The following is a 72,089-nucleotide window of genomic DNA, read 5'->3' on the forward strand; positions in this document are numbered from 1 at the left end:
GGGATGTTGAAATCACCCAGGACAACGAGCGGTGTGCCATCGTCAGGGGAGCAGCTCAGGCAGTGTTTTCTGGAGTGATCCAGGTCTCGGTAAGGGCCAAGAAGTGAAGAGTCTGCAGGGAAGCATAGTAACATAATTGACAGATATGTATGTCACGTTGTCTTAGATTAGATTAGATTAGATTAGATTTCCTTTATTGTCCCTCAGTGGGGAAATTCACATGTTACAGCAGTAGCACAAGATTTAACTCCAAAGAGAGGACAAACAAACAAACAAACAAACAAACAAGCAAACAGAAACACACAATATCAGGTAGTATATATAGCAGCAGTTGTACATGGGCAAATAGCAAAATTTTTAAATTGTACTGTGGTTATTGCAGTGGTTAATTGCACATTGCGTGTGTGTGTGTGGTCTACTGGGGGGGGGTCAGACCTGGTTGTTAAATAGTCTGACAGCAGCGGGAAGGAAGGACCTACGATATCTCTCCTTCACACACCTGGGGTGAAGGAGTCGGTCACTGAAGGAGCTGCTCAGTGCAATGATGGTGTCCTGCATGGGGTGGGAGACATTGTCCAACATTGATGATAATTTCGTCATCATCCTCCTCTCTCCCACCACCTGCACTGAGTCAAGGGGGCAACCCAAGACAGAGCTGGCCTTCTTTATCAGCTTGTCAAGTCTCTTCCTGTCAGCTGTTGAGATGCTGCTGCTCCAGCAGACCACTCCAGAGAAGATGGCTGATGCCACAACAGTGTCAAAGAAGGTCCTGAGGAGCGCTCCCTGCACTCCAAAGGACCTAAGTTTACGCAGCAGGTAGAGTCGGCTCTGACCTTTCCTGTAAAGTGCATGAGTGTTTTGAGTCCAGTCCAGTTTATTGTTCAGGTGAACACCCAGGTACTTATAAGAGTCCACTCTCTCTATGTCCATTCCCTGGATGTTCACCGGTGTCGGGGGGGTGTGATTGCGCCTGCGAAAATCCACCACCAGCTCCTTGGTTTTCCCTGAGTTGATCTGGAGGCGGTTCCACTGACACCAGTCCACAAAGTCCTTGATCAGTTCTCTGTATTCCCTGTCATCGTCGTCAGTGATGAGGCCGACGATGGCAGAGTCGTCAGAGAACTTCTGCAGATGGCAGTGTGCAGAACTGTGCCTGAAGTCTGCAGTGTACAGGGTGAACAGGAAAGGAGCCAAGACGGTTCCCTGTGGAGCCCCTGTAATGCAGAGCACCGTGTCTGAGACACAGTCCTTACTCCTCACATACTGTGGGCGGTTGGTGAGGTAGTCTATAATCCATGATGTGAGGTGGTGATCCACGCCTGACAGCTCCAGCTTGTCCCTCAGAAGCAGAGGCTGGATGGTGATGGTGTTGAAAGCACTGGAGAAGTCAAAGAATGTGACTCTCACAGTGCTTCCAGGCCTTTCAAGGTGGGAGAGGGCTCTGTGCAGGAGGAAGATGACAGCGTCATCCACCCCGATGCTGGGCTGGTAGGCGAACTGCAACGGATCCATCGATGGTCCAACCAGAGGGCGGAGATGGACGAGGACCAGCCGTTCCAGTGTCTTCATCAGGTGCGATGTCAGCGCCACTGGCCTGTAGCTGTTGAGGTCTTTCGGGTGCGGCGTCTTTGGCACCGGCACCACGCAGGATGTTTTCCACAGTTGTGGAACTCTCCCCAGCTTCAGGCTCAGGTTGAAGACATGCTCCACAATCCCACAGAGTTGGTCTGCGCAGGACTTGAGGAGCCTGGAACTGATGCCGTCCGGACCTGCAGCCTTTTTCACCTTGATCTTCCTGAGCTCTCTCCTCACCTGGTCAGCAGTGAGGGACAGATCGGGGCTCAAGGGCAGGGTGATTGGGGGTGTGGGGGAGGGTGGAGGTGTGGGAGGAGGTGGGAACATCAGTGGGGGGGGTGGGGGGGTAGAGGTGGGGGCAGTGATGGCTGGCTGTGATCTGAGTGCTGTGAGAGAGTGAGTGGGAGTGGGGGTGGGGGGGGTGGAGAGGGGAAATACAGAGTGTGTCGACAAGGGGGGCTGCAGCAAGGACGACTGGGCTGGGGGAGGGTTAGCTGTCTGAACGAACCTGTTGAAGAATAGGTTCAGGTCATTCACCCACTTCTGATCCCCCTCAGCCTGGGAGTCAGCCTGTCTGTATCCTGAGATGGTCTTCAGGCCTCTCCAGACTCCGCTGACGTTGTTCTGCTGCAGCTGATCCTCCATCTTCTTCCTGTAACGGTTCTTCCCCTCTCTGATCTTCCACCTCAGCTCCTTCTGCACAGTCTTCAGTCTCTCCTTATCTCCAGACTGAAAGGCCCTCTTTTTCTCCTTAAGAAGGACCTTTATGTCTGGATTAATCCAGGTTTTGTTATTGGAGAAACACCGTACAGTCCTGGTGGGTACAGTGTTCTCCATGCAGAAGTTTATATAGTCTGTGATGCAGTGAGTGAGACTGTCAATGTCCTCCCCATGAGGATCACAGAGTTCTTCCCACACAGTTGATTCAAAACAGTCCCTCAGAGCCTCTTCAGTCTCCACAGACCATCTTCTCACTGTGCGGGTCACAGCTGGTTGCCTGTGCACGAGGGGTTCATACACAGGCCGGAGATGAACCAGGTTGTGGTCTGATCTCCCCAGGGGGGGGGAGGGGTGTTGCATTATATGCGTCCTTGGTATTGGCATACAAAAGATCCAGAATTTTATTGTCTCTGGTGTGGCAGGTGATGTACTGGGTGAATTTGGGTAGAGTTGAGGAAGGAGAGGCATGGTTGAAGTCCCCAGAGATGAGGAAGAGAGCTTCTCCTCCTCAGCTCCTGGGGGACGTCGGGTCTCTCCTGGGGCAGCACCGCTGCGTTACGGAGCGCCAACAGCTGATCCCTGGTGTAAACAATAGCGGCCATGGCTGCTTCACGGGGCGTCCGGTCACGGAGTTTTTAAAGTTGACGGAGAGTTGTAGAGCGAACGCGGCAACTATGGTGCCCAAAGTGCAAAGTGCAACTGTTGTTTCTATAGTACTACATTGAAGAATAAATTAAAAAACTTAACTATAAACTACAAAAAAGTGAAAAAACGCTAAACTTGTGCAAGAGCTGCTGCAACTGCGGCCACTCTGGGCAGCGCATGCGCATATTGATCCATATTGGTCTTAGGGAAAGTCTTTGCATTTTATATATAATAACAAAGATATGTGTGCTTTTCTGTTCCTACTGCATATACAGTATAAAGTAGCGTGAGCTTAACTTAGCAACACCACAACAAAACTTTACTGTAAGGTTATAAAGTTAATGTTATTTCCGTGGGACATGAATTCAATTCAATTCAATTTTATTTATATAGCGCCAATTCATAATTTACATTATCTCAAGGCACTTTACATTTAAAGGTCAAGGCCTTAAAACAATATTAACGTAGAGAAACCCAACAGTTCCCACAATGAGCAAGCACAGGCGACTGTGGAGAGGAAACACTCCCTCATAAACAGGGAGAAACCTCTGGCAGAACCAGGCTCAATGTGGGCGGTCATCTGCCTCGACCGGTTGGGGTGAGGAAAGAAAAGGAAGGGGGAGGAAAGGAGAGATGGGTGGAAAGTGGGGGAGAGAATAGAGAGATGAGGTGGAGAGAGAGAGACCGGGAACAATTGGGCACCATCAGTATCAGGGCTGATTATAACAATAACAATGTAGTGATCTACAACAGGATTACATTTATTAATGAATTACTGAGTTATTGTAATTAATGATAACAATGGTGATGGTAGTCGTTTTTGTCCTGCAGCCAGAGTTATCTGAAACGAGAGAGAGAGAAGAGCCAGAGGGACTATGGGAGGACAAAGTGACACTTTGACATGTTAAAATAAATAAATAAATAAATAAACAGGTGTGGGGGGGCAGAGAGACAGAGGGAAGTGATGAAGTGCTCAGTGCATGATAGGAGTTCCCCCAGCAGTCTGCTTTGGTGCTGTCTAATAATGTTGCCTAAGGGGAGCATATATAAGGTGAAGAGTATTGGTCCAAGGACAGAACCTTGTGGAACTCCGGGATTAACTTGCATGTGCATGGAGGAGTCATTGTTAACGTTAACAAATTGGAATCTATCTGATAAATATGATTTAAACCAGTGTAGTGCTGTTCCTTTAATTCCTATATGTTGTTCTAATCTCTGTAGCAGAATCTTATGATCTATTGTGTCAAATGCTGCACTAAGGTCCAACAAGACGAGGACAGAGACAAGTCCATCATCTGATGCCATAAGAAGGTCATTGGTGACTTTCAATAGTGCTGTTTCTGTGCTGTGATGGGTTCTAAATCCTGACTGAAATTTTTCCAATAAACCGTTACTATCTAAGTAACCACACAGCTGGTTAGCAACGGCTTTTTCTAGGATTTTGGAAATGAAGGGCAGGTTGGATATGGGTCTATAGTTAGCTAAAACCTCTGAATCAAGCATAGGCTTTTTAAGCAGAGGTTTAATAACGGCTACCTTAAAAGCCTGTGGTACGTAGCCGGTTAGCAAAGACATATTAATCTGATTTAAAATGGAACGGTCAATTAGGGGGAGGACTTCTTTAAAAAGTCTAGTTGGAACAGCTGACAAGTAGTTGGTTTAGATGATGAAACTAACGAGGTCAGTTCAGGAAGATCAATAGAGTAAAATTTGTTTAGACATAAATCTGGTGCTATGGTTTCAGGACCAAACAATGTATCAGTGTTATTCACTGAGAGGAGGTGGTGGATTTTATCCCTGATGGTTGTAATTTTATCAGTGAAGAAGCTCATGAAGTCATTGCTTCTCAGATCTAGAGGAATAGATGGGTCAGTAGAGGTGTGACTTTTTGTCAGCCTGGCTACAGTGCTGAAGAGGAACCTGGGGTTGTTCCTATTTTCATCTATTAGTAATGAATATTAAGAGGTTCGGGCATTTCTAAGTGCTTTTTTGTAATTTATAAGGCTATTCTTCCAGGCTAGGTGGAAGTCTTGGCGAGTGGTGGAACGCCACTTCCTTTCTGGCTTCCGCGATGTCTGTTTTAGAACGTGCGTTTGGGAATTATACCATGGAGCTAATCTCCTCTGACTTACTTTCTTCTTTTTTAATGGGGCGACAGCTTCAAGTGCTGTTTTTAGTGAGGCTGCAGTACTATTTACAAAGTTATCAACTAGTGTGGGAGTAAGGTTTTGATAATCTTCTTGTATTGTACTGACACATGGCTGAGAGGGAAGGGAAGAGGGGAGCAGTTCTTTAAATTTGTGAACAGTTTTGTCGGATAGACATCGACTATAATAGAATTTCCGTCCAGAATTGACGTAATTAACAATTCTGAATTCAAATGTAAGTAAAAAATGGTCAGACAGAAGAGGGTTCTGTTGGAATAGTTATATTTTCTATGTCAATGCCATATGTCAGGACAAGATCAAGAGTGTGATTCAGGCAGTGGGTCGGTTGATTCACATGTTGAGTGAAACCAATCGAGTCTATTATTGATTTAAATGCTGAACTAAGGCTGTCATTGGCAACATCTACATGAATATTGAAATCACCTGCTATAATGATCTGATCTGTTTTAAGAACTGTTTTAAGATAATTGCATTTATCACTGCAGAAATCTTTTGTGATTTACCTCTAAACCTCTGATTAAATTATTATTATTATTGGGATCAGATGTTTTTTCCCTTCCCATAACCCCTTTTGGTCCAAAGTTCCAAAACTTTCAATACCAATTGTTTTTGTTCTCCTTTGCCTAATAGAACATGGAGATCAGAATTTGATACCTTTCCAGTCAGTCAATCTAAGCTACTGAGACAACACAATGATTGAACACACAAGAAAGTGTTACTTACAGAGGTGAGGGAAGAGTTCAGAATCTTCCATTGATATGCATATATCAAATCCTCTAGTTACATCGACGCCTTGTGATGTTAAAATTAGCATATTACTCAATGAACACATCAAATCTCTACCAATAAAATCTATCAGCCAGCGTGGTGACAACAAAAATTAATGTTTAAAATTTCCTTAACCTCATTTTAACAAAACAATGGTACAGTGTATCTCTCTATATACTGTCCCCAGCTCCACCGCTACTCAATCACACTATGTGTATTGGTTCTCAGGACAATCCCTGATCTAATGTCCAATTTTGCCACATTTGAAACAAGCGTCAGTTCTTCCACGTCCCCTTCCTCTCCGTCCATGACCTTTCTTGTGCCCGCAGACTTGGTTTTGATATGCTGCCAGCTGTCCTTTTTCTTTGTCTTGCTGTTCAAGAGTTTTTCTGCATGATCAGCATGACCCCATGCTGGATTCACCATTCACCGCTCCTGTGCAGAGACGGATCTTGCCACTTTCGAATACTGAGTCCCCATCTCAGTCATCAGCAGTCTCTGCTGTTCAGTGCTGGTTCCAGTTGCACTGCATACCGCTCCCCCACTTAACACTTGTGGGAGAGATCAAATGGTAGGTTCTTTTATATTGGTGAATGTCCATGGTCTGGAGATCAGCTGAGTGTTTCCATCTCCTGCAGCCACCTCCACCATCGGTGCTTGCAGGGTTGCATTCAAATCATAAATTGCCTCCTTCCCGGTTCGCCGTGGAGTATGTGAGTGGTGCATGATGGAGGCCTATCCACCTCCTCTGCTGCAACAAGGTCGAGGTCTGGATGGAGGTTAGGGACAGCTGGAGCTGCCGCCTGCGCCCTCTGCACCGGTAGCAGCTGAGTGTCCTGCTGGTCATCACACTGCACCGCTGCTGGCTGTAGTTGTCCTCTCGGTGGAGCTGAGTCCAGATCAGGGTCTAGTCGGACACACTGAGACTTGGAGATTAGTTCAATCCCTACCTTCTGTAAACTGTCCCTGATATTCACTTCAGTTAACCAAAATTCACACGCTCCAGTACAAATATCCCTACATTTCTTATTTCCTTCTAATTTGTCCTCACTAACTCGTTCCTCTCTAACTCTACACTTACTATCACTTATTAACATATACTGAACATTAAGAAAAGAAAGTGGATTAGCATTATCCTTATCTTTCTTTCCTTTGCCAATGTTTAAACCCATTTCTCTAATAGGTTGTCTCAGCAGTTTTAACATAACTCTTATTTATCAATTTAAACTCCCCATTTGTTCAACAAAATACAAAATTTGGAGGACCAAAGTTATGCTGATATGGTCAAAGACATTTAGAAATTCCCTAATTTATTTTAATCCGTTCTTTTTAATTTACTTTTGTTAAAAATGTGTTAGGATTTTAATTTTAGGATTTAAGTCTTTCTTAATAACCTCAAAAAGCCAATTATACCCCTAATATACTTAAGTTTACTTAAATGTACTTACCTTAACTTACCTTTGGGGGTTGAGAACTTCTCTTAAAGCAGTTTCATCGCAGTGTCGAGATGATCCTGGCTCAGGTCTCAGTCCTTCAGTCCCAGTCACATCTCCAGTGCAAAACTCTATTTACTATATTATATCATAGTTTGTTAAATCATGAACTCGACGTCAGAACCCAATATAACAAGTGTATTAAAATCAACAAACACTCCGTATATTCCTATTATTATATCTTGTATATATCCATACTCCTTAACTCTGTGACCTCCTCTCAGATCACCAACCTGCTTATTCTAATACCATACTCATTAGTTCCCAATTAACTATGTGACCTTCTCTAAGATCACTAAGAGGCTTATTCTATATTAACTCTGTGGTCTCCAAGACCACCCGTGATCTCCAAGATCACCCGAAGCTTCCTTGATTCTACATCGGTTCCAAACCTTGCCATGCCGACACGTCTGTCACTCACCCTGTGAGAGAACCGTTTCCCTTCTGAATTTGTCTTCCCAGAAAGACAGTGTGTTTGTGCTAATTGGTCCGCTGGATCACAGCAGTGAGAGCACTCTTTGGTTCTCAGGCATCAGGCCCTCACGTCTCTACCTTCTTTTGTCAGGGAGGTTGAGGTCCCAGACTCCCTGCGCAGTTTTACCTTTCAGTCCTGAGATCCAGAGTGTCTTCTCACAAGAGTGATCCTGCCGACAACACCAAAATTGTGGTGGCAATTTCTGTGAAACAAGCACAAAGTCAAACACTTCTTTCTGAAAGTTTAATTCAGCATCTGCAGATGGACTCATCAGTACACATCACCTGAATGACATGCACAAATGAGCAAAGAACATAGGAGAATCAGTGTTCAGTGTGAGATCCCTATCAGTGATACCAAGAGATACCATAAAGTTGTGGTTTCTCGAGGCCATAAAGCTCAAGTCTCTTAAGCCACCATCATAAACCTTAAGGTTACCCTTTTAGATTAACAATTTGGTCAACTCTTTGGTCAGTCATTCACATACATACATCATGCAATTAAACATACACAAATGTAAACATTTCCATTACAGGAGCAATGTAAGCCATGCTTCAGCATAAGGTCATATATCATCTGGGGCTCAGTGCATCGCACTGTGATCATGTTGGTGGCAGACCCAGGTGGCAACACTACCAGGCTGTGGGGTTCCTGTCAGGGTGACATGAAACAAACAAACGATTTGTGGAAAAGGAGTAAATAAACTTTTATTTATTTTTTTGTTCTCTCTTAAAAAAGTTTAAGAGAGGATGTGCTCAGTACTTACATGTCTGCAGGATAGCTTAAACATCATCCTATGGTCTGCAACGGTCAGCTCTTTTCTTAGGGTCCGACTGCACGCTTTCACCAATGCTACTGTCTTCATGACATTTTCGTAGAAGCTAACTCCTGGCTGAATCTCAGTGTATGTGACACTAGATTGGTTGACAATTTCAGTCAATGGTTGTTTATCTGTCAACAATAACTCAAAAGCTCCAGAGCCCAATAGATTAAATGTCGGGTCTGCCCATAGCTTCTTCATTGTAGAGAACAGTTTGGCTATATAGCTCCAAACACCAGCGCTGGATAGGTAAGCGCAAATAACTCTCAAATGCTGGGTCTCATTTTCTGTACAGTTCCACCTGCTCATGTACCACCAAGACCCGATGTGGGTTAATTGATGTGAGGCTGTGGCACACGGCACCATCGGACAACCACTGTCATGTACTCCATCATTTTAAAGCTTGTCGAGCAGACAGAGATCTGTTTCTGAGGAGAAACCAAGCACAGAACGATCTCTTCTGCTTTTATGCACTGATGAGGACCTTAAAATGTCCGTACAGATCTGAATCATCCCACTTCATAAATTTATCCAAACACCCCTTGTTTGTCTCACCAAGGTTTCTCATTTTTTTAAACGAAAGGTGGTTGGAAAAATTACAAAATATCTGGTTGGATATACAACATGTGATTGGATAAATGAGAAACCTGACCGGAGCAACGACGTCCGGTCGAATAAACGAGAGGTGGTCGGATAAATGAAAAAACATCTGGTTGGATATTGTGGTGGCAATTTCTGTGTCTCTTAAGCCACCATCATAAACCTTAAGGTTACCCTTTTTAGATTAACAATTTGGTCAACCATTGTCCGCTCATGCAATTAAATGTAATTTCCATTACAGGTTAAAACAAATAGGAGAATGTAACAAACTTCAGGAGCTTGAAGTACCATTGTAATCTTTTTTTTTTTATTTTAACTGAATTTTGGAGAAGAAGATTGTCCTCAACTAGATGCATTGGATAATCCATAGTAGAAAACAGGAGAGCTGACAGAGAGCTTTTTCTTGCAGCATTCAATTCCATTGCCATCTTCTCCTGAGCCCCCTGTGCCTCGACAGCAACAGCAGCTGCCATCTCTTCCAGAGCCTCCTGTGTCTGGACAGCAGCGACAGTGTCAGCTGCCATCTCTTCCAGAGCCTCCTGTGTCTGGACAGCAGCGACAATGTCAGCTGCCATCTCTTCCAGAGCCTCCTGTGTCTGGACAGGGAGAAGGAACTCTGTCTCCTGAAGCCCCGTAAATCACCTTTCCTTTGCTACATAAACACAATCAGACACATAGAAACAGTAGCTCAGAGGTGTGTGTGTGTGTGTGTGTTTGCATTAATGTGTGCGATACTTACAATAATCCAACAGGAGCCAGCCTCACCTCCAGGTGTTTGGTCAGCTTCCCTGATGGCACATTGTTGAACTGGAGACAAGAACAGACACAAAATAAGAGATAAGACAACCTGCATCCTCTGTGTCATCTGTCCCCTTGGTGTCAGATAGTTAAAACCACCACCACACACATTTATACCTAACCCAGCCTTGTATAATCTCTGTCCTGATCTTAATATTGTCCTCCTGAACATGATGAACCAAAGATGAATAATATCTGTAACCTGTAGTTGCTCTGTGGTGTTTCCCAGAACTCTAAAGCACAGCACTATCACTGACACCACTGATTCTTTAAACAACCACAGAAGAAATCAATCATGCACAGTTTTTACAATTTAATGAAAGAAGAATTTCTTCGTGCCAAACGGGAGGTTTCTACCAATGTAAACGTCTCTATACTCAGTCAGGTTCACTACTCTGAGTAATCATGAATTACGACCTCCTCCATTAATAAGTATCTTTCTTGATACAGGTATTGATAAAGTTCCTCTGAATCGCTCTCTAACCTATAGTTAGTACCTAACCTGTGTCTGGTTGTGAGGCCCTGCCTGGCTGAACTGGGGGCCTGACTGCAGGACCAGCTCTGTCTCCCATCTAGCCCTAATGTAATCAGTTGAAGCACTCGTACAGTCTCTGAGGTTTTTATATAACACAGATACCACCTTGATTTTTGACCCATTATATATTCGCATTTGTACATCTATCACTCCGTTTAATATTTTTGCGCTCCCTATTTCCCTTATAATATAATCCCTTAGCTGTAGTTATCTAAAAAAAATCCTAATTTTTTAATCCATACATTTCTCTAAGGTCCTGAAAAGACATTATGTTTCCATTCTTTAGTATTGTACACATGGCAGTGATTCCCTTCCTCTCCCAGTTCCTGTATGTCAGGTCACTCAAGTTTGGCTTGAATCTTTCATCATATGCAATCCAGCTCAACAATCTCACTTTCTTTTCCAATCTATGCCTTTTATTGAAATCAGCAAAGATAGTCAGTGTGTGGGAGGTTATTGGATCTATTGAACCTTTTAGTAGTTTTTATCAATGTAATGTTGCCCAAAAGGGATTGCACTGGTTTGTTAGCCACCCTCATCTCAATCTCTTTCCATTTGGAGTTATAATGCTTGTCACACCACTTGACCAAGTTGTGCTGCCTCATAATAATCCTTTAAATTTGGGAGTGCCATACCCCCCCGATTCTTACCCAGTTGTAGCGTGCTATATTTTATTCTTGGTTTTTTACCACTCCAAATGAACCGCGATATCATTTTGTCCCAGGTTTTAAATCTTTCTAACGGTATCTTGACAGTAAGGGATTGGAAGAAATACAACAGCCTCAGGAAAATGTTCATTTTAATAATGTCAATCTTTGAACTGAACTCCAGTGATATGGTCGACCATCTCTCAATATCCTCTTAATTTGTATATGAATCTGATCACAATGAAAACATGGCTGGATTTATCTTCTGAAGATGGCTTATCTGTTTTGTTAGGGTTACCCCAAGATATTTTATGCTTTCTGAGTTCCATTTCCATTTATAAGCATTTGTAATTTCTTGGGAAGGGGTATAATTAAAAGCCAGAATCTGTGTTTTATTCACATTTGTTTTATATAATGAGTAGTCTCTGTATATACTTATATACTTAAATGTGTTAGGCTTGTATCAGGTCTTTCTAAATATATTATTACATCGTCTGCAAACAGACTTATTACAAGTTTTTGTTTTTTAATATGTATTCCCTTTATTTCCTCACACTGTCTTAAAGCCTGCAAAGAGGAGAGGGGACAGGCAACATCCTTGGCGTGTTCCCCTCTGTAGCTTTATGCTTTTTGTTAGACTACCATTAATTTTTATTCTAGCTATAGCATTCTGGTATATTGTATTGATGCATTTAATGGCTTCTTTGTTAAATCCAAAACATTCTAATGTTAAATATACAAATATCCAATTTACGCCATCAAAAGCCTTTTCGCCATCAAGACTCAGCAATATAGCCTTAGTTTCCTTCATTTGTATCGAGTTTACTATTTGCAGGTTCCTTCTTATGTTATCTAATGTTTGTCGTCCTGTAGTAAATCCAGTTTGGTCCTCGTCAATTAATTCTGTCATGAAATTCTGATCTCTCCTTGCTATAATGGATGTGTATATGTTGTAATCTACATTGAGCATAGAAATGGGTCTGTAATTGTTACAATATTCTGCGTCTTTACCCTCCTTGGGGATTACAGATATGATTGCTTCATTACATGAGTGTGGCAATCTACCTTCCTTAAGGGCAGTGGCGGTTCTACATTGAGTTACTCCCCGGGCGAGGGGTGTTATATAAAGTAGAGTAATGTGTATAGTCTTTTTCCTTCGGATGCAGTTCACGCCATACATCAACCAGTCCATGTTCCTTCAACCACATGTTTACAAATTTAGATATATGTGTCTTATTTCTTTTTATACTTGTTGTGTCTACCCTATGATCCATTATCATATTAAAATCACCAGCACATATCACTATACCTTCAGATTTTAAGGCCATGACTGGGAATAACGATTTAAAGAATTGTTTAGTACTCTCTGGAGGGGCATATACATTAATTAATGTAACCATCTCTTCCTCTAGTTTCCCCTTCACTATAATATATTGTCCTTCTGTATCCTTGATTTCTTTTAGACATTCAAATTTAGTTGAGTTTTGTATAAGTATTGCCACACCTCTTTTGTTGCTTTGTTTACAAGTACTGTAAGAGGTGTTTCTAAAACCAAATTTCTTCAGCTTTTCATGCTCTTCCTGGGAAAGGTGTGTTTCCTGCATGAAGATAACTTGAGCCTTAAGTTTTCTCATTTTCAAAATGATCTTAGTCCTTTTAATTGGATTATTTAACCCATTAACATTTAACGACACTAACGATATGCTGTTCATTTATAGCTTTGGAAAATGGAATTATACTCCATGATATATATATATATATATATATTATATACCATGAGAACAAACAATAGCCCAAAGAACATTGAGCAACTCAGCAATAAAAAAAAAATCGAACTAAGAATACAACAGTAGGCACTTGCCCCCCACGTTTCCCCCGTGGGTTGAGGGGAAATTCAGATGAAATATGGGGGGCCCTCCTTAGTGAGGTCCATTCTTGTTATCCAGATTCTCTCGAGCATCTGTCTCATTAATTCAATTCAATTCAAATTTTTTTATATAGCGCCAATTCATATTTTACATTATCTCAAGGCACTTTACATTTAAAGGTCAAGACCTTAAAACAATATTAACGTAGAGAAACCCAACAGTTCCCACAATGAGCAAGCACTGTGGGGAGGAAAAACTCCCTCATTAACAGGGAGAAACCTCTGGCAGAACCAGGCTCAATGTGGGCGGTCATCTGCCTCGACCGGTTGGGGTGAGGAAAGAAAAGTAAGGGGGGAGGAAAGGAGAGATGGGTGGAAAGCGGGGGAGAGAAGAGAGAGATAACAATAACAATGTAGTGATCTACAACAGGATTATATATATTAATGAATTACTGAGTTATTGTAATTAATGATAACAATGGTGATGGTAGTTGTTGTTGTCCTGCAGTCCCGGTGCCAGAGTTATCTGAAACGAGAGAGAGAGAAGAGCCAGAGGGACTATGGGAGGACAAAGTGACACTTTGACATGATGACATGTTAAAATAAATAAATAAATAAATAAACAGGTGTGGGGGGGCAGAGAGACAGAGAGACAGAGGGGAGTGATGAAGTGCTCAGTGCATAATGGGAGTTCCCCCAGCAGTCTAAACCTATAGCAGCACAACTAAGGGATGGTTCAGGACTCACCTGATCCAGCCCTAACTATAGGCTTTGTCAAAGAGGGAGGTTTTTAGTTTTACTTTAAATGCTGGGACAGTGTCTGCCTCCCGAACCCAGATTGGGAGCTGGTTCCATAGGAGAGGAGCCTGATAGCTAAAAGTTCTACCTCCTGCTCTACTCTTACAGACTCTTGGAACCACTAGAGAGCCTGTGTTTTGGGAATGAAGTGATCATTATAGCTCACACATACAGCGTCCGATCAGTCCTAACAGTGAAGACTGAAGACCTATATACAATCTCTTAGACTATTTGTCTTCAGTGTCTAACATGTGTTATCTTTCACTTACTTATTCATTTAGATGCACTTACATACTTTATTTGTCCATTCCTCGGTATTTCAGTAGTTTATGTTTTGCTCGTGTTGCGGTGTCCTCTTTGTTTCCTACCTGTTGCCATGGCCATGGGCCGGTGTCCCAGTGTATCCTCATTCTGGCCATAGGTGTCTAGAAACGGATTCCTCTCTCTTTTAAAACTTTCTCAATTCCCGCGTACTCCTTTCTTTTCTGAATTATTTCCGTGGCATAGTCACATTATTGGAAATAGTATTAATTAGGTGATAAGTTGCAACATCATGTCCCAATTGGAGATTAGCCATGCTGCACTGCTGCTGTGCCTGTGGAACAAAGAAGAAATGAACAATTAAGCCACAGTATCACTAATTCCAGCTCTGTCCAACAATCCATATATAATAGCTCCAAAGACTCCTGGAAGAGAAATTGTCCTACCCTGAAGAGCAGTCATCCACAGGAGGAAAACACAAAAGGTGGCCACCTCACAGCCCCAGTGGTGTGACTACTCTTGGAGATTCTCCCATCACAGTGTCCTCTCCATGCAGTCTCTCTGAATCTTCATCTGACGTGGCTGGCTGGAGGGGTGCGTGGACCAGTTCACATGTGAGAACAAAGCCTTTGCAGGGACTGGAGAATATGCTCTGCCTTTTGGGTGAGGATAAATCCATATTTAGGCGAAAAAAATGGATGCGACTAAAGAGGAGATGGAGAGCCCATCATCAGCAGCGATCACTTAAATAACGTTGACGGTTGTGCTGTGCTCCACAAGGAGTCAAAAAATGTTATTATTAATGACTTTGCCTCACACAGAGCACCAAAAATGTTGTGATTATGTACTTTCCCTTGCGCGGGGTACGATTATGTACTTTCCTTCATGCGGGGCACCATTAAATGGTGTGCTTTTGGGCATTCAATAAATGTGGCTATCAGAGAAATATTAAATATTAATATTAAAAATATTAATATTAAACTGATAAAGGATAAATCGGGGCACCACCCTTCAAAGGAAGGGAAAAGATAGCCAATTTAAGGAATAAGTCTTACTGACTACAAATTTGGAACTCTGATTAATAATTAAATAAATAACTATAACCAAAATTACCACATCAATAGCTAGCAAAGTGGAAGGATATGGAGTTCTTGGCAGTGTAGAGGTTGGCAAAATTCACACTTATGCAACATTAATGAAGATGGAGTTGTGAGACCATGTGGCTGAGATCACATGTATGTGTTAAGTTTGTGGAAATGAGTGTGTGAGGTTAAAGAAAGTAGTTAGATGCATGCAAAGAAACTGATCAGTATAACAGAACTAACATTAACTTTCAAATAACATATTACCAAATATCACCACAACACAATTCAAACTTATAAACATCACATGAAATAGAAATAGGACTAAACAGTCCTTTGCTTAGCCTAGCGTAATAATAGAGCCCAGTTGTGTTACCCGTCCATGAAAAAGAGGGAAAGGTCCTTTTTGGATGTGCTGTTTGAAGTCGAGTGAAGTGGTCTTGTTGGTTTGTGAAGCACCCTGGGAGACTGAGTTCTGGAAGCTCTCCTTTGTCTCCAGAGCAAAGGAGACATGCGGTCAGGCTTTTGACTACACATGTAGGCCCAACTATGGTTCACAGATACCAGGTCCCAACATGACATTATGGCTTCATTGAATGAAAATGTATTTAACCTATCTCGATGTGCTTCTTCAGGTTGGACGGGGAGTTTTTGAATGCCAATATTTCAGTCTCTCTCTGTAGGCATAACAGGCACTTAATCTGGTAGGAAGAATCTTTCACTCCAACGTACGAAAATATTTCTTGAAAATACGGCCGGTGTAACATTATCTTCATCACATTTATAACATACATTGCTAATGATTAAAATAAGTTTAAGACAGATATTACGAATCATCAAACGAATCAAACAATATACTCTATGTGTAACAATCAGTATGTAGTGTATGTATAACTTGTGTGAAGAAATGATAATCTTTTTTTTTTTTTAAAGGCAGTCTGACAAGAATGAAATATAATGGTTTAAAATCAGAGACAAATATCTTTTAAAAAATAGTAAATGGTTTGGACAGATATAATGGTGTCAAGAGTAAGAAAAACTGTGTAAAAGAAAAAGAGACTCATCATGGTACGGTAGGGGCTCTCCAGAGGGAAAGTCCCAGCTCCAAGGCCAAAGCAACCCAGGTGTTTGGAGGCTTTCCAGGGGGAAGGTCGTAACAGGTGTGGCTCTTAAGGATAGATAAAGCGGAGCAACACCACTGTTAGTCAGAGTTCTTCTGGTGCAGCTCCGGCTCGCTACTGAATGCTCTCAGGTTTTGTTGTTGACAATAAAACTCTGCTGCTTTTAAGTTGACTTCTACTGCTTTTTTATTTGACTGAATTTTTGGACTTTTGGACCACGAGTGGAACTTAGTTTTTCACCACAACACCCAGACAAGCGGGACTTCTTCTTCTTCGTGCTTGGCGGTTGACATGACAACGAATGTGTTGTGTAGTGTATATGAAAAAAGAAGCTAACAGGCAAGCTAATTCAGAGGAACAAACTTTACTCTTTCTTATTCAGGTACCAGTCACAGTCACTCTCTTCTTCATGGGGTACATCGAGTGACACTGCCACCCACTGGCATAATATATATTGCAGGCACACGTGTATACCACAAAAAGTTTACGGCATTACGTCACCAACTCAAATTTCTTCTGATTTTAATTTGTAGTAATGAGTAACGAAGATGGTTAGGAGAAATGTATTGGAGAAAAAGTACACATTGTACTTAGGAAATATAGTGGAGTAAAAGTGAAAGTTGTCAGAAATAAAAATAACAAAGTAAAGGACAGATATGTGAAATTTCTACTTAAGTAGAAATGTAAAGAAGTATTTGTACTTCGTTACATTACAACACTGGGTAAGGTCAGCTCAGGTGCTGTTGGATGGGCGCTGCTGACTACTTCCAACACTGTGGTTTTCTCAACCCCAGAGCGTGGCGGATTCTCTTCCAGAGTGAAGTCTTCTTTGGTTTCTCAGGGAGAACACTGGAGAGAGACTTCTCCTCAGTGACATCATCCTTACTCTCTCCATTGAGCTCCCGAATGGAAACATCAGCTTCATGACAGTGGCAGACCACATTGTAAGAAGCTTTGAGCTTCATCAGCTCTTCTTGGAGAACCTTCTTCTCCTGGAGCTCAGTGTTGAACTTCTCCTGGTTGGTAGTCTGATTTTGACAGACCTCATGATAAGAATCTCTGAGCTTCATCAGCTCTTCTTGGAGAACGTTCTTTTCCTGCTTCTCCTCCTGGAGCTCAGTGTCGAACTTCTCCTGGTTGGTAGTCTGATTCAGACAGACCTCATGATAAGAAGCTCTGAGCTTCATCAGCTCTTCTTGAAGAGCATTATTCTCATCCTGAAGCAGATCGCTGGTTTGAGTCTCCTTGTCCATGGAGTCAATCTTTTGGCTGTGAGCTTGCCTTTCCTCCATCTCTGTCACCACAAGCTCAACCCTGCTCAAATCCCTTTTCAAAAGGGCCACCTTCTCCTTCAGAGCCACATTGTCCTCTTCCAGAGCCTTCACCTTGTTGCTTTGAACAGCCAGTTTGCCATTGTGGGTTTTAGAGTGAGCTGTCATTTTCTCCTTCTCCCTCATCAGAATCTCATCGTTCTGTTTGAGCTTCTCTTCCAGAGCCTTCACCTTGTTGCTCTGTACAGCCAGTTCGGCCAGTTTACCATTGTAGGCTTTAGAGTGAGCTGTCATTTTCTCCTTCTCCCTCATCAGAATCTCATCGTTCTGTTTGAGCTTCTCTTCCAGAGCCTTCACCTTGTTGCTCTGTACAGCCAGTTCAGCCAGTTTGCCATTGTGGGCTTTAGAGTGAGCTGTCATTTTCTCCTTCTCCCTCATCAGAAGCTCATCATTCTGTTTGAGCTTCTCTTCCAGAGCCTTCACCTTGTTGCTCTGTGCAGCCAGTTCAGCCAGTTTGGCATTGTGGGCTTTAGAGTGAGCTGTCATTTTCTCCTTCTCCCTCATCAGAAGCTCATCGTTCTGTTTGAGCTTCTTTTCCAGAGCCTTCACCTTGTTGCTCTGTACAGCTAGTTCAGCCAGGACACCAATGTGGGCTTTAAAGCAAGCTGTCATTTTCTCCTGCTCCCTTATCAGAAGCTCATCATTCAGTTTGAGTTTCTCTTTCAGAGCCTTAATCTCAGACTGCATTGTTCCACATGTCTGAAAAATAGAAACATGGAATTCATTATTAAAAGTTCACTCAACACAACCTGAACATACATTTCTAAAAAAAAATAATTCTTACCAGGATGTCCATTTTGGTAAAGGGGGATTTGTAGTTATGAGAGCAGTGTCTTCTTGGTGAATTTTTACTGAACAAATCAGCGGTTGTCTCCGTAGGCAGGATTGTTGTCTTCACTAATGAGGACTGTGGTCTTCTCAGTTGACGGTCTGTTATTTTCACAAGCTAATAACTTGAAGCAAGGGAACTTGTTATTTATGTTTGGTAGTTCAGAGGACCAAAGAAATATCCTTTAATGTCTAGAGTTTTTGGTTCTTTGATTGGCAATCAAAGCAGCAATCCCTTTGATGGTTGCCCCCACATCAATCATCAAAGAAGATTTTTAAGAAGCAACCGTTTCCATGGCAATTTTTATAACTGCACAACATGGCGGCCCCTGGGGGTTTATCAGGTTGACTTCTATATGATGCACATCACTGCGGAGCATACACAAATCCTGAGCTAGGCGGCTACTATACACATGTTGCACTGATAGCTACAGTGATCCCAGTCTGAGACTGAGGTTAGTCTCTTGACCAAATGAAGAAAATCAATCAAGGATTTCAGATCCATTAAATAATGTGTGATATGATTGAGGGAATTAATGAAATATGCTATGAAGTGTTAAATTAAGTAATAATTTTGTTAATAAGCATCAACAAAATATAAGTCTATGTGTCAGTAAGTACATAGTGTGAAATCTTAACAGCACAAGCATTATAAAATAAATGTAGTAGGATGAAAATAAAATAATGAAAATGGAAAACACTGTAGAGCAGCTGTAGTCAACTACTTTACCATCACCGGGAAGTGGGTACATTTTTGCAAACTAATAGTTGCATTGTGTGTCACTGAGAGCATGGGGAATTGTGCATTTCTGCAGCATGTTTGGATTCGTGTTTGTAAAAAATGTGTGTGTGTGTGTGTGTGTCAGGAAAGTGTGGACCTTGATGCTGACTGGTTTCTAAATCTGATGCGAAATAATTGAGAGGATGCATATTTACATGTTGATCTATGTGATTTTAGTGTGTGAGAGCTATTGATGCACAACACAGGCACTGACATTCTGTGATTAAGCATTGTATTGTTGTGTGTTGTTCATGTGTTCAATGTGATTTGACACTGCAAATAAAGGTTTCATATTTTAATTTCATTCATAGATTCATGGCTATTGAGCAGTGCTTTGTGAGTGTTGGTCGAATACTGTCAGTGGCATAAGATATTAATGAAAATGCATATTATTAATATTTGTATGTGTGTATATTAAATCAATACAATTGTCAATGCTTCTGCAAATGTGTTTGACTGTTTCCATTTAATTTAATTTACTATGTTCCACTTAATAATGGGCTAAAAGGATTGGTTTATGTAATATTTATGTCTTTGTTATGCACATTAGTCATCCAATCATTACTGATTTGATGATATAGAGCTCAATCTGAATGCAGACAATTATTTCTTCAATGCAAAATATATTTTAAAAATCTTGCCTACATTTGTTTACATATGATAATGAACAAAAATAATAACCAACAGATTTGACACATCTCACACAATTCATTGACCTTCAGCATCCAGCCCTTCATCAGCCGTGAGTGTGGCACATTATGTCATTCTTTGTCGTATATGGTCATCAATAATTTAATAATAATTTATCTCAGGCTCCCTCTCCGGAATCGTACCCTGAATCCCCGTTACCTGTGGTCATTGTAGGCACAAAAAGTATCATTGAAAGTTGATAGGGCAGACATTCGAATGAGATGTTGCCACCACGAGGGCCAGCGATCAGTTCGAGGTCATGTAGTGTCATCAAAGCAGCCGGGGCACCACGGGTCTGATAAATGCACACGTCCCCGAAGGTCAGCGCCCATTGGGGAAGCGGAGAGCGGGCGAGGAGTGGAGTTCGGTTGGGGGGGTGGAATTTTGCGGAAGTTATTTTGCAAAAGGGGTAAGAACTCGTACATCGCCTGGTACACCGGCGCTGACAGGTAGAAAAATTTCGGTTAATTTTGCCTTTATACACCAAATTAAAGATTAGACTCTCCTCTTCCCAACAAATATCAGCTTTCCACCCTAGCACAAACTGGCTGCTAGTAATCAGACATTTAGTTTGGTCCATTTCAGGCAGCTTTCGGAGCTGGGTCAGAAGTCAAACTTCTTTCACTTACTATGTTTGAACACTGCTGCTAATGTGTTTAAACATGTTAAGGCATGTGCAGGAATGTGTTTAATTAGTTGTAACTTCATAAAAAATGACTTTTTGGCAAGTAATTACATATCATCACAACCTCACTCAGTCTGGGAATCATCATCACTGGTGGTGCACTTCTCAGCTTGAGTAAATTATCTGTTAATGTCAGGCAGGGCTCTCAATACAGCAAAACAATTCTTTACTAACTACTTTTAATTCTTACATGTAATAGGTTAAGTTATTTCTGTGTTTCCCTCTTCCTTGTTTGGGGAGAATTTCGTTATATGCTGCAAGACTCAGCTCAAGTTAGTCAACTGTGAATCCTGCCTTTGATATATGAAGGTACAAACGGTATAGCTTTTAAAGTACGCAACACATACGAGTACAGAAGTTTGAACATGCAAAATGTTTGTGCTTAAAGTCGAATTTGAAAGACTAAGTGACAACCTGTAACAGTGGCAGCATCCACCCGCTCCCCGGTGGCACACCTGAGATTCCTCCCGGTTTCCACATGTGATGCATAACCAAAAATTGAATGAATTGAATGAATATGGCACATTGTGACATGGCCTAATGCTGCTCTCTTGCACCCTGAGACATCGGTGATTGCAATTGACCATGCACGTGCCAGTTGGAATGGCAGTAAGCCAGTTTTCAGACTATATTGTTGAGGGAAGGCTTTTAAGTCAGGCAAATTTATATTGCCAAATTACAATTTGTAATAATGTGTTATCTTTGCTTTTGTAATGCAGCAAAAGTGGATGGGTCACTTGGAAGGCTCGTAAATGACAACCATATGAATCCCAATGCCAAGATGAAGTACTTGACAGTGATAGGGAAGCCCCATCTGTGTTTGTTTGCAAAACGTGACATAAGTCCAGGAGAGGAGATCACCTATAATTATGGGGAATCAGACTGGCCGTGGAAATGCAAGGTGGTCAAAATGATTGTTTGTATAACTGATTATTCTCATAAAGGACATGCTCTTACCATACAAAAATTCACATACATAAACATATAGTCCATCTTGCTTTGTCGTTAACATAATTTATACTGTATTAAATACAGTAATTCAAATTCATTCAGATATAGTGAAATACATCTACACTGCCACATGCAAACATGAAAGATATTGACTATATTAGAACATTTATTTTTACTTGATTTCATCAGTCTGATATCTGTCATTAATAACTCCAGACAACTAAAGAAACATCTATGGAGGGGCAACAGGATGAGGTATCATCCATATCGGAGCCCTCTACAGGTACTCAAAAGGCATCAACAAGTCGGCGGCAAAAAAACGGCATCTACGACTGCATCAACTGGTCTTGTCAAAAGCTTTAATCAGTTAAGTTAGATTTTCATGCATTATAAACAGGTGAGGGAGGGGGGCCAGTCGCGTATAGCCGTAGAGGACTGACAGCCAATCAGATTGCAGCATGCTGTGTCCCGTCTCTCCGGTGCTGCCGAATGGCTGCAGAAGCCTTGTAACATAGGGGAGTGGGTTTGATTCCCACTAGAAGCAAATATAGTTTATGTTTTCTTGATTTTATCAAATGTTTTGAACTTTATACAATTAAAATGGTATTTAATTCTATTTCATCTGTTTGTTGGGCTCATTTCCATTCTATGGTACACTTGTTTAATTCATTAAATAGTTAATACAGTTCTGAAGCAAGGCTAACATGCTCACAAAAATAATAACACAAATAAAACACAAACTAAATATATATAAATGGCAGCGTAATGTTAAACATAACAGTTATCAATTGCTCAGTTTGGAATGAAATTGAAATAAAACACAAAGTCAAATGTGTTCTGGCTTTTATAGTTTTTATTCTTTATACAGAATTGACAATTAAAATAAACATAAACATAAACAACTGTCATTGTCATTTTTTTTGCACCATCCATCTATTTCGTTCAGCCTCAAACCATTGGGAAGCTTGGAAGTCGCTCCAGGTCATCTCCTTGACCATGCCCTGCGCCTTGAAGAAAGAGAAAACTCTGGAGGGGCAGTAGATATATTTCCCTTGTACTCCAGGGAAGCAGGTGTGGACATGAGGGCTGTTAGGGCCCTGCTTTAGAGGCTGGTGACAAAACCTGCATAGGCGACCGGATGGCAGAGGCTCTGTGGCGCTTCTTTTTTTTCTCTCCTCTCTGACCCTTTTGCACTCTGCAGCCCTCTTCTTGGCAGCATCAAGTTCTCGCTGGAAATATGGAGAAGCAGCAAAGTCTTGGAATGACATTCTGGGTTCTTTGAGCCCTTCGTCAGCATACATCTTGAAGACTCTTGTGGGGCAGTAAAAATAATTAGCAGATGGCGATTGATAATAAAAATGAACAGAAGAGCCATCGCCAAGGAAGCAGGACTTTGGCTGGCCACAGGCTAAGCAGTTCCTGGTCAATTTCCTCTGAGTCTGCGGCTGCTGCTGCTGTTGTTGTTGTTGCTGCTGCTGCTGTAGAACCACTGCCACAATCCTTGCCACTGCAGCCCTGGTAAGTGTGTCATCCTGAGTGAGACCAACGGGGGGAGGGCTGATAGGGGCAGGGGGTAAAATTGCGACGGGCACACTGACTGTCTGGCTGCCTGTAGTCAAACTGTGCCACAGCTTCCTTGTTTCTGATGCCCTCTCTGAGCTGGTGTTGAGACAGGAACTGGTGTTTTTTAATTTGGCAACATGTTTCACATATCTTGATATATGTTGCCACGTGGTGGGATGAAGGAGGCTGTTGGGGTCCCTGCACGCCCTCTGCACCATGGCACTATAGTCCACATCCACTCGCCTCAGAATGTCTTTAGCTCCATGGTGCTTTATCAGTAGTTCATCAATGGTGGTCCTCATGGGTTCTGTCCACCGACTATGGTCAAGAACCTGGATGAGGCCTCCTGTTTTAACAGGTCCAGTGCGTTTGGCCCTTGGAGAGGAGGATACGGGTAAAGGTGTAACCCCTGGCAGGTCTGTAAAAATAAAGAATACGTTGAAAGTGTTGCTCTTTTGCTACATTTCAGGTGAATCATATTGTGAAAAACAGTAATTGAATAAAATTGTTATGCAACCGCATCATTAAATGAAATCTGTGAAACAAAGTGGGATATGAGGCATCGCAGATGAGTAATTTGAATTACCTGTATCCATCAAAGATTGACTTTCTGCTTTAACACCCGTCTGTTCCCTGGTCTGGACACCTGCTTCCGTGCACGGCTGTGAGGACAGCATTGGCACTGCTCCAATCGGGGGGTCCTGAGCACTGCCACTGAGTTCCTGAAATACATACACTATTTAGCATAATGGTTTATGAGTCAGTGAGTCAGTCAGTGAGTCAGTTCATGATTCAGTGTTAGTGACCAATCTGGATTACCTGAGGGTCTGTGCCAATCTCAGCAGCAGGACTGTGGTCCATCTCAAGCTGGATGGATGGCTGTATCTCCATGGCAACAGGAATTGAGCTGATGTGATGCTCTTTGTCCATGTCCCAGTCCAAGGCAACAGGGCGGCAGCCAGGCTCCACATACTCCAGTCCAAACCTCTCCCACACTACTCCTCTCAAGGAGTAGTGTGGGATATTTTGCCCTTCCTGTGACACTCACAGAGGCTAAGTTCAGCTGTGCAATGATCAGTGGGTCGAACGCAGCTGGAAGTTGTACACCCGGCTATTTTAGGTCCACAAGCCTCTGGAAGTTCCAGCGCACCACCCCGGTCATGGCCTGAGCCTGGAAAAGTTCATTTGAAACCCGAGTTCCCGTGACCCACCGGGCTTGGTGTGCGTGGAAGCCCTCCTGCTGAGAAGTGCCTCTCACAGGGATCCAAACAGGTACGGCAGCTTTTTTGCTTTTGTTATAGTTGAGCTGCAAGCTTCCACCGTACCTGTAGAGGATTCCATCCTCCACCTCAGGGTCGCTCAGACAGCCTCTCAATATGTGGACACACTGAATCGTCCATGCCTTTTACATGGAGGGCTTAAAGAGAAGCACATCGTTGACATCTTTCATTGAGTAGAAATGATGCAGAACATCTTCTACTCTCCGCAGCAGTTCTCTCAGCTGTGGCACCTTCGTCCTGCAGTGCTCTCTCACATGCTGCTTGGTGGGATTAGCAGGAGAGATATGCCTCCTTCAACTTTTCCATGTCCCTCTGATCCACAACAAAGAATGCAGCTGAGAGAAACTGGCAGAAGGAACTGTACAAAGGATGATGCTCTGACACGCACTCCCTGGAAAAATGGTGCATGCAGTGAAACACGTCTAACTTGATTGTTATGTCTTTGTTAAACTTGTGTCTTGATGCACAGCTGTTTGCCAGGTTCCCAGATGTTGCCTCTGCCTCTATTGCTGCCGTGGTCCTCCAGCTGTCCCATAGGAGGTGTTCATGGAGACGCGGGTCCAGGATCTTGAATGGTGCACAGCAGTCCCTGACACATTAAAAATAAATGTTATACAACTTAAAAGAATGACTGTGAATGTTTTTCTTGCAGAAAAAAATGTGTCAGTGAAACAGTTAAACCTGAATTTGAAATTTGAGCAAATTTGAAAATTTGTATCATCCTAACACCGAAATATACTTTAAAAATAGAAATGTAATATTTTGCTGACAATCTGAACCGCTCCTGTTTACCTGTCCACCCACTGGTAGTTTGCCTTCTCCACTCCTGCTGCAGTGTAGCGTCGATCCAGACCCTCGTACAATGGATTCAGGGACCGGTCACACTCAGACTGCAGCATTACCCAGCTCAGGATCATCCAGTTCTCATTCATGATGGAATAGGAGGACATAGTGCCTGATGACAACACCACCTTCCTTGCCACCTTGCGGGTGTGATCTGCCCTTAAAGCCCATCCAAAAGTCCCTTGCAGCAGAAGGGTGAGAAGGTGTCCCTGTCTCCTATACTCCTGAACCAGGCAGTCGACCAGATAGTGTGAGGAAATTGACACACCACACCAGCCATCGCCATCCGCATAATCTCCAAACTGAGCAGGAGTGTCCACCTGTCTAAGAAGCCCAGTGATGGTTTTCTGACCATAGACCCCTGCCTCACCATCCCTAATGTTCTTTACACTCGAGAGGTAGGCCAAATGAGCTCTTTCATATTTAAGGTGAAGCACCTCTGTCAGCTGCTTGCTCATATCGTCCGCTGATCTGCCACTGCGTCTGAGCTCATCCATGACAGATTTACAGATGGCTTTTTTAAATGTCAGGAATGCTGGCACAATGCCGCTGATGCACTGTGGTAACATCTCCAGCCATTGGGGCTTATCCGCATGCCAGTACTTCTTACAAACCTTACAAGTGAGTCGTGAAGCTAAAATGTAGTACTGGCCAGTGATGCGTACTATGACCCCTGGCCTTCCAGTGCCACTAGAAGCTACCAGTGGTTTAGTACAACCATGAAGGCAAGGCAAGTTGTAGTTGTTCCTCACCCTGTCCATGATTGCATGCTCTGGCTTCCAAATGAAAAATGGATGAAGATGGAAGTAATGTGGTGAGGGCAGTTCAGAGATGGTGTCTATGAGCTCAGGCTGAGAGCAAATTTTAAATGTAATGCAATTAATGTGACAACAAAATCCTACCTTCATCAAGGACGGTGTCCCCTTGTGCCTCCACAGGATCCACATTCTGCGATGAAGCATCTAGGACAAGGAATACAAAAAAATGAACACATAAAAAAAATGAACACACGATTGAGCTCTTCTCTTTCATAATATTAATTGAATATTTACCTTCCGAAAGAGATGGATCCGCTTTATTCTCGAGCTCTACAGATGATCCCTGCGGCACAAGCTGTCCATGTGCTTTGAAATCAAAAGATAATTCAATTTAACAGTTACCCGATGTCATTATTAGATAACATTACAGGACACTATTAATACTAGGTCTGACAATGTTAATTTGTTTCTTACTTTGGCTCTGCACATTAGGTGTTTGTTCTATTCCAAGTTGAGCAGCAATAGCAAGGAGCTGAGGAGGGACTGGCAAGGTGGTTTTGGCTGTGGCGATGGAATCAAATGAAGAAAAATAAATAAATAAAACAATCTCACAATTTGTACACATTCAGGGTACTTTTAAGTAAGAGGTAAATAAATACCATCACCTTTTTCTGAAGCAATCCGAGTGGGTTCAACCGTCTCGCCACATCTGGACACAGTGGCAGTTGTTGCCATAGCTCTTGGTGCTGTAAAGAAACCTTTGCATCATTTTTCTGACACCGTAAATCTGTCTTTACATGCACGGCGGGAGCGGCATTACAACATTGAGCTACAATACAATATAATAGAAAACAAACCATCTGTTTATCAAAGATGTTGCATGCCAAGCTATATCTAAGATTGAATATCAAATCTACTGTTTCATACATGCCAAATGCTTGAATAACAGTCAAAAAAAAGCATGCAGAAATCAAAAAACACTTACCACCGTTGCTGACACATGTGTTCCTTAAATTCATGGGAGAACACAGGCATCAGAACAGGCCGGAACATGGCCAGAACAACGAACAAGATAAAAAGGCACACATCAGAACAGGCCAGAACATGGCCGAAACATCACACGCGTTGACCAATGGGATATTCATGGATGGTCAAGTCTGCGGACAACACAGCACTCTTATTCCACTCAGGGGGAGAAAAACCTGTTGGGACTTTGGGAAGTACTGCTGAAGGCCCTGAAAGCACAAAGGATGTGAGACTGTTATCATCAATAAATAAACTTTTGATGGAAGTCATTTTAAATGTCAAACTGTTTAATACACTCGATCCACCTACTTGGTTCAATGTTATATTGAGATGGCGATAGATGTAGCATTTCTTTCTCCAGCTCAACATCCTCTTCCATCACTAGGAGATTGAACGGTCACATTAATCAATTGTTAGGTACATTTAATGCAGACATAAAAACTATATTTCTATTTCTAGTGTGCATATTCACCAAGTGTGGTAGATGCCAGCGAGGTGGAGGCTAATGTTGTGGGGACTTCTGCAGGGGGTGGACAGGTCTCAGCCCTTTGTTGGCTCAGAAGTTGTACATTTTACTGTTCTTGACGCACTTTACACCCAGGATAAATGCAGCATAGCCGTCAGCTCTTGTTCCCAGATCTTCCTCCAAGTGTCTTTGGCCCTGGCTCCAAAGCCCACGATGTTGTCCCCCTCAGATGCCACTGGTGAGGAAGGCTTCCTGGAGGACAGGTACGCCCGCAGGTCCATGATGTCCTGGAAGCTACTTGTATAGTCCAGAAATGACAGGAGGCTCTCCTTGGCATGTCCCTGGGGATTGAAGGTCCCCTCTCTCTCCTCCTCCTCTTCAACCTTTTTCACGAGGAAGATGGTGTAGCCGACGTCTGGTGACTCTGAGGGGCAGACTTGTCCTGAAGGGAGGGATTGTTTTTGATCCTCATGGCCTCATCACTGGGATCCTGTCGCAGATCTCCAGATGGACCCTTCCTGAAGGATACTGTCTGTTGTCCAGGGAAGATATTCAATGTCTTCTTCATTATCACCTGTCCAAAGTACAATACAGATTTTAGAGTAATATTTACAAATATATATTAGGAATAATTACACAATTTGCACATCCACACAGTGTTGTGAATATTTTGTCCTAATATCTTAATGAGAGAGTAAAAAATGAACCACAGACCGTAGCTTGATTTCTTTGCGCAAGGAAGGAAAAACATTAACAGATAGAGAAAGTATAAGACTCAATGTTGCCCTGACTAAACAAAGTGAGTGACTGAGGTTTTATACATTAAGGATGGGAGGGGTGAGGAAAGGGGATGACTTTGGTTACATGACAAGTGAAGGGACAGACATATGACACTTAAAACAGTTTTCCTAAACAATAGATCAAAGTGTGCTTTATTATGCAGAAGATGAAGCCCTCTCTCTGTATTCCCGAAGTTATCTGTATATGAGGTATTGCCTCTCTCCACAGACAGAGGCCCAAATAGGTCAAATGATGCAGAAAAATAAAAAAATAAATTGGCAAAACAGCCAATGAGAGAAAGGGAGCGTGTGAAATCACTTTGTACGATTCCTTTAAAACAAGTGCGCATCTGAGAATGACAGAAACGTATGTGTTCAAGTACGAGATGGATGAGCTGTGGTTGTATCAGAGGAATGATGATGAAACAAACTGGCCTCTGAGTGCTGTAGGGATGCTGAGTTCCAACGACTGGGCAGTGCTGAGACTGGTGATACCGAATCACGACACTTTATTCAGCCTGACAGAGTCTCCCCTGGATCAAGAAGTCCCTGTAGCCACCAAACAGCCCAGATTGGAGGTCGAGACCACTTTCAAAGTGGTCTGGCTATCTAGAACCTGTCCCTCCAGTCGCTGGTTCTTACGCGCCACTCTCTGGACATTCAGAGAGAGAGAACCTACGGATTACTTTATCCTGGAGAGTTTTAATTCAGAGTGCGGTGTGTTCCAGACACTGTTAGACCTGCCGGTAGCTGCATGGAACGAGAAAATGGAGGAAATTGGAGAAGATGGGGAGTCTCAGCGCTCCTCCTCGCCTAACATCTTGACACCACCATCTTCACCGGCTCCTTCTCCCGCAGACCCCAAAAACATGGCTGACAAGATCGATGGCATGGTGTCGTCGGCTTTCTTCACCGGTGTAAAATCAGCCGTCATCCACCTGCTCAACATCACCCTTCGCAACTCTCGACGCATGCAGTGCAACACCCATGTGTGGAAGATGGCTCCTACCAGACCTACTTTCACGGCTAATGAAGATGCTTCTCACCCCTCACTTCATTCCTTCCATCCAGTGTCTCCTGACTGCACGCAGGATCCGAGAGGATGACGGCAGAGTCAAAACCGTGGCGCAGACTTTACTACAGGAGTTAAAAGTTCAAATTTGCAAGTAACATCCAGGATCCCATCACAAGCATGCACGATGAGCTAATTGGCGAGGACGTAGTCAAATTACAAGAACTGAGAATGGTGACAGTGACCTGGAGAGGCGAATACGTTTTTTCCAGCTGTGTTCGTCTTTGTTTTTAAATGGGAAATTATTGGAGAAAAATTGTAACCTATGTAGAGGACCGGATGATCATCACCCATCTGATAGAGATCCGGAGTTTCAACAGAAAGAGACGCTGTCACAACAGTGACAGAAATCAGTCGACTAAGCAACATTATGGACAGAGTCCGTTCTCACGCTGGACATGCAGCTTGGAAGTCATGGTACAGCGTACGAGTGCATCTGATTTGTCAGAGAGCTTTGAAAAAATTATTCAAGAATGGATGAAGGACTCTTTTGTGATATCACCCTATCATTTGTTTACTTTGTACATCTTGTTTGTGGATGTACTGATATTTCATTTGCAGAATAACACGTCTGTGAATATCCTGGGTGAATTGATGAGATTACACAACATTCTTCAAACAAGCCTAGATCACAGTGTATTAGTTCAGGCTTTAAAGATGATTAAAGACTAGTCATCTCCTTGTTTCCTTATCATTTATGTATCTTAACTTTTGATGTATCTTACTCCAGTTTTGTATCTTAAGACAATCAAATCAATAAAAAAGAAAAAAAAGAAATAAAGAAGCAGTCCAGTGTGGTGTGTTTTCCAGTAAACCCTGAGAGTTTGTTGCAAGCAGGATGGCGGTGAGACGGGTCATGAAAAGAGTGTATTACAACCCAGCCCATCCAGCTAGTTTTGGAGAAGTAGATGAAATGGGATCCAAGAGACATGGATTTTCTGAAATGGGAGAGAAAATCAGTGTGAAAAATATTAAAGATTTTTAATAAGAGCAGGATACCTACACTCTGCATAAACCAGCCAGAATACATTTTCGGAAAACAGAGTTTTTGTCCCTAGGCCTTTAAACCAATTTCAAGCTGATCTTCGTGACATGCAAGCCCTGGTGGAACATAACGAGGGGTTTAAATATTTATTGACGGTCATAGATGTATTTTCAAAAAAAGCATACGTACGTGTTTTGAAGAGAACAACCACTAAGGAGGTGGTGGAGGCCTTTGTATCGATCTTCCAAGACAGTCAGATCCCGGAAAAGCTACAAACGGATGCCGGTAAAGAGTTTTTCAACAAGAGTGTTGACGCTTTGATGAAGAAACATGGCATCGTACATTTTGCCACAGCCAGCATTCTGAAGGCATCTGTTATTGAAAGGTTTAACCTTACATTAAAAACTAAAATGTGGAGATATTTTACAGCTAACAACACAAGGCAAAACCTTGACGTTTTACAGGATTTGGTGAAAAGCTACAATCACAGCTTTCATAAAAGCATAAAAATGACGCCTATGCAGGTGACCTCCAAGAACGCCTCTCAAGTGTTTCAAAAACTGTACGGTACGTTTCCTGCCCGACACCGAGATGCGGTGCAGATGAAATTTAAAAAGGGTGATCTTGTCAGATTATCCAAGGTCAGAGGGGTGTTTGATAAAAAATATGAACAGAGTTTTACAGATTAAGTGTTTAAGGTGGAGGCCTGCATTCCTCGTACTCCCCCTGTGTAAAAACTCCAAGATTATGACGGAGAGCCTATCAAGGGCTCCTTTTATGAGGCCAAGTTGCAAAAAGTCAACATGGCAAAAGACAGGGTGTATCACGTAGAGGAAATGTTGAAACAGCGTACCGTCAAGGGTAGAAAACAGGTTTTTGTACGCCGGAAAAACTGGCCTGAGAAATTCAATAGCTGGGTCAAGGCATCTGAAATAATCAATGTATAAGAATTACTGTGCGCTTGCCGAGAGCATCATTCCATCATGTAGGGGTCAAAGGGTGTTGGGTTTTACTTGACCCTACCCTCCAACGCCAGCCGCCATGTTTTCAAAGATAAAACGAGTTCCAGTTACCGTGTAGATTTAGCGCAGCATATCGATTTAGAAGGACAGTGGGAGGTTGCCTTGACAGAGATTTCATACCCCTACAGTTGGTATACCATACATGAGAATGACGCCTATTTTTACTGGAGGGAATTTCCCAAACATCCGGCAACAGAGTGTGAGATACATCGTCAAAGGTTTACAGAGGGATATTACAGCGACATAAAAGAGTTCAGGTTAATGATGCATAGTCATTTTAGAAGAATTAATTCTGATATTTATCTAGTGTATAGCAACATTCAGAAAAGATCTGATTTTCAGGCTGGAGGTCAGGCGCACGTACTCTATAAGGGACTCACCACTTACATGATGGGTCTAAAGTCGGGAGAATGGTTCAAGTTTGATCAAAAGCTGGCTCACTACCCCACTGATATAAAGGCGGGGTTTTATCTTTGTACTGTTATAGCGACGTAGTACGTCCACAGCTGGTCGGTGACGCTTATGCACCGCTCTTGAGAGCGATCAGTGTTAAGGGAACGTTCGGCGAAGTCAGTACCCAGCATTTCAACCCGGCTTATTATTTACTGGTAGCCAAGCAACATATTGAAAACATTAAAATTGAAATAAAATCGGATCAAAACAAACTGATAGATTTTACCTACGGTAAGTCTATTGTGACGCTTCACTTTAGACCAAAGTCTGAAAACCGGCATATATATATATTATAATATATATAATATATATAAGCTGTCTGATATAGGACATCATTCAGTATCATCTGACCCTGTGACGCTGACTCACCACTGACGGGCGTGGCGGACATCAGATACGAAGAATCATAGATAGGAATCAAGATATGTGACGCATCGGCCTAAGAAACTAGGAAAAAACTAAAAAATGACTCGAGTAGACTTAAGGGAGGATCCTCACCAATACATTATTATGAGATGGGAGGAAATTTACCTGGATTTTATGGAGCTCCCGTCATGTACGGTTGTGGTTTAGGCTCTATATCTTCAAAATTGTTTCATTTTGTATCCCCCCTGGTGAAGAAAGGTTTTGCGATAGCTAAACCTCATCTCAAATAAGCTGCTAGCAGCATTGCTTCGGACGTGTTCAGCCGTACGATGGTAAAATTGTCAACGGCACTCAGAAACAAGAGTGATCGGGGGGAATTATGGTCCTGGCACAGACAGAGGCGACGACCTCCTTGTGACTGTAGCTCAACCACCTCTAAAAAAACGCTCTGTGAGTAAAAGAGGAAATCATTCGCAAGAAGCAGGCAGGCAAAGAGGAAGTCTCCCCAGAGCTCTGACATATTTTAATTCTGTTTGAACATTCAAACTCTTTAAAATCATGGCTCTGTTACATCAGAAATCCTCAGAATGTACCCTCGCTGCGCTGGATTTATTTACAGCGCCTATGACGCAGCTTTCCATCGAAGATAAAATCTACACCGAAATTTCCCCTGTATCGGCTATCACAGACGGCGGTCCATTCGAATTTTTATCCCCAGAGACTGTGAAAAGTATCTGGATCTGAACGACATCTTGCTGCATGTCCGTGTGAAAATCACCAGCGCGGACAGTACAGTTTGTCCAACGATGCAGCGGTGGATCTCATCAATTACCCTCTGAATACAATTTTCGATCAATGCAATATTATTTTGGGGGATAGATTGATCTCACAATCACACGCCCCTACCATGTCTTTTTCAGGAGATACGCTCGCCAGTCAGTTCTCCGCCAGTCTTTTTTACAAAGATACCCCTGAGGCTATGAATTCTATAGTGAATGTCAACAGTCCTAATAGAGGGTTAAACACAAGAGTGTTTCGAAAATACTCGGGGGCCTCTTTGTTTGTCAAAAAAGCGTCTGTCCCCAGCCGTGCGATTGGGTCATGCAGCAGCCTTAATGAAGGGGAATGCACTCTACCCCATCTCACACGTCAACGTGAAGACATACTCTATCCCAGAAAACTCTAGGATATGCAGCCAAGAGAATCTCTTTCCAGGGGCTATGCCGAAATATATAGTTTTGGGTATGGTGCACCATGAAGCTTTCACCGGGAGAAGAGACCTGTCACCCTTCAATTTTCAACACTGCATTTATTATCTCAGCCATAGGGCCTGCGGATTATCCTTTGAACAAGTTCTGTTTCTGTATGACGACGATGTGCTAAAAAATGATCAGACTGTATCACACTTTGTGGAGAAATATCGAAGGTGTATCAGAAATCGAAGCTCCAGATGTTTTAACCACGGAAGTTGTTCTTTACAAATGTTTAATCAATGTTACAGACTGTGAATTATCTTAAATAATTATGAGACATCATGTATCTCGTGAAAATAACTCTCTGTAGACTGAATGTGATCAATAAAGCCTTTAATGAGAAAAAAGGCGAGGCAACGATATTGTTTGCGAGCTCGAGGGTTATTCACAGAGGATAAGGGGATGTTGAGCTCCATCAGTGTATTTAAGAAACTCATCCAGCCTCTAGGTGGCGAGGTTTGGGATTTTTTATAAGGGAGGGAGAGGTTTTTAAACAAATCAATCATATGTGACCCTTTCATAGTTTGTCCTTGACAGATAAATTCACCTTTTGAATTCCACGCCACGTTGCTCTTGGATATTTTTTTCATGATGTACTCGGCATTCTTGCAATTGCGTGGGGGAAGGCTTTTTACTACCTCACTCAGTGTGTCAGGAAGATGGTCGCTATGCTGCGGTTGGGCTTGGTCCGCCGGCTCGTCTCTTTGGTCGTGTTGCAGAGTTAAAGTCACTCAGCGCCTCCTTTTGACCTTGTTTCATCAGGATGAGATATTTCTGCAGCAGTGAGCAGTGTGACCGGAAACATTTTGTGCGACGTTTTCAGAGACATGTCTTTTTCTTCACTGTCTATTCATAAGTCCTCCTATTAAATTTCCGAGGATGAGCACCACAGCTGAAAGCAAAGGTAAAATAAATCCTCCCCACTGTTTCATCAAGGTTCGACGTTTATGGTTTAGGCTAGTCTTTTTATCAGACAGTACTTTGATAATTTTTCGTCGTCTTTTCAGTTTTTTGAATTGAGGAGAAGACAGAGGAATGTTCCCTTTTAAAAGATTCAGTGCAACCTCACTCAGAGCTTGGAGGAAGTCTGGGGAAGAGTGAGCAAGAATGTGTACATTTACAAGGCATGGCGTGGTACAGAGCCTTAATTAAGGCTGCATTTCTTCTTACACGCACCTACATGCTGGTGTTGATGATGATGTTGATGACGACTTACTTGGTTCTGGGGACATATATGACCGGCCACTGTGGAGGAAGTATTCCCGTCCTCAGCCTGTACGGTTCTGGGCAGGACGGCGTGAGATTGAAGATTAAATACCTGCGGGGGTCTTTGGTTGCATCTTCAAAACTCTCTAAAAAGAAAGCTTTTTGTGACGGGAAGATTTGATGCGCCAATATATTCATCTGTAATTTATCCCGAGGGTTTTTAAACAACACCAGATAATTTCTGTTCAAACTCATGGTACGGCTGTGTTTACCCCTGTGAAATACATTTTGCGTCAACATAAACACTCATATTTCTATGATGTCTATACTGAGTAAACATTTGGACTACTTCAGGGTGGTCGGAGGCTTGAAAAATAACATAGTACAAAATGATCAAATGGTTCTGATCAGGAGGAAACAGCTCTGTGTCATCAAAAGAATCTGGCAGTCCTTCAACAAACTTAATCTTTTTATTCACATTCTCCAGTTCAGCATACATGGGTTGAAAAGAAGTATAAATACATACAATATTTTTCAGGTACAACATTCATCACATGTTCACAATTCTCAATGACACTTTTTACAAAATAAGTTTTCCCACACCCACTGGGTCCCACAATCATACATGAAAATGGTGCTGCAAATCTGGGATTAAAATGAACTTCCTCCATGTGAGCAAGGTGTGACATTTTGTTCTTTTTGATCTGTCTGATTGTTGGTTTTTCTCCTCCTCCTATTTTACACTAATATCCAAAAGGCAGAGTTGTACCGTCGCTAAAGAGCCTTCGCTTGTCATACACCACTCTAAACTTTTTCCGGAGTTTTTCAAGAGAAAGCCCTTCTTATTACGTCTGATGTTATACTGAGGGGTCTCAATCATGCCCTCTCGAGACCCCTCGATGTAACCCTCCACCAACTTCCTGACGCTGTCAAAGTTGACACGCTTACAGCATTCTCTGGTCTGGGTGATACCTTTAACATGCAACACCACCTTTTTCTTGTCTCTAGTTTGGTATGCGTAACTTTTGGGACCAGCGGCTGCAGATAGTTACCCAATTTCAGAGGGGTTTCCCCTTCTTTTACATAGATAAGACTATCAGTATCCATGTAGAGGACATTTCCCTGCACCTGTTCCAGGTAACTATACAGTTTGAGACGGGCATAAGTGATGGTGAATGCAGCAATGAAGACATTATTGGCTCTACCTCACACCGCTCGTGGTAATTCCACTGAATCATCGCGGTTTTGTCGTTCAGAAAACTGAAATATTTCACTCTGTACTGACCTGAAAAGATGAAGCGGAGAAAAATCTTCAGGATCGCTGACCAGGGTGGTCTGAGTCAGATTGCTTCTCTGCACAAACTTTCCCCAGAAGCTGTTGAGACACAATTTGGACACCTGTCTCTTTGCGGGGTTCACCTCAATCTTGTCAGCGTCTAGCTGTACACCCTGATGCAGCCTGTAGTCCCTAATGTACTTTTCTCTGCTCTCCTGATCAACGGCCTCGTGTGGGTAGCCTGAGACCTCCTGCTTACCTTTTCTTTTAGGAAGGTGTGCATGTAGCCGAAAAAATGGAATCGCTACGCCGGTCAAAGTGCCATACTTCAATGATCTTCCCTACCCGATACCCTACCTCAACAGCCTTGTTGACTTCAACGCTAACCCACATTCCCGTCAACGCTCTAGCCTGCTCGTCGTGTCTACACGGACCCGTCTGATGGTTCATTTCAGCGCAGGTATGGCAGAGGGTGAACACCAATTTACCATGAGATGATTTGTAGTAACACAGGAAACAAGAGTCCTCTAGGAGGGTGGATGGTGGTTTTAATGAACCCAAAGTAGTTTTGAGGGGCATCAAAGTCTTTGCAGATGGTGGTACGGTGACCTTGAGGGTAGGCATAGCTGCAGTTCACATACAGGTACAGAGAAGTGACGTCTACATAGTGCACAGTCTCGTTAGGCCCTGCCCTGTACCTCAGCCTCACAGCGCTCATTCTACCTCGAAAAAGAGCGTCACGAGGGCACAGAGGTTTGGGTGGGAGGAAGGTCTCGAGAAAGGCTTTAACACCTGCGTGCGTATAGCCGTCCATTTGTGTTCCCACAGGACAACCGTCTGGATGCCGCGAACAGATTTTAAGGCCCGCATTTTCTCCTCACTCCCCGCGAACAACTTCTCAAAGGGGATGCACCTCAGAGGGCAGGTGTCGCGGGGATTGAAACAAGAGGGACAACCGTGGTAAAAGCAACCCAGAAACTCCCAAGTATAAGCAACACCATCTATTTCTGCATAGCTGTAAACAAAGTAAGGCCCTACCTGCTTCTCACCGCTGTTTAACGCATGCTGGATAAAAATATTATTGCTGCGCGCTACCCACTCCAACCACTGGATGGAGGCGTGGGAGTGGCTTTTGGTCTGTTGTTTGTAGTTATCTGCCGAAGGTATAGCTAGAGTTTTAGGAGGGAGGAAATAGGTTAGAAATACCTTCATGCAGGCTGAAGCGATGGTGATGCAACTGAAAGAATCTACGCCTGTGTCATCGAGGAACTGTTTTGTGAACATGATGCAGCCCTTGGCAAGAATGTCAACGTCAATTTTACAGTACCTCAGAGCTTCTTTCTCAAAGATAAACGTACCCTGACTCGCCTCTCTGTACCATTCGTAAAACTCTTCCTGCTGAGGAGGAGTCATGCGTTCCAAGCAGTAATCCTGCGGCTTAGGGTAGGCCCCCCCACGTTCTGCAAGTTCTTTTCTGAACTGAAACCGTGAGGGAAATGACCCTTGGTCTAATCAGAAAAACCTAACGCCTTGGGCATGGCGCTGGGACGCATGGTGAGGAACGACAAAGAGTTGATGAATTTCAAATTGAAATCAGGGTCCTGGAAGCAGAGAATTTTACTACCCTGCATGATGAGAGAAGGTCGCAATCCCATCTCTATCATGGTGTTTAGGATCAAGTACCTGTCAAAACCTTTAGCATTATGGGCCACAAACACAGTGATCATGGGCCTCCTGAAATGCAGGAGAAAGTCCCTGACACAGTTTAATCCGTAAAATGACCAGCTTATGCCAGTTATCGTTTTGGTGCAGACAAGAAAAGGTTTGTGCACATCTTGCTGAACAACAAACGTTTCAAAGTCATAAAAAATCTATTTCTCAGTGTGATCCATAGTCGGAGGCAGAGGCTGCATGAAGCAGCGATGATCATTAGTGCCTGAGACTAATTTCTCTCCGCAGATGTTACATTTAGGCCGCATGCATTTGTGACCTTGGCCCACTTTACTTTGAGATGTATAGTAATTTTTTTTTGCATGTCTGACATTATTTTATGGTCTCACAAATATTGCTGCTTGTCTCACCCGAAGGTCTTACTCTAGACGCTTTGTGCCGGTCAAGACACAGAGCCGTACGGCATGTCCTGTTGCAGTCGGTGCATGTTACAGGTTTGTGTGCCTGCTTAGTACAATCGGGGTAATTACAGACAAAGCAGTGACCTTTGCATTGGTGTGCTTAGGGTTGCAGGTAGCTTTTGTAACAGTAATGACAGACATAATGTGGGATACTCGGCCCACTCCGGGGAAGGACGGGAGGAGAGAATGGCGTTTGTAAAGTCTTTTATTTCGGTTGCCTCCCCTGGCAACCACTCACACACACACATATATATATCTAGATAGCTATCTTGTCTGGGTCTTTCAACCCACACACACGTCCACGCGTCTGCCGCTCCTCTGGTCCCAGGACGCCAGCCTACTACAAGAGAGCAGAACCAGGTTACAAGCATGCTTTTATTGATTGCCCTGATCACCTGATTCTGCACAGCTGTCGGATCACCGGCTGAGCCACTCCTCCCTGTTGTCCAGCAGTTGGCGCCCTAACCATACCCCACCGCCACACATAATTAACCCCGAGAAAGGCTTTGAAGTTTTTTATACCATAATAATGGTTCTGGAATAAAAAGAGAAACAGAGGATTGGATCTATCGGCAAAGGCGGTCTCAAATTGAGAGAGTGGTTGCTGGTCTGGGGTTCTGTAAAAAATAACTCTTTTACGGTTCAGAATTGTTTCAAATTTGCGCACGTCACTAAAGCCGACGGGGGTCTGATCGCTCAGACCCGCAAGTCTCTGCCACTCCCTCCCTCGTTCTAAGGCCTGATTATCTGTGAGTAGAGGATCGATCACATGAGCCAGGTTGATGGCAAAGCATAGCTGATCATTTAGATTATCTACAATGTACAGATGCCATCTATTAATACGTAATATTTTGCAATCTAAAGTTTTTTCCAGCTTGCGTTTAACACCGCCTCTAGGATCATGCACAACCTGAACAACTAATTCCAACCTAGCATCTAATGCAATATCAGCGTTAGATTGTACTAACTGCTCACCACTTTCATCCTCAACAGCCACAGCCACGTGATTCTGAACATTCTCACCAATCAACTCGAGCTGTATCACATCATGACGTCTGACATCGTCATAAAATTGAGCAAGATTCGGAATGTTTCTGGGAGGGGACACAGTGAACACTCGTCTCAGCTCCAGATTGTTGAACCGCTCGCCATGTTGGGTGAGGTGGAGGTGGAAGGCTCGGCGGCCGGATCAACTTGACCCCTCACATTCTCTCCACCATGCTGGACATTTCTCGCCATTACCTCTACATTTGGAGCTTGATTTGTGAGCAGGAGGAGGTGGACGGGGAAGAGGTGGAGGCGGAGGAGGTGGAAGCGGTGGGGGAGGTGGAGGGGGAGGAGGAGGAGGATAGGGTCTGGTTCACTTGTAGGAGGGCACGTTCTAAAGGTTGAAAATAATTTTTGGTATTAGAAATAGCCTGCGGCTCGGAGGTGATTTGATTAAGACGTAGCAGAGTGTCTTCTAAATGCTGAAGATAGTTCTCACCTACATTAGCATCAGCTACATCTACCAGAGGAGCTGGGGAGATTTGATTCAATTGTTCTACCACCTACTCTAAATCAGACAGACCAAAAGACTCTAAAAAGTTTCCTTCATCCATTTTTTTTTTCAAAACTTGTTGCAGCAGTTCCAACCTTTCCAGTCTCTCAGGATCCAGATGAGATTCGTCTCCTTCCTCAGTCTCTGCCCACGGGTTGTTCCCGCTCCAGCTGTGCTTCTGGCTGTGTTTCTAACTGTTCCCGGTCCGTCTGTACTTTTGGTTGTGCTTCCGGGTTCTGTCTACCTTGATGACAGACGCATGGTTTTTTTAGGTCTAAGTGACTCTGTCACAGACCTCCCGAGAGAAGAGACAGAAGGTTCTGTATAGAAAACACACATATATATATCGTTGCAAGAAAAAAATCATTACAATTTTCAAAAATGACCTTCAGCAATATTGTCAGTGTTTCATATCCAGTTTTTTCCCTGATGCAGAGTAAACTCCCTGCTCTTTCATCGCTCTCTCCAAATAAGACAATTTGAAAATGATATGTTAATAAAACATGAATAAAGTAGTGTTTTGATTAGAAACAAATCTGATGAATGCTCACTCTCATGGGGATTTTATGTCCACTTTCTTTCCTTCATGAATGGCGTAGTTTCTCCGTAGGAGGGCTGCTTGCCTTGCAAAAGCCAAAACAGTGTTTGGTTGAGTATTTTTAAGTCCCTTTTCTCCCTTAGGGAGGCCAAACAACTAAGTCCAGTCCCAATGTGGTTCGTCTACTCCCGTCGGATGGCATTTTTCATTCAGCAGTTTATATATGTATTTTCTAAAAGCTCTGAGCGCGGTACAGTTCAAAAACATATGTTCTAGATTTTACTCTTCTATTCCACATACAGTACATACTCTTGAAAATGTATCTTTGTGTACTTCGTGCAGGACAATGCTCGTGAAAATTCTCCTGTGCCTTATTTTGAAATCTGTGTTAAAAATGACTGGGAGAATGCATTTAAGATCTAAGTTTATCCATATGGTGTGTAGATTTTGTGCCGGAAAGGTTTTGGACCATGCTTGTTCACCTGGCGGTTTTTGGATAAGTTCAGCTATTAGTATGTTGTATAAAGTTTTGGTTTTGATTTGTTGTATTGGTTTTGATTTACCATCTAGACACAGGAGAAAACTCACGGTATTATCCTGCACTGTGGTTGTTTTTTATTTCTTTGCCCCGTGTTTTTTTTAATGTAGTTCTCAACTTTTGTCCCCAAATCCTTTATGTATTTTCTCCTATACATCATTTTTTTAGATTTTAATTTTTCTATCACCCTTTCTGTGTCAAACACAACATTTTTGCATACACTCATTACGTTTACGTCCCGCCTCTCTAAGGTGACTGCTCAATAGGGGTTTGCTTTTCCATGTAATAAAAGGGCTCGACAGGAAAGGTAATTTCAGCACATGCTCTTTTCCTTTACAGTCAGGTCTGAGGTAGGGCAGAATCTTGTCCCAAGCCTCCAGCACTTCCCTGTAGAAACCTGACGAGCCCGCCCGGACATTTACCGGAGAGAAAGGAAACAGGTTATACATGCTCTTTTCTCCGTACTCTGCCAGGAGGCCCGTCAGGAAATCTTTCCAGGGCAGTTGCCTTGTTGGGTCTAAATATTTGCCTATTTATTTCACCCTCAATGCATCTCTTTTGGCACTGACGTCAATCAAAGCTTAGCCCCCCTCCCTTTTATAAGCAATTAATGTCTTGCGAGCAATTGAATTTCCCTTTCCCCTCCAAAGAAAAGAGGAGACTGCACTATTTATCTCTTTTAGAGCCCAAGCGGGCAGCTCACAAGACCCCAAGATGTGATTAATTTTGGACAGTATCAAGGGATTTACCACTATTACCTTTCCTTTCAAGTCGAGGCTTCTTGCATACCACAGGTTTAAAATGTTTTTCATTTTTTCTATAACTTCTTTCCAGGTTTTATTATTTGTTTGGTTTTCGTCTTTACCCATATTAATTCCTAGAATCCTTCTGTCTGCCTCCACCCTTTTGAAACCCGAGTAATCTTCTGGTATTTTTGATCTTTTGAAAATCATTATTTCTGATTTATTTGTATTTACTTTTGCTCCAGAGGCACACTCCTATTTATTTACTTGCTCCAGCACCTTTTCTACTAATTTTTCTGTTGAGACACAGATGTTTATATCATCTGCGTACTGGATTATTTTTATTTCTCTCCCTAATGGGGTTTTGATTCCTTCAATGTTTTTTCTTTATTTGTTAAACATGCAAGTGGTTCGGCTACCAGGCAGTATAAAAGTGCAGACAGTGGGCAGCCTTGCCTTACAGATCTTTTTACATTGAATCTCTCTGTTAGATGCCCATTGTACTTTATTCTGCTTTCTGCAGTTTCATATAAAGTTTTATCCAATTTGTGAAGGTTTTGCCGAAGCCAAAACTTTATAGAATTGGTCTGTTTTTAAATGTAATATGCATGTAAGGTACTCTAATGGCACTAGATCAAACACTACTCCCTGCCTGCCTTGAACAGTTGTTACTCTTTCATTGATCCATTTCAACAAAATATTCTTCCTCGCTGCATAAGTAAGAATACAATACAGCCTCTTATTATGTTTTGATGTTAAACGTTGATTTGGGAGGCCCAGTATAAGAGACACAGGGTCCATCTCCAGTTTTAAACCAAATATCTTCTCCATTTCAGATAATACATTAGACCAATACATTTGCAGTTTCCGACATGACCAAAAACAATGAGTTAGGGTACCAGTTTCTATCTTGCATTTAAGGCACGTGGGTGAGAGAGTAGGATTGAAATAATGTCTGCGGGGGATATGTGCATTCTCGGTATAATTTTTAATTGTATTGCTTGGGCACGATTGCAAACTGAAATTGATTTAGCATGTCTCCAGACATCCTTCCATTCTTCATCATCAATTATAATATTTAGCTCCTTCTCCCATGTGCCTTTAAACTTCTGCAACCTATTCGGGGTCGTGAGATACATTACTTACATTACATACATTATTAAACTTACGGATACCTCTCTACCTGTTAAAAATAATAATTTCTCAACCGGAGAGCTTTCATGGTTCTCAACTAACGTAGAACTGTGCAAGACATAGTGCCTTATCTGCAAATACCGAAGGCACGTCTGGGGATAGAATATTTCTCTATCATTTGTTCAAATGTCATAACTACATTACCAGAGAGTAGGTCCTTCAATCTATGAACGCCATTAACTCTCCACTGTTCAAAACCAGTATCAACCATCCCAGGCTGGAAATCGGGATTATTCACAATAGGGGTGAAAACAGATGTGAACTTTGACCTTCCCTCAAGTCGACACACTAATCGCCAGGCCTTAACTGTATTAAGTGTAACCGGATTATTGCAACTCAGTCTGATATTTTTAAATTTCTTAAAAAGCAGTAAGTCCCTTAGTGGATACCTTGAAAGGGAAGCTTCAACACCCAACCAAATAGAGTTTGAGTTGCTTACGACCTAGTTATAAACATACCTCATGTGAGTACATAGCTGATATGTTCTGATATTTGGTAAATCTAGACCCCCTACAGAGCTCGGCAGCTGCAATGTAGCCATCTTAAGTTTTGGTCTGCACTTGCTCTATATAAAAGAACTTAGCCAGCCATTCACGTCTTTTATCAGCCTATTTGAAAATATGAGCGGAATCATTTGGATTGGATATAACAATCGAGGTAATACATTCATTTTAACCAAGGATATACGTCCTAGCCAGGAGAGAGGCAAAGAGTTCCATCGCTCCAAATCCTGCCTCACCTTCTCAAACAAGGGAACAAAATCGGCTTTATACATTTGTTTAAATTTAGGAGTTATGAATACACCTAAAGATATAAAACCTGCAGGAGACAACTTAAAGGGAAAAGAAGTCAAGGCAGCTGGTATTGAATTGAGGCTCCCAAGTGGCATGGCTTCAGACTTGGTCAAATTAATTTTATATCCAGAAAATTTGCTAAATAGATCAATAATGTTAAGTAGAGCTGGTATTGATGTCTCCGGATGGATATAAATACCAAAACATCATCTGCATACAGACTTATCTTGTGCTCAACTAGCAAACCCTGTATAGCAGGTACCATCCTTATGGCCTCCGCTAACGGTTCAATGGCAATGGCAAATAAGAGGGGTGACAGGGAGCAGCCTTGCCTCGTTCCTCTATACAAAGGAAAACTGTCTGATTTAAGCCCATTAGTCAAAATAGCCGCCTGAGGACTATCATACAGAATTTTGACCCACCTAATGAAATTATGCCCAAGACCAAATTTGTTTAAAGCATAAAATAAATAAGCCCATTCTACTCGGTCAAAGGCTTTCTCAGCATCTAGAGAAAGCACTAGACCATCAATATCTATTTGCTGGAAAGCCTGAATTATATTGAGAAGGCGCCTGACATTGTTACAGTAGTTACGACCTTTTTAAAACCTGTTTGATCTTCTTTTATAATTTTAGTCAGGAGGTCTTCAAGCCGAGTAGCTAGGATTTTTGAAAGTTTCTTCCGTTCCACATTAAGAAGAGCTATCGGTCTATAAGAGGAACAGGACTCCACGCACTTCCCCTTTTTCAGTATGAGAGAAATATTTGCTTCTCTTAGAGTCTGAGGTAATGTATTATGCAAAAAAGAATGATTAAACATGTCAAGTAATGGGTTTACTAATAAATCACCAAATTCTTTATAGAACTCACTACCAAACCCATCAGGTCCAGGGGCTTTTCCGTTTTGTAAGGTTTTTATAGCATTCAACACTTCCTCTCTGGAAATGGGAGCGTTAACATTGGTTTGCTGCTCAGTAGATATAGTAGGCAAGCTTAGCTGGGAAAAGAAATTCTCCATCAAGTCAAGTGCGTCACATGGTTGTTCAGATGCATACAGTCTACAATAAAATTCTTTGAAGGTCTCATTTATGAACTTATTATCATATATGCGATTGTTCTGAGCGTCACAAATGGCTGCAATAGATTGTGATTCAGATCTTCTTTTGGTAAGGTATGCTAAATACTTTCCGGGTTTATTCCCATGTTCATAAAATCTTTGTCTAGTAAATTTAAGTTTGGTCTCTTCATCTTGCGTAAGGAGGTTACCTAAAGTTGATCTAACTGCAGATATATCTCGCCACAAAGCAGGAGTTGGAGAGTTAACATAGGTTCTTTCTTTTGTTTTAAGTTCAGTCATTAACAAATTTTGGTCCTCAGTTTTTCCCGCCGTGTGCTGGCTGAAAATGAATTAATAATCCCTCTGGTATATGCCTTGATAGTTTCCCACAGGAGGGCAGGGTTATCTGTTGACTGAGAGTTAATAGACAGAAAGTATCTAAACTCAGTATTGAAATAGGATACGAAGGTATGGTCCTTTAAAATAGTAGTAGTCAGTCTCCAGTATTTTACTCTGTTTCCTATACCCTTAAAAGAGAGAGATCCAGCACTACATTGGCATGATCTGAGATGACATTACTGCCGATTGCACAAGATAAAATTGAGTGTAAGGAGAACCCAGGAAAAAAAAATCGATCCTAGTATGACATTTATGGGGTGCAGAAAAGAAAGTGTACTCTTTACCCAGAGGATGAATTGTCCTCCTCCATACATCAACAAATTCTAAATCTTCACATATAGAATTGAGTGATTTAGCTTGTGAAGAAAGAGGTGAAACTTTGTGTGGGAGTTTGTCAATAAGGGGATTCAGTATACAATTAAAATCTCCACCCACTATGGAAATATCTGACTGAAGCTCCGAGAAATCCAGGAGTACTTTAGTTATAAAATCTGATGGGTGAGCAGGGGGGTAATAGATATTCAGTATGGAAATAACTGTACCTTGTAGAACCCCCTTGATTATAACATACCTACCACTTTTGTCTTTAACACATTCTATCAATGAAAAAGGAAGATTCTTTCTCACAAGAATTGCCACCCCTCTACTTCTTGAGGTAAATGAGGAGAAAAATACCTGCTCAACTATACCCTTCCTGCTTTCAGATGTTCTACATCATCCAAATGTGTTTCCTGTAAAAGTGCAATATCAATGTTTTCTTTTTTCAGAGAGGTGAGTATTTTCTTTCTTTTAATTGGACTATGTACCCCTCTTACATTCCATGTACACAAGCCTAGTTTATTACCTGCCATACCGTTTAAGTAAACCCTCTATATAGATATATGACTCACTGAAAGCAAAAATCTGAAACCGCTTATTACAGTAAAAACAGTCACTGAGCTGGGAGAAAAACAAATCTGAACAGGAACTATTATACAAAAACAAAAAAGCCCAAATACAATGGGGGCTATCCCTGCTACCTAACCTGCAGGGCCCTTTGAACCTCTTCCCCACCATTCCCTCTGTACAAGCCTCATAATAAAAAAGAAAACGAAACAGATCTGTCAATAATAAATGAATGAGGCTGCACCCTGTTCTCTCCTTACCTTCACACATAGAATAAACAATCAGAACATACTCACGTAATGTGTATGGATGAAATCAGATAACATGGAGCTATAGGCTAGCTAACAGACATATCACTGGGAAGCAGTGTCCTCACGTCTCTGTTCCAGTGAGTTTAGGAGTGCAGCGGCTTCCTTCGGGGTGTTGAATCTCTTCTGCGTCCCGTTTACTGTCACCTTCAGAGTAGCTGGGTAGAGTAACTCGTAGTCCATGTTCATTTTCCTCAGCGCCTTTATGTCATCAAAAGCCTTTCGTCTCCGGACCACCTCAGCTGAATAGTCATTAAAGAAGGAGACTCTGGGTCCCGTGGCGGCAGAGTCATCCTGGTTAGACCGGCGGGGTCCGAGCCGACGAGCTGCCTCCATCACGCGCTGTTTATCGGTAAAGTTATGAAACTTCACTATCAGCGGCCTGGGACGTTGACTGGTGCCGGGTTTTGGTGCTAAGGACTGGTGTGCCCGATCAAGCTTCAGCTGTCCTGCTTTTGTATCCATACGGAGGTACTCAGGGATCTACTTCTCGAAGAATTTCACTGAATCCAAGCCTTCTATCTATCTATCTATCTATCTTCTGAGCCTTCGGGCACGCCAACTACACATACATTGCACCTACGCCCCCTCGGTTGTCGATATCGTCTATGTGCTCTCACATAACATGCACTTGCTTCTCGAGATGCGAGTTAGCGCATCTCGAGATGTCAATTACCTTAGTAAGGTTATTAGTTATTCTGTCCAGGGCTTGAACAATACCCGGTTCTATAGAGCCTGAGCTAACATCCATGCTCGGTGTCTCGGGTGTAGCACTTAGCTCTTCCTCACTTACAGGGTTGCTCTTTGACAAATTTTTCGTCTTTCTGGGCATGTTATCCAAAGCTTTAAAAAAATAACTGTCCAGGCTCATGTTAAAACACTTCCTGTCCAAAACTCCACACTTTTCACCGTCAAAATATCTGAAGCAAAAATATAAATTGACAAATGCCACCGGAGCTCCCTCAGTAACAGTGTCTGCGACGCCATCATGTTCCCCCGAGCAACATAGAATGCGTTTAATGTCATCACACAATGAAGCATTGCGAAATTATAGCAGCTACCACTGAAATGTGCATTTTGTAAAAAAAGAAATCCAATATAACAATAAAATAAACATGTTTACAGGACATTAAAAACTATACAAAATAGTGCAAATAGAGGTGCAAGAGGAGGTAGTTGTGGTTGATTGTAGTACAAAGTAGGTAGTTACGGTTGGATTATATAGGAGTTATTTTATTGAGTTCAGTGATATGACAGCCCATGGATAGAAGCTGTTCCTCAGTCTATTAGTTTTGCATTTTAATGACCTAAGCTGCTTCCCAGACGGCATCAGGTTAAACAGTCCATGGCCAGGGTGGTAAGTGTCCCTGGAGATTCTCTGCGCTCTGCTGAGACAGCAGTAGCTGGCAATGTCTTCCACGGGAGGTAGAGGGGAACTAGTGATCCTCTCTGCAGCCCTGGTAATCCTTTGCAGAGCCCTCCTGTCTGCAGCCGAGCAGGCGGTGAACCACACCGTGGCACAGTACATCAACACCCGCTCTATGGTGAACCAGTAAAAGGACACCAGCAGTTTCTCCTCCAGATGGTTCCTCAGCAGCACCCGCAGGAAGTGGAGAGTGGCTGAACAGGTGAGGTCCTCAGTGATGTGTGTCCCCATGTACCTGAATGAAGCCACTGTCTCCACGCTCACTCTGTTGATGGATACGTTCAATGATGTGGGAAAACACACTGCTTCAGCAACAACGACACCAAACAGCTGAACACAACACAATCACAGATAACAGTGACAACAGTGAACAACACAGAACTATCAGTCCGTTACAATACATTTTGGCACTATTTTGAGTTAGGTGGTCCATGAGTGTTTTTTTATGCGTTAAGTGGTCCTTAGTCTGAAAAGGTTTGAGAAAAACTGATATAGGTTTATGTCTCTCTCTCTCAATATGTATATCAAATGCTTTTTTGGAACCATCTTTCATATTCACTGTTTACAACAACAAAAGAGTGAAATCAGTGTTCGACTGTTCCTTACAAAAAAATATGTTGCAACATATTGAGTATGTGTAGAATGAATGGTAGCACATGTGGTGATCACATGGGTTTCACATGGGTATTGTCACACCACAGTAAAATCAAGTTAAGTTTTTGTCCTGTCTCCATGTTTGTATTGTGACTTCCTGTTTTATTTTGAAAAAGTAACCTTCCTCTTGTGCCTCGGTCTGATTGTCTTCCCCGATCCTGATTATAGTCACCTGTTTCCCATTACCTCCATGTGTGCTTATAGTCTGTGTGTCCCCTTGGTCCTGTGCCAGTGTGTCTTGTCCTCTTGCATCACCAGCCTTTTTGTCTCGAGTAAGATCCATAGTCACAGTCGGTTGCCTCGTTAAGAGTGTTTTTTGTTGGCCTTTTGCCTCATAGTTTTCATAGCTTCTATGTTTAGCATAGTTTAGTTTATCATTAGATCTTGTCCCTCTTCAGAGGTGATTTTTGTTTATATATATTAGAAGTGTTGTAGGAATTTTATTTTAGTATAGGTTCATAGTTTTTTCCCTCTTAGGAGATTTACTTTCTTGTAACGTATTATAGCTGATCCCTCATTGTAGGAGTTTTTGTTTAAGTTAATGTTGGTAATTTATTCCCTCTCAGGAGGAGATTTGATTTGTAACTCATTTTCGTAGCTTTTTCCCTCTTCGGAGTAGATCTTAGTTAAGTGTTGTTTTCTTTTTTTCCCTTATCCCCTCACAGAAGGTAGGATTTTTATTTGTAAGTTTTGTAATCATTCCCTCTTTTTTGAGGCACCCTCTGTTCTCCAGTTTATTGTATTTGTTTGACAAATAAACACCCAAGCTGAATCAGCTCTCTCCTAACTCTGCGTTCGAGTCCTTCCTCCAAGTATATCATATATGGTCACTGTGACCTTGGACCACTGAAATCTGATCAGCTGATCCCAGCTGAGAGACAAGTGGTCCAAAATTGAAGGAAATCCCTCCAGTTGTTTTTGAGATCACATTCAAGAGGCCACAAGAGTGAACTTGAGTGTTTAAAGTTTAAAGGATAATATAGTATAGTATCATTATATTTTCTTTCCTTCTGCCATTAGTGCCTTAACTAATAACTGGAAATGCCCAGTGGCAGTCTTGTACTTTAGACCTTTGATATAAATAAGTATATATCCTTTGATCTAGTTAATGTTGTAATATTTCCTTTGATCCTGGGGTTAGGGTTAGGCTTTAGGAGTGATGGCACAGTTTCTGAAACCTTCGACTGGGAAGACAGCAGCTTTCATTAACGAAGATAACAGCTGACCAAATCTACTTCCTTTACCAATGGAGCTCCAGAAGATAAGAGAGGACCTTATTAAAGCCATAGCTGAGACTAAGGCTATCAACCTTGATGCCCAGGCCAAACTGGCTGCAGAACACCAGAAGCTCAAGAGCACTGAGGCCAGGTGTGCAGCTCTGGAGGCATTCCTGCACCACGAGAGAACCAAGGCTAATAGATGCTGGAGCAGGGCAGAGTCTCTGGAAGAAGCCAATATTGCTCTGAAGGAGGAGGTGGAACTTTTTAAAAGTGAGAGGAGCCAGCTTCAAGATGAGCTCAAACGCAAGGATGAGCTCATAATATATGCAGTAGAGACAAGGAAAGCTTGCAAAAGATCCCAGGTTGACCTCATGGCCAAGCTGGCGTCAAAAGAAGAGCAGCTCAAGAGCACTGAGGCCAGGTGTGCAGCTCTGGAGGCAAAACTTCACCAGGAGCATGCTCAGTCTGAGAAAGAGTGCAGCAGTGAGGTGGAGCTGCCTCAAGTGGAAGAAGAGAGCAGCAGTGAGGTGGAGCTGCCTCAGTCTGAGGGAGGATGCAGCAGTGAGGTGGAGCTGCCTCAAGTGGAAGAAGAGTGCAGCACTCAGACCAAAGACAAGTGCAGCAGTGAGGCAGAGCTGCCTCAATCTGAGGGAGGTTGCAGCAGTGAGATGCAACAGTTGTTAATACTGAAGAATGTAAAGGTGGAGCACGAGACAGGGGAGAGAAAACACAAATCTTCAGACAAGAAAGCAAAGAACAATAAGCAGCTGCATCAGAAGAAGAAGAGAAGGAGTTGAAGGCCACACAGTTTTTACTAAAAACCGTTTAGCCCTTCTTACATTACCTACTTCTCCTTCCCCCTTCCCCCTTCATCCACTGCCCAGTCTTATCCCTTTCTCTCCCACCCCTTACCCTTCACCTACTCCCCTAAACAAACCCTCTAACCCTCAACCCTCTGTGTGCTTTTGTAAGTAAAGATTGTAAATAAATGTAAAAAAGCACATCAACCAATGTACATATGTTTCTGAATACACAGAGACACAGGATTCATGGCTCTGATCAAGTACTATACTATTACAGGGTTGGTGATGTCAAGTCAACAATACATGTCAACATTTCCTTGTGAATCATTTTGTGCGCGACTCATTTTAGCGATGATACAAATCTTAATGCTCTCAAAGATCTGTTGGTCGGCACGGTTCACTCTGACAACTGAGAGGAACACAATATTAAGATCATCAAGTAACATATCGTGTTTTAAAATCATAAATGTCACTGTTTTAATTTCAGTGTTTCTCAAACTGCCTGCGACATATATGTGTTGTTTTCAATATCAAATCAACTAGTATGTAAAATCATCTCTGCTTTATTTTCTATAACTTATACAGATTACTAACAAAAGGGAGGGGGGCTAAGCTTTGATTGATGTCAGTGCCAAAAGAGATGCATTGAGGGTGAAATTAATAGGCAAATATTTAGATCCAACCAGGTAGCTGCCCTGGAAAGATTTCCTGACGGGCCTCCTGGCAGAGTACGGAGAAAAGAGCGTGTATAACCTGTGTGCTTTCTCTCCGGGAAATGTCCGGGCGGGCTTGTCAGGTTTCTACAGGGAAGTGCTGGAGGCTTGGGACAAGATTCTGCCCTACCTCAGACCTGACTGTAAAGGAAAAGAGCATGTGCTGAAATTACCTTTCCTGTCGAGCCCTTTTATTACATGGAAAAGCAAACCCCTATTGAGCAGTCACCTTAGAGAGGCGGGACGTAAACGTAATGAGTGTATGCAAAAATGGTGTGTTTGACACAGAAAGGGTGATAGAAAAATTCAAATCTAAAAAAAAATGTATAGGAGAAAATACATAAAGGATTTGGGGACAAAAGTTGCCAACTACATTAAAAAAAAACATGGGGCAAAGAAATGGAAACAACCTAAGTGCAGGATAACCAGGCCCGACCCTGCTTAGCTTCGGAGATCAGGCGTGTTCAGGGTGGTATGGCCGTAAGCGATTAACTCCACCCACAATACCTCCTTTATACATGTGAATCATCACCATCATCAATTGTTCTTCTGTTGCTTTGCAACCATAGAATCTTGAGGTGTGGGTGGGCGGGGGGGTCAATTGTTCCAAAATCAATCTCAAGGTGCAATTTTGTCATATCGTTGCAAGAAAAAAATCATTACAATTTTCAAAAATGACCTTCAGCAATATTGTCAGTGTTTCATATCCAGTTGTTTCCCTGATGCAGAGTAAACTCCCTGCTCTTTCATCGCTCTCTCCAAATAAGACAATTTGAAAATGATATGTTAATAAAACATGAATAAAGTAGTGTTTTGATAAGAAACAAATCTGATGAATGCTCACTCTCACCTTTCAGTGACGATGTGAGGGTTCCATATTCTTTTTTCCTTTGATGAACAGTCTTTCCTGCTCTTTCCAAGAGGTGTCTCCTCTGAAGCAGCAGCAACAGCGCCCTCTGCAAAGAAAAGTCTAAAAAGCTTACAGCACCTGGTATTCCCAGGCGGTCTCCCATTCAAGTAATAACCAGGCCCGACCCTGCTTAGCTTCCGAGATCGGACGAGATCGGGCGTGTTTTTTTTTTTTTTTCTTTTATTATCAAAAATAGATTGAATTTACATTTTTTTACATACATTTGTTTTTTACATCGTTCCTTTACATGTTTGCCTCTATCAGGTCTTAACTTTTAACATGTATACATCACTCGATACAGGAAAAACACAAATCAATAAAAACAACAAAACCAACCAAAACCAAAAAGCCCCAAAACAAATCTTAACCAAAATCCATTCTCACCTCATTCACATCTCTATTCGTTATCTCTATGAAGGTGCTCCCGTCCACAAACCCTTTCTGAAAGTCGTCTTTCCCAATGTAGCTGTGCATCACTTTCACATCCCTTTCTGTCAAATTTTTAAAAACATTCCACACATCACATTTTCTCCTTTCATACTGCGCAGTGTTTCTCCTAAGTTTCACTGCATATCGTGCGTGGCTCAGGACATAGTTTAACAGATTTACATTGCATCCTCTCTTTCTCTCCACCACGCCAAACAACCACAGCTTCCTCCATTCGCTCCTCCCCACAAAGTCCCCCTCCCAGCACCTATTTATTAACTCCCTTATTTTCCCAAAGTACACCCTTAGTTCCCCACATTCAACAAACTCATGCATACATGTCTCCACTCCCACTTCACATACGTCACATTCCTTTCCCACCTCCCGGTCAAACTTGCTCTTTATCAGATTGTTGTATATCCTGTTGTGCCTTAGCATGTAGTCAAAGTGTTCACATTCAGTCGTGTTCCACTTCACTCTCAGATTGGTCCATATTTGCTTTGCATCCATGTTATCCATTACTTTGACCCACACTTTCTCTGCAGCCGGCCTCCTCAGTTCTTTCTCCCTCATACATTCATATATCATCCTTGTTTTTACATCCTTCAGACTCAACTTGCACTCCCCTTCCCCAACATACATATCTATTTCATCTTCTCCTCCGCTCACGTTCTCTCTCTCAATCATTTCCATCCATTCTTTGGGCATTGCTTTTTTTATTTTTTCTATGACCCCTTCAGCTGTACCCGGCCATATTTCATCCCCATTCCCCCTGACCTCATCTACAATCACCTGTGCCCTCATAAAACCCGGTATGTACTCGTACACCATGTCCCTCACCTTCCTTATCCCTGCTCTCCATATTACCCTGTTAAAGATGGTCTCCCCCTCCACTGTGATTTTTGGATTTAAAAACGCTGGCTGCTCCCATACTTGCTTTACATTTTTGCATTCATACTTCACGCAACTCAGAAACTCTCCCCACGCTCCCAGCATCTCTTTGTAATAATCAGTCACTCCATCTAACATCCCTTTTTTCATTTTCATATACACTCCACTCTCACCACACCCTCCAGTTTTGTTGATAGCTTCTGTTAAAAACACCTTCCACACCTGATCACTTTTATTCTTTAAGTATCTCACCATCATTTTCACCCTCAGTGCTTTTTTCCTCTCTAAATTAACCAGTTTCAGTCCCCCGTCTTCATACTCATTTTCTAGTACTTCCCTTCCTATTCTAACCCCCTTCCCATCCCACAAAAAGTCACTCACCATTCCTCTCACTTCTTTCATCACTTTCTCAGGCACATCCATCACATTCATCACATACACCAGCTTGCTCATTATTAAACAATTTACTACAATTACCTTCCCTTTTAGCTTCAATCCTCTTCTCTTCCAAAACCCTAACGTCTTTCTAATCCTATTCACTATCCCCTCATACTGCCTATCTCTCCCTTCTTTCTCCTCTATCCCTAAATTTACACCTAACACCTTCATATACCCTTTGTTTTCCTTCATTCTGATCTCCTCCCTCTCTTCTCTGTTCTCCCCTATGTACATTATCTCTGATTTCTCTATGTTTACTTTTGCTCCTGATGCCCTACCATACTGCTCTACACTTTTTAAAACCTCTACTACACTTTCTTTGTCCCTAACTGTCACTGTTGTGTCGTCTGCATATTGATATAGCGTGCTCATCTGTCCACCCGGTAGTTCTATGCCCTTAATCCCTCTATTTTGCAATATTAGTGCCGCTAGCGGCTCTGCTGACAAGGCGTACAGCAGAGCCGATAGCGGACATCCCTGTCTAACTGATCTCTCTAATCTAAACTCCTCTGTCACTATACCGTTTATTTTTATCTTACTCGCTGCTCTTTCATACATCCTCCTTATCCATCCTATCATCCTATCTCCAAAACCCACTTTATCTAATACCTTATTTAAATACCCATGATCTACTCTATCAAATGCTTTATTCAGATCCAAACTCGCTACTATCCCTATATTGTTCCCCTTCATGTGTGTGATGGTGTCCCTAATACTGCTTATTGTGTCGGCTATGTCTCTTCCTGGTATGCTATATGCTTGTGTGCTTCCCACCACCGTCCCTATAACCCCCTTTATCCTATTCGCTAACACCTTTGCTATTATTTTATAATCACCATTTAACATTGTGAGTGGTCTGTAATTTTCTAATTTGTCCCTGCTCCCTTTTTTGTAAATTATACTAACTAGCCCTATTGTCATGCTGTGTGGCATCTCTCCCTTCTCTTCTATATACCTAAATGATCTATCTAACACTGGCACTAATTCTTCCCTAAACTCTATATAAAACTCTCCTATTATCCCATCTATCCCTGGACTTTTATTCCTGCCTAACTCATCTATTGCTTTCCCTATCTCTCCCTTAGTTATCTCTCTTTCACATCCCTCTCTATCCTCATCACTCAGCCTAGCTTCCATCTTTTCTATCACCTGCCTGCTACTCTCCTCATCTACTTCTTCTTTCTTAAATAACTCCCTATAGAATTCTCCTACTCTTTCCACTATCCCTACAAAGTCAGTTATTCTTTCCCCTCTCTTTCCCTCCACTTGCTCAAAATAATTATTCTTTTGCCTTACCTTCTCTAGCCCTAAGAAATAACCTGTACATTTTTCCCCCTCTACTACATCTCTTGCCTTACTTCTAATTATTGCTCCCTTGCACTTTCCCTGTTCTATCTCTTTCAGTTCATCTTTCTTCTTTATATATTCCCCCAAATCATACTTGCCACCCTCCTCAGCTTTCTTTTCCTCTTCTCTCAACTCCTCTTTTAACTTTTTTTCCTTCTCTCTCTGTGTTTTCCCCCTCTTCCTACTGTGTTTTATGCTCATGGTCCGTACTCCCTCTTTTACCCCTTCCCACCACCTCCCTATATCTTCCTCATACATCCTGTCATCCTTCTCCCACCTTATGTATTCTCTCACTTCTTTTTTATATTTTTCATCTCTCAGCAACTCCCCATTCATGCACCACAGTCCCCCTCCTCTTCTCTCTGTTTCCCTTCCTATTGTAAATTTTAGCACCTTGTGATCACTAATAGTTGTGATTTTGTAATCTATACCACTTATCCTTTCTGCTATGCCCTTTGTGCTCAATACTAAATCTATCCTACTCTGTTTTAATTTTCCCTTCACCACTTGCATTCGTGAGTACTCTCTCCCCTCAGGATTTCTTTCTCTCCATACATCACTCAGTCCTTTCACACTTTTAATCTTTTCTAACATTCCTCTTGATGTATCATTCTTAAAACACATGTTCTCCGCCACATCCAATTTCCCACACCACACATTGAAGTCTCCCACTATCATACAGTTGCCATCACACATTGTTCCCATTTTTTCAAACATCCTCTTTCTCTCTTTCTCCTCATTTGGTGCATGCACATTTATCAGTTTTATATTTTCATTCCTATATTTAAATTTTATCCCTATCATCCTGCCATCTTCCCCATCGTCACACTTCCTCACATCCTCTATCACTCCTCTTTTTATTAAAATCGCTACCCCCCCTGCTTCCCCATAACCATTGCTTGCATACACATCTCCCAGCCATTCCTTCTCCACATCTCTCATACTCCTTTCATCCCAGTGTGTCTCCTGGATACATATTATGTCACTTTTCCCCAATCCATACATCTGTTCTCTCTTACTTTTATTTCTTAGCCCTCTTGCATTAATTGATATTATTTCAATCATTATTATTATTAGGATGCTTAGTTTCATTTTTTGTTCTTATTTTTGCTTTTCTTATTCATCCTATTGTGCCTCTCTGTATTCTGTCGCTTCCTAATTTGCGTTATTTTCTCAGACAGTTCCATATCAGTTTCAGAATCTACCGTCTGTGACGCGTTTGACTCCTCACCGGCCTCTGTGGGAGTCGCTCCGTCCGTCACTTTCCTCCTCTCCCCCGTCTTGTCTTTTCCTCGCCTTCTCTCCTCCTTCTCCTCCGTCTCCATGCCTGCCTTGTCCGCTCCGTCTTCCTTTCCTTCCGTTTTGTCCTTCTCCTCTGCCGTCACCGCCCGCATCTTCTCTCCTCTCCTCCTGCCTGCGTCCACCTCTGCATCCTTTCCTTGCCTTTTCTCCTCGGTCTCCAGTTCTGCCTTGTCCGCTCCGTCTCTCCTTCCTTTCCTCGTCACCTTCCTCTCCGCCGGCGCCCTCTCTCCTCTCTCCTTGTCGGCGTCCACCTTCACCGCCTCCTCCGTTGCTCCATTCTTTTCCTCTCTCCCGTCGTCCTTCTGCACCTCTCCTGCTCCGCTCGTGCTAACCGGTCCCTCCTCAACTCCCTCGTCCACACTCTCCATGTCCTCCGTGTCTCTGTCCTCGCTGTTTTCACTCTCGCTCCCACCTCCGCTCTCATCCACCTCACTTTTTTCTTCTTCCGCCTCACTTTCCTTGCAGCTGCAGTTCTGAATTAGGTTTTTACACATCTCACATCTTTTCTTCCCTTGGCTGCACTCTCTAGCAAAGTGTCCCTGAATTCCACATCTATGGCACTGGAACTCAGGGCACTCCCTCATTATGTGCCCGGGTTGAATGCACATCCTGCACACCCTAACCTGTTTGTCATGAATGACTCTAAAATATTCACTCCCCAGTGCTGTTTCAAATTTAGTCGAATATGGCAATGACTGTACTTGGTTATTAAATCTTACTTTCATGAACCTGGTTCCATCTGCCACATTGGTTCCCGGCCACATCCTCCTCTTTATTGGTGATGCAGCCGAGACTCCCCACCCCTTCAATTTCTCCAGGATTTTTCATCTCCTATATAAAAGGGCAGATTAAGAAATGACACAACCAGCTCATCGTTTGTGAGTTCCCTGGCGTGTATCCTGGTGTCCCCCATCTTAAAGCCCTCCATGAGCCTGTCTTTCCCTCTCGGATGGCTCATGGACATCTCATACCTATTCCTGCCAATAAATCTGCACGCCACCAGCCCTCCACATAGCTCACGCACGCACCTCATGAGCTCCATTGCGCTGATCTCATTCTCTCCCTCCATCTCCACACTCACGGTCAACTTCCTTACATCTCTCTCTGTGCTTTCGCCGCTCTGGCTCAGCACAACAGCGGGGGTAGCCGCGCTACTCATCCGCTCCATGTTCCCCTCCACCGCTCCCTCCATGGGACCGGCACAGAAACCCCCGTACAGCGCGTCGCTGTTACGGGGAGATATAACAATGTCAGCTATCACAACGCTAACGTCCGATTGGATAGCTGCATACACACAAAGAAAAAGGAAAAAGGAAAAAGAAAAATAGAAAAATAGAGAGATAGATAGAGAAGAAGTTGGGAAAAAAATATCCTGAGTAGGTCGCCCGTGGCGCTCTACTTCCGCGTCTGTCGCAACAAGCTGACGTCACTCCGTGGTGCGTTCAAGGGCGTTCGGGCTGGTATGGCCTTAAGCGATTAACTCCACCCACAATACCTCCTTTATACATGTGAATCATCACCAACATCAATGGTTCTTCTGTTGCTTTGCAACCATAGCATCTTGATGTGTGGGTGGGTTGGGGGGGTCAATTGTTCCAAAATCAATCTCAAGGTGCAATATTGTCATATCGTTGCAAGAAAGAAATCATTACAATTTTCAAAAATGACCTTCAGCAATATTGTCAGTGTTTCATATCCAGTTGTTTCCCTGATGCAGAGTAAACTCCCTGCTCTTTCATCGCTCTCTCCAAATAAGACAATTTGAAAATGATATGTTAATAAAACATGAATAAAGTAGTGTTTTGATTAGAAACAAATCTGATGAATGCTCTCTCTCACCTTTCAGTGATGATGTGAGGGTTCCATATTCTTTTTTGTAGAATTCTGTTGGTAGACCATCCATCCCATTACTTTTATTTTTGTTTAGGTCTTTAATGCCAGTATCTATTACTTCTAAGGACATCTGCATGTCACATCATTGTTTGTCATTTTCTTCTAGTTTTGTGTCAATGCTATTTATTACAAGTTTATTTCTTTCACAAGTATTTGTTTCGCTTGAGAACTATTTTTTGAAAAATAAGTGTATTGCTGACAAAATGTCCTCTGGTGTTTCTACTATTTTTCCATTTTTTCGATATAAGTTTTATTCTGTTTAGTTTTTTCTAGCCCTAGGAAGAAAGCATATTTCCCCCTCTCTTATATATTTAGCTCTGCTTCTCACTATAACTCGTATGCATCTTTTCTTTTTCAATCTCATTTATTTTTGCTTTATATACATTAAACATTTCACAATTATGGTCTGGATTTTTTTTCACATTTTAAACTCTCTTTTTGTAAGAGTACATTTATTTCTCTCTCCTCTTTCTTTTCCTCCTGTCACGCCTGTACTTGAAAAGGACTCAGATGCAGAGGAATGACAGTTAACTCAGACTTTATTTTTCTTTTTTTGTGATTAACAGTTTTTATTTTCATTTTCATTATTCAACAATAACAACCCCCCCCCCCCTCCAAAAAAAAACAAAAAACAAAACAAACAAACACCACCATCTGTGCTTATCCTTTTCTGGTTACCAACATCTACCCCTGTGCTCCTTCATGTACAACTTTTACAGTTACACTAACTACATTGATGAAGACATGATGTAAGATAAACCAAAACAAAAATAGACACAGAAAATGATTTGAGGGAAAGTCAATACAAGAAATAAATACAACAAGCACTGCATTAATGCAATATTCTGTTAACAAATAAAGAGATTAAAGTAACAATCACAAAATAAAATACATACAAAAATAAGAAGAAGCACATTTATATATTTATACACAATTAACTGAAAACTTGCGTCTCTCCACTTTATACCCCCTTTCAGGGGCCTCTTAAAGAAGTTAAGTATTTGCCCCACTTTGCTTCATATAGATCCAGTCTACCCAGTTGTCTATATGACATTTTTTCGAATGCTGCAACTCGTGCCATCTCCACAGCCCACTCTTGCAGAGAGGGCACCCCCTCCGTCTTCCATCCCCTGACAAGTATTTGTCTGCCAATCATAATACTTTTTTGGACAAAGCTTTTAATATGTTATATCCTGTCCTGTCAGAACTGAATGATCACTCAAAATAAACAATCTAGGACAAAATGGAATTTACATCTGTGTAATCTCACATAGATTATCATATAAACATTGGTCCAGAATTTTTGGACTTTGTGACATAACCATAACACATGAATTAAAGTACCTTCCTCAGACTTGCATCACCAACAATCTGATGTGGATAATAATCCTAATCTAAATAATCTGGAGGGAGTCCAATAAAAACGATGCATAATTTTAAATTGAATAAGGCGTACTCTTGCATCCCTTGAAACTCCTTAAATATTTCATCAGATCCAATCCTCATCACTAAATGTCAAGTTCAGATCCCTTTCCCATGTCTTCTGCAGAGCTGCAATGGGCCCATGACCAAGAGTCTGAATCAACATAGAATAATAAACAGCTGCTTCATGTCCTTTTCCATAGCTCTTTAAAATTTTATCTAGGAGCTCTGCATTGTGGGGAACCGATACAGCGGACCCCAAAAAAACCCTAACATATGTCGGAGTTGCAGGTACCTAAAAAAGTGGGAAGTAGGGATGCTGAACCACTGCACCAACTCCCCAAAAGATTTTAAAGAACCATCACAATACAGATCCCCCAAAGTGACCACTCCCTTCTCCTGCCATATCTTCCAATAAATAGGAAAATTTATCAATTCGCAATTTAGGATTTAACCAGATACTTGAAGAGACATTTAGAAAAGGATCAAATTTTAATATTCGAGCAACTCTAGTCCAAATTAATTTAAGATGAGCATTTATTGGATGTGTTTTTGCTTTTATACTTAATTTAGTAGACAGGACTTGCATGGGTGACAGAGGGGCCACTACAGCTTGTTCCAGACAGTACCACGGAGGGGCTCTTTCAGGAGGGAGAGACCAGTGGGCCAGGTGCCTTAAACTAAAAGCATTATAGTAAAATAACATGTTTGATAGCCCTAAGCCTCCTTTATCAGCTGGTCTTTGTAGCTTGCTGTGGCTCAAACGGGGGCGTTTACCGTTCCAAAGAAATATCTTGGATATTCTGTCGAACCTTTTAAAATAATAGTGGGGAATTTCTAAGGGGAGGGACTGGATAATATAATTAAGTTTGGGAACACAGTTCATTTTCAAAACATTAACGTTTACCAGATTAGGTCTAATTTCCTTTCAAGATCAGTAAAAAAAATGTGATCATCCAGGTTAGGTGCATATATGTTAGCCAAGATCATCTTCTGAGACTGTATTTCAGCCAGTACAATAATCATCCGTCCCGAATTATCCTTAATTTGCTTGAGACATTTAAACTGTAAATGTTTACTTACTAAAGTTATAACACCCTTGCTCTTGCTAGAGCCTATGCTGTAAAAAACATGTCCAACCCATCCTGCACAAAGTTTCTCAGACTCCTCCTTTGACATGTGCGTTTCTTGAAGAAACACCACGTCATATTTTTTGTTCTTGAGCATCGTCATGATCTTTTTTCTCTTAACAGGGTTCCCCAGCCCATTTACATTCCAAGTGGCGAGACGCATTAAACTTATTTGTGAGGACATGCCTGTCCACGCATTAATAACATAACCATTTATCAAAAGCAATATCATTACACAGTGGAGGTAACTAAACGCAATCCCCATGAACCTAACAAAACAAAGAGTGTGCAACTGAACCTGAACTTTGCACATTTCAACCCCCACAGAAGTCCCTCCAACGAAGGTCAGACGGTCCGTGTCTGGTCCGCGAGACTCCACTCGTCGTGACCCCTTACGCGTCGCTGCCGTGGCAATGAGTCTACACCAGTGCCTTTAATTGAACATTTGGGTGCGTGGGATGAGAATGAGACCAAATCCGTTGTTCAGTACTTACTGCATAGCGTCTATGAAAGCCATGGCTTTCCGGGGACAATCAAACGCACTCTCACCCTCGCCGGTCTCGATTCTCAGCTTAGCCGGGAACAGCATCCTGAAGCGCACCTAACGTTCATGCAGCTTTTTCTTGCATTCCTTGAACTTGTCGCGCTTCATCTGGGTAGCTCTGGAGTAGTCGGGGAAAAGCATAATTGTGGTGTTTCCCCAGCTCAGCTTGCCCTTGTTCCGATCTCAGAAACCTGACCAGTATTGGTCTGGGTCTGTCACCTGGTGCGGGTCGCTGGCCAGTAATCCGATGTGCCCGTTCAATCTCTCGTCTCCCTTCTATGTTCAGCAAATTTGGCAGCAGCTCCTCCAAAAATGTCACCACATCTCCTCCCTCTTTGCCCTCCGGAAAGCCGACAAAGCGAACATTATTGCGTCGCGAGCGGTCCTCCATGTCTTGTAGTTTATCCCATATCTGTCCGACATCTGACTTGCTAGCTGGCGGGTTAGCTTGCCATTCCTGCTCAGTCATTTCCAATGACTCCACTCGCTTCTCCATGTCGTCCATTCTTGTAATTAGGGATGACAGTTTGGTCTCTACCGACGCGGTGGTGTGACGTATTTCTGCCAGCCCCCCCAGATCTTCAGATATTTTTGTTAGTGCTGAGTAAATGTTACTGATATCCTGAGCTATATCGTTAGCTTGTTGCTGGTCGGGTTCGTTAGCTTCTTGGTCTTGCATCATGGCGTCAGCCCCGTGTGATCGTAGATGTCTTTTAATATCTCCACAAGCCAAGGTCTTAACCAGTTTCAACATTTTTTTTTCTTTTTTTTGCACCCTCTTAACAAATAGCAAATATACTGGGTGCTACTATCTCTGGTGTAAATATTTTAAAGGATAAAGGCAGCGATGCAGTGCAGAGCTACCTACTCCGTGGCTTCTTCTCGCATCGCGTCACGTGACTCCAGACTTTATTTTTCTTTATATTTTTCAACCCCTCAAACAGAGTGACCAAAATAAAAGGCTATGAAAAATTAGCTATCCGGTCCATGAAGAAATATCCAAAAATAAACAGGAAGATAATTCTTCCAATAACACAAACCCACTCCGTGAAGGAGGGAAAAAACACACAAAAAACCAAAGAGAAATGTATGAACAGAAAATCACTCCATTAGGAGGAAAACAAACTCGGTTCAAAAAAGACCAAATGAAAACGCAGTCCTAAAAATCAGAGGCTCCACTACTCACTATAAAATTCTTAAATAGAACAAAAAATCACATGCGACGAGCAAAGCTGAGATATAACATGGACTATGGCGACTGGCTGGGGTGCATGGCAGAAACGATACACTCAGGCACAAGACAAAGGGAGACGCAGACTATAAAACACATGAAGGTAATGAGGAACAGGTGGACAAAATCAGACAATCAGAGCGGTGACACATGAGGAAAGGCAAGTGACCTGAAACAAGAGGAGAGTTCATTTTCAAAATAAAACAGGAAGTCACTCGACATAAACCCAGAATAAGACAAACCTCACCGCGGTGTGACACCCTCCCTGCTTTTGGTTTTGCTGTAATTAATAAATTTTTAATACTTTTTTAATTCTATTTTTCACGTCTTCCCAATATTCACACACATCATATATAAACATTAGGTCATTTTTAATGTTCTTTAGGAATTTTTCTATTTTCTTTTTAAATACTGTGTCATCTAGGAGGCTGGAGTTGAGGCACCAAATCCCTCCTCCATTCTTATCAACTAACCTCCGACACACAGGTGCATATATGCATGATCACTCCATGCGTTTAATTCATATTTGAAAAATGTTATTTCTTAGAAAGTGTTAGACGCGATTAGGCATAAGTCTACTCTGGATTGTGTTGTGGTGAAAACTAAGTTAAAAAAACTGGTCCAAATGTCCAAAAATTCAGTCAAATGAAAAGCAGGAGAAGTCAACTTAAAAGCAGCAGAGTCTTATTGTCGACAAGAAAACCCAAGAGCATTCAGCAGCGAGCCGGAGCCACACCAGAGAAAAACTCTGACTATCAGTGGTGTTGCGCCGCTTTATCTATCCTTAAGGGCCACACCTGTTACTAATCTGACTGGTCTATCATTACATCTATCATTTATGGTCTGACATCGTGATCTAATCTTAATGGCTACAGAGGAGGGTCTAACATTGCGACCTTCTCCCTGGAAAGTCTCCAAGCACCGGGGTTACTTTGGTACGTTGGACTTGAGTTTACCCCTGGAAAGCCTCCAAACACCTGGGTTGCTTTTTGGCCTTGGAGCTGGGACTTTCCCTCTGGAGAGCCCCTACTGTACCATGAGGAGTCTCTTTTACTTTTACACAGTTTTTCTTACTCTTGACACCATTATATCTGTCCAAACCATTTGCTATTTTTTTACAAGATATTTGTCTCTGATTTGACACCATTATATTTTATTTTTTTCAGACTGCCCTTTTAAAAAAAAACAATATATATATAATATGTTTGATTCGTTCGTAATATCTGTCTTAAACTTATTGTAATCATCAGCAATTTATGTTATATTCACTCCTCAGTTTGCAGTGCAGATTAAAGGTACATAGTGACATTCATACGGTGGTATGAAAAAGTTTGGGCACCCCTGATCATTTTCAAGATTTTCCTTTATGTATCATTGGTTGTACGGAACAGCAATTTCAATTAAATATATCATATAGCAGACAAACACAGTGATATTTAAGAAGTGAAATGAAGTTTATAGGATTTACAGAAAGTGTGCAATAATTACTTAAACAAAAGTAGGCAGGTGCATAAATTTGGGCACCCTTGTTGTTTTATTGATTTGAATACCTTTAGCACTAATTATTGGAACACTAAATGTGTTTGGTAAGCTCATTGACCCTTGACCTACATACACAGGTGAAGCCAATCGTGAGAAAGGGTATTTAAGGTGGCCAGTTGCAAGTTGTTCTCCCCTTTGCATCTTCTCTGAAGACTGGCAACATGGGAGCCTCAAAACAACTGTCAAATGACCTGAAAACAAAGATTGTTCAACATCATGGTTTAGGGGAAGGATACAAAAAGCTAGCTCAGTGAATTCAGCTGTCAGTTTCCACTGTGAGGAACATAGTGAGGAGATGGAAGACCACAGGCACAGTTCTAGTTAAGGCCCGTAGTGGCAGGCCAAGAAAAATCTCAGATAAGCAGAGGCGAAGGATGGTGAGAACAGTCAAACTCAACCCACAGACCAGCTCCAAAGACCTACAACATGATCTTGCTGCAGATGGAGTCACTGTGCATCGTTCAACTATTCAGCGCACTTTGCACAAGGAGATGCTGTATGGGAGAGTAATGCGGCAGAAGGTGCTGTGGACTGATGAAACTAAAATTGAGTTATTTGGACATAACAAGGGGCGGTATGCATGGTGGAAGAAGAACACAGCATTCCAAGACAAACACTTGCTACCCACAGTTAAATTTGGTGGTGGTTCCATCATGCTGTGGGGCTGTGTGGCCAGTGCAGGTACTGGCAATCTTGTTCAAGTTGAAGGTCGCATGGATTCCAGTCAGTATCAGCAAATTCTTGCCAACAATGTTCAAGAATCAGTGACAAAGTTAAAGTTGCACCGGGGCTGGATACTTCAACAAGACAACGACCCAAAACACAGCTCAAATTCTACCAAAACATTCATGCAGAGGAACAAGTACAATGTTCTGGAATGGCCATCTCAGTCCCCAGACCTGAATATCATTGAAAATCTGTGGTCTGTTTTAAAGCGGGCTGTCCATGCTCGGAAACCATCAAACCTGACTGAACTGGAGATGTTTTGTAAAGAAGAATGGTCAAAAATACCTTCAACCAGAATCCAGACCCTCATTTGAAGCTATAGGAAGCGTTTAGAGGCTGTTATTTCTGCACAAGGAGGATCTACTAAATATTGATGTAATTTTTCTGTTGGGGTGCCCAAATTTATGCACCTGCCTACTTTTGTTTAAGTAATTATTGCACACTTTCTGTAAATCCTATGAACTTCATTTCACTTCTTAAATATCACTGTGTTTGTCTGCTATATGATATATTTAATTAAAATTGCTGCTCCGAACAACCAATGATACATAAAGGAAAATCTTGAAAATGATCAGGGGTGCCCAAACTTTTTTTTTTTTTTTTCATTTTAACAATATATATATATATATTTTTTTCCCACTTTTACAAGTAAAGGATGGATACATAGTATGGTCTACAGGAATGAAAAGCAAAACAGGCAAACAAACAAAACAAAACAACAACAAAAAAACAAAATAAAAAAACAACCATCAGCTTAGATCTATATAAATAATACTTGGGGTTACAGACATGTACGGTATGAGCAATCAAGAAAATCCCTGCAACATTATATTAGAAACACCAGGATCTACATGGTTCAAATAGGGTTCCCATACTTTATAGAATTGGTCTGTTTTTAAATGTAATATGCATGTAAGGTACTCTAATGACACTAGATCAAACACTACTCCCTGCCTGCCTTGAACAGTTGGTACTCTTTCATTGATCCATTGTAACAAAATATTCTTCCTCGCTGCATAAGTAAGAATACAATACAGCCTCTTATTATGTTTTGATGTTAAACGTTGATTTGGGAGGCCCAGTATAAGAGACACAGGGTCCATCTCCAATTTTAAAACAAATATCTTCTCCATTTCAGATAATATATTGGACCAATACATTTGCAGTTTCCGACATGACCAAAAACAATGAGTTAGGGTACCAGTTTTCATCTTGCATTTAAGGCACGTGGGTGAGAGAGTAGGATTGAAATAATGTCTGCGGGGGATATGTGCATTCTCGGTATAATTTTTAATTGTATTGCTTGGGCACGATTGCAAACTGAAATTGATTTAGCATATCTCCAGACATCCTTCCATTCTTCATCATCAATTATAATATTTAGCTCCTTCTCCCATGTGCCTTTAAACTTCTGCAACCTATTCGGGGTCGTGAGATACATTACTTACATTACATACTTTATTAAATTTACGGATACCTCTCTACCTGTTAAAAATAATAATTTCTCAACCAGAGAGCTTTCATGGTTCTCAACTAACGTAGAACTGTGCAAGACTTAGTGCCTTATCTGCAAATACCGAAAGAAGGCACGTCTGGGGATACAATATTTCTCTATCATTTGTTCAAATGTCATAACTACATTACCAGAGAGTAGGTCCTTCAATCTATGAACGCCATTAACTCTCCACTGTTCAAAACCAGTATCAACCATCCCAGGCTGGAAATCGGGATTATTCACAATAGGGGTGAAAACAGATGTGAACTTTGACCTTCCTTCAAGTCGACACACTAATCGCCAGGCCTTAACTGTATTAAGTGTAACCGGATTATTGCAACTCAGTCTGATATTTTTAAATTTCTTAAAAAGTAGTAAGTCCCTTAGTGGATACTTTGAAAGGGAAGCTTCAACACCCAACCAAATAGAGTTTGAGTTGCTTACGACCCAGTCATAAACATACCTCATGTGAGTACATAGCTGATATGTTCTGATATTTGGTAAATCTAGACCCCCTACAGAGCTCGGCAGCTGCAATGTAGCCATCTTAAGTTTTGGTCTGCACTTGCTCTATATAAAAGAACTTAGCCAGCCATTCACGTCTTTTATCAGCCTATTTGAAAATATGACCGGAATCATTTGGATTGGATATAACAATTGAGGTAATACATTCATTTTAACCAAGGATATACGTCCTAGCCAGGAGACAGGCAAAGAGTTCCATCGCTCCAAATCCTGCCTCACCTTCTCGAACAAGGGAACAAAATTGGCTTTATACATTTGTTTAAATTTAGGAGTTATGAATACACCTAAATATACAAAACCTGCAGGAGACAACTTAAAGGGAAAAGAAGTCAAAGCAGCTGGTATTGAATTGAGGCTCCCAAGTGGCATGGCTTCAGACTTGGTCAAATTAATTTTATATCCAGAAAATTTGCTAAATAGATCAATAATGTTAAGTAGAGCTGGTATTGATGTCTCCGGATGGATATAAATACCAAAACATCATCTGCATACAGACTTATCTTGTGCTCATAATCAACTAGCAAACCCTGTATAGCAGGTACCATCCTTATGGCCTCCGCTAACGGTTCAATGGCAATGGCAAATAAGAGGGGTGACAGGGAGCAGCCTTGCCTCGTTCCTCTATACAAAGGAAAACTGTCTGATTTAAGCCCATTAGTCAAAATAGCAGCCTGAGGACTATCATACAGAATTTTGACCCACCTAATGAAATTATGCCCAAGACCAAATTTGTTTAAAGCATAAAATAAATAAGCCCATTCTACTCGGTCAAAGGCTTTCTCAGCATCTAGAGAAAGCACTAGACCATCAATATCTATTTGCTGGAAAGCCTGAATTATATTGAGAAGGCGCCTGACATTGTTACAGTAGTTACGACCTTTTATAAAACCTGTTTGATCTTCTTTTATAATTTTAGGCAGGAGGTCTTCAAGCCGAGTAGCTAGGATTTTTGAAAGTTTCTTCCGGTCCACATTAAGAAGAGCTATCGGTCTATAAGAGGAACAGGACTCCACGCACTTCCCCTTTTTCAGTATGAGAGAAATATTTGCTTCTCTTAGAGTCTGAGGTAATGTATTATGCAAAAAAGAATGATTAAACATGTCAAGTAATGGGTTTACTAATAAATCACTAAATTCTTTATAGAACTCACTACCAAACCCATCAGGTCCAGGGGCTTTTCCGTTTTGTAAGGTTTTTATAGCATTCAATACTTCCTCTCTGAATATGGGAGTGTTAAGATTGGTTTGCTGCTCAGTAGATATAGTAGGCAAGCTAAGCTGGGAAAAGAAATTCTCCATTAAGTCAAGTGCGTCACATAGTTGTTCAGATGCATACAGTCTACAATAAAATTCTTTGAAGGTCTCATTTATGAACTTATCATATATGCAATTGTTCTGAGCGTCACAAATGGCTGCAATAGAATGTGATTCAGATCTTCTTTTGGTAAGGTACGCTAAATACTTTCCGGGTTTATTCCCATGTTCATAAAATCTTTGTCTAGTAAATTTAAGTTTGGTCTCTTCATCTTGCGTAAGGAGGTTACCTAAGGTTGATCTAACTGCAGATATATCTCGCCACAAAGCAGGAGTTGGAGAGTTAACATAGGTTCTTTCTTTTGTTTTAGGTCCAGTCATTAACAAATTTTGGTCCTCAGTTTTTCCCGCCGTGTGCTGGCTGAAAATGAATTAATAATCCCTCTGGTATATGCCTTGATAGTTTCCCACAGGAGGGCAGGGTTATCTGTTGACTGAGAGTTAATAGACAGAAAGTATCTAAACTCAGTATTGAAATAAGATACGAAGGTATGATCCTTTAAAATAGTAGTAGTCAGTCTCCAGTATTTTACTCTGTTTCCTATACCCTTAAAAGAGAGAGATCCAGCACTACATTGGCATGATCTGAGATGACATTACTGCCTATTGCACAAGATAAAATTGAGTGTAAGAAGAGCCCAGGAAAAAAAAAAATCGATCCTAGTATGACATTTATGGGGTGCAGAAAAGAAAGTGTCCTCTTTACCCAGAGGATGAATTGTCCTCCTCCATACATCAACAAATTCTAAATCTTCACATATAGAACTGAGTGATTTAGCTTGTGAAGAAAGAGGCGAAACTTTGTGTGGGAGTTTGTCAATAAGTACATTTAAATACAATTAAAATCTCCACCCACTATGGAAATATCTGACTGAATCTCCGAGAAATCCAGGAATACTTTAGTTATAAAATCTGATGGGTGAGCAGGGGGGTAATAAATATTCAGTATGGAAATAACTGTACCTTGTAGGACCCCCTTGATTATAACATACCTACCACTTTTGTCTTTAACACATTCTATCAATGAAAAAGGAAGATTCTTTCTCACAAGAATTGCCACCCCTCTACTTCTTGAGGTAAATGAGGAGAAAAATACCTGCTCAACTATACCCTTCCTGCTTTCAGATGTTCTACATCATCCAAATGTGTTTCCTGTAAAAGTGCAATATCAATGTTTTCTTTTTTCAGAAAGGTGAGTATTTTCCTTCTTTTAATTGGACTATGTACCCCTCTTACATTCCATGTACACAAGCGTAGTTTATTACCTGCCATACCGTTTAAGCAAACCCTCTATATAGATATATGACTCACTGAAAGCAAAAATCTGAAACCGCTTATTACAGTAAAAACAGTCACTGAGCTGGGAGAAAAACAAATCTGAACAGGAACTATTATACAAAAACAAAAAAGCCCAAATACAATGGGGGCTATCCCTGCTACCTAACCTGCAGGGCCCTTTGAACCTCTTCCCCACCATTCCCTCTGTACAAGCCTCATAATAAAAAAGAAAACGAAACAGATCTGTCAATAATAAATGAATGAGGCTGCACCCTGTTCTCTCCTTACCTTCACACATAGAATAAACAATCAGAACATACTCACGTAATGTGTATGGATGAAATCAGATAACATGGAGCTATAGGCTAGCTAACAGACATATCACTGGGAAGCAGTGTCCTCACGTCTCTGTTCCAGTGAGTTTAGGAGTGCAGCGGCTTCCTTCGGGGTGTTGAATCTCTTCTGCGTCCCGTTTACTGTCACCTTCAGAGTAGCTGGGTAGAGTAACTCGTAGTCCATGTTCATTTTCCTCAGCGCCTTTATGTCATCAAAAGCCTTTCGTCTCCGGACCACCTCAGCTGAATAGTCATTAAAGAAGGAGACTCTGGGTCCCGTGGCGGCAGAGTCATCCTGGTTAGACCGGCGGGGTCCGAGCCGACGAGCTGCCTCCATCACGCGCTGTTTATCGGTAAAGTTATGAAACTTCACTATCAGCGGCCCGGGACGTTGACTGGTGCCGTGCTTGGGTGCTAAGGACTGGTGTGCCCGATCAAGCTTCAGCTGTCCTGCTTTTGTATCCATACGGAGGTACTCAGGGAGCTCAGAAGGCTTGAATTTCACTGAATCCAAGCCTTCTGAGCCTTCGGGCATGCCAACTACACGTACATTGCACCTACGCCCTCGGTTGTCAATATCATCTATGTGCTCCCACATATCATGCACTTGCTTCTCAAGATGCGCTAACTTCGCCTCCCATGATGTCGTTGTGGCCTCCACATCAGCAATCCATTTCTCCGACGCCATCTTGTTCCCCCGAATAGAATGCGTTTAATGTCATCACACAATGAAGCATGGCGAAATTATAGCAGCTACCACTGAAATGTGCATTTTGTAAAAAAAGAAATCCAATATAACAATAAAATAAACATGTTTACAGGACATTAAAAACTATACAAAATAGTGCAAAGAGAGGTGCAAGAGGAGGTAGTTGTGGTTGATTGTAGTACAAAGTAAGTAGTTACGGTTGGATTATATAGGAGTTATTTTATTGAGTTCAGTGATATGACAGCCCATGGATAGAAGCTGTTCCTCAGTCTATTATTTTTGCATTTCAATGACCTGAGCTGCTTCCCAGACGGCATCAGGTTAAACAGTCCATGGCCACGGTGGAAAGTGTCCCTGGAGATTCTCTGCGCTCTGCTGAGACAGCGGTAGCTGGCAATGTCTTCCATGGGAGGTAGAGGGGAACTAGTGATCCTCTCTGCAGCCCTGGTAATCCTTTGCAGAGCCCTCCTGTCTGCAGCCGAGCAGGCGGTGAACCACACCGTGGCACAGTACATCAACACCCGCTCTATGGTGGACCAGTAAAAGGACACCAGCAGTTTCTCCTCCAGATGGTTCCTCCGCAGCACCCGCAGGAAGTGGAGAGTGGCTGAACAGGTGAGGTCCTCAGTGATGTGTGTCCCCATGTACCTGAATGAAGCCACTCTCTCCACGCTCGCTCTGTTGATGGATACTTTCAATGATGTGGGAAAACACACTGCTTCAGCAACAACGACACTAAACAGCTGAACACAACACAATCACAGATAACAGTGACAACAGTGAACAACACAGAACTATCAGTCCGTTACAATACATTTTGGCACTATTTTGAGTTAGGTGGTCCGTGAGTGTTTTTTTATGGGTTAAGTGGTCCTTAGTCTGAAAAAGTTTGAGAAACAATGATATAGGTTCATGTCTCTCTCTCTCAATATGTATATCAAATGCTTTTTTGGAACCATCTTTCATATTCACTGTTTACAACAACAAAAGAGTGAAATCAGTGTTCGACTGTTCCTTACAAAAAAAGATGTTGCAACATATTGAGCATGTGTAGAATGAATGGTAGCACATGTGGTGATCACATGGGTTTCACATGGGTATTGTCACACCACAGTAAAATCAAGTTTAGTTTTTGTCCTGTCTCCATGTTTGTATTGTGACTTCCTGTTTTATTTTGAAAAAGTAACCTTCCTCTTGTTTCAGGTCACTTGCCCTTCCTCATGTGCCTCGGTCTGATTGTCTTCCCTGATCCTGATTATACTCACCTGTTTCCCATTACCTCCATGTGTGCTTATAGTCTGTGTGTCCCCTTGGTCCTGTGCCAGTGTGTCTTGTCCTATTGCATCACCAGCCTTTTTGTCTCGAGTAAGATCCATAGTCACAGTCGGTTGCCTCGTTAAGAGTGTTTTTTGTTGGCCTTTTGCCTCATAGTTTTCATAGCTTCTATGATTAGCATAGTTTAGTTTATCATTAGATCTTGTCCCTCTTCAGAGGTGATTTTTGTTTATATATATTAGAAGTGTTGTAGGAGTTTTATTTTAGTATAGGTTGATAGTTTTTTCCCTCTTAGGAGGAGATTTACTTTCTTGTAACTAATTATAGCTGATCCCTCATTGTAGGAGTTTTTGTTTAAGTTAATGTTGGTAATTTATTCCCTCTCAGGAGGAGATTTGATTTGTAACTCATTTTCATAGCTCCCACA

At 41.9% G+C, this 72,089-nt stretch overlaps 2 protein-coding genes across 2 annotated transcripts; both read right to left on the reverse strand.

Moving 5' to 3' along the window:
- Nucleotides 1-16,878: 16,878 nt before the first annotated feature.
- LOC138407729 (golgin subfamily A member 6-like protein 22) lies at nucleotides 16,879-18,655 on the reverse strand. The gene is made up of 2 exons (XM_069525045.1): nucleotides 18,489-18,655; nucleotides 16,879-18,403 (listed from the first exon to the last, which is right to left on the reverse strand). Exons 1-2 carry the CDS (start codon nucleotides 18,498-18,500, stop codon nucleotides 17,135-17,137), a joined length of 1,281 nt encoding a protein of 426 aa, XP_069381146.1. The 5' UTR covers nucleotides 18,501-18,655; the 3' UTR covers nucleotides 16,879-17,134.
- A 3,145-nt stretch (nucleotides 18,656-21,800) lies between these two features.
- LOC138407811 (uncharacterized) lies at nucleotides 21,801-32,086 on the reverse strand. Its single transcript, XM_069525392.1, has 10 exons — nucleotides 27,582-32,086; nucleotides 27,419-27,490; nucleotides 27,069-27,318; nucleotides 26,749-26,829; nucleotides 26,558-26,644; nucleotides 26,378-26,449; nucleotides 25,275-26,287; nucleotides 24,022-25,071; nucleotides 23,789-23,924; nucleotides 21,801-23,620 (listed from the first exon to the last, which is right to left on the reverse strand). Exons 8-10 carry the CDS (start codon nucleotides 24,130-24,132, stop codon nucleotides 22,551-22,553), a joined length of 1,317 nt encoding a protein of 438 aa, XP_069381493.1. The 5' UTR covers nucleotides 24,133-25,071; nucleotides 25,275-26,287; nucleotides 26,378-26,449; nucleotides 26,558-26,644; nucleotides 26,749-26,829; nucleotides 27,069-27,318; nucleotides 27,419-27,490; nucleotides 27,582-32,086; the 3' UTR covers nucleotides 21,801-22,550.
- Between the last annotated feature and the right edge of the window lie 40,003 nt (nucleotides 32,087-72,089).

Source organism: Paralichthys olivaceus, chromosome 5 (assembly GCF_024713975.1).
Source record: "Paralichthys olivaceus isolate ysfri-2021 chromosome 5, ASM2471397v2, whole genome shotgun sequence".
In the NCBI taxonomy this organism is placed as follows: Eukaryota; Metazoa; Chordata; class Actinopteri; order Pleuronectiformes; family Paralichthyidae; genus Paralichthys; species Paralichthys olivaceus.

Excerpts from the sequence above, each read along its gene's own strand:
- LOC138407811 (XM_069525392.1), bottom strand. The coding sequence starts at position 24,132 with ATGGACAAAGAGCATCACATCAGCTCAATTCCTGTTGCCATGGAGATA. Across the intron at positions 23,925-24,021 it reads AGATTGGCACAGACCCTCAG|GAACTCAGTGGCAGTGCTCA; the intron begins GTAATCCAGATT and ends TATGTATTTCAG. Across the intron at positions 23,621-23,788 it reads TCAATCTTTGATGGATACAG|ACCTGCCAGGGGTTACACCT; the intron begins GTAATTCAAATT and ends TTATTTTTACAG.